The sequence below is a fragment of the Physella acuta genome, unplaced genomic scaffold (genome assembly GCF_028476545.2).
Source record: "Physella acuta isolate Inbredline_101_S28 unplaced genomic scaffold, ASM2847654v3 ptg000076l, whole genome shotgun sequence".
Lineage (NCBI taxonomy): Eukaryota > Metazoa > Mollusca > Gastropoda > Physidae > Physella > Physella acuta.
Genome location: NW_026731596.1, coordinates 469,917 through 525,245, shown reverse-complemented (window position 1 = coordinate 525,245; position 55,329 = coordinate 469,917). Strand labels below are relative to the sequence as shown.

Sequence of the window (55,329 nt, the reverse complement as noted above, 5' to 3'; positions counted from 1 at the left end):
AATAGGGTCCAATACACGTTCAATTGGTGTGCAGTGTCGCCACTAATCTGTGAACAAAATATGAGGGTAGAACAGAGGCGTAGCGAGGGGTGGGGGGGGGGCGGGGGTGCGGACCGCACCGGGTGGCACCATTTAGGGGGGTGACACCAAGGCAAAAAATAGAAAATATATAGAGAAAAATGGTAATTCCACTTAATTAAGTGATTAATTCGAGTGTTAAATAGTCTTTTAAGAGGTGCAAATCGAAAGTTTGAGGGTGGGGGTGCAAATCGAAAGATTGAGGAGGGGGGGGGGGGTGAAAATCGAAAGTTTGAGGGGGGGGGGGTGCTAATCGAAAGTTTGAGGGGGTTGCAAATCGAAAATTGAAAGTTTGTCCCCGGGAAGGGTCGCTACGCCTCTGGGGGGTGACACCATTAAGCGCCGCACCGGGTGACACCCGACCTCGCTACGCCACTGGGGTAGAAGGACTATGAACAAAATGTTGATTTACCGTCTGCTCCTCCAAGGGTGTTCTTCAACGTCTGCTAATGTACGGATCTACTAGGATTGTATCGTTAAGAAAACGCCAAATGGAACGATTGTAAACAGTAGCGTTTGGTCAACTATCCTCAATCACTTTAGGATTAGGGATAATGGAATAACTGCCTGAATGTTTTTCTTATTGACATGTCGGACATACCACCAATCACATGCTGAAGTAAATGACAAACAATGTTTCAAAATAGAAGAATGCAAGGGTGATCCGTCTTTTAATGAGTTTAATGTTTATGTGCTAATATTTTGTACTCCTTATCTAAAACATCGTCTTTTACCAAATTAACTTTGTTTAAGCATTCAACTTGAAGGTATTTTGATGTGTATAATTTTACCAATTACAACATGATTTATTTTAGCAATTTTTGTAACATTATATAAATATTTTTTTTAAAAAATCATGAACAGCTAGTGGACACGTGGTCGAATGGTAAAGCGTATGATGGTTAACCCGAAAGTCCGGAGTTCGAATTCCGGTCACGTGTCTGTAAGGCATCGCTGATCCATCCTATTCTGTACCTGACTCACGCTGGGAAAAGGCGGCGGCTGGGCATAGTGCCAACAACACATATGCCGAGGTCACTGAAACAGGTGAACTCAACTGCACCTGCCCAATGGATCATAAGGCCCTAAAGAGTACATGCAAGGTGCTGAAACTAGAAAAAAGTATTTTGTCAACATTCGCGTTGCCACTCTGTTTCAACATGAGTGTTTTGTATTTCTTTTATTAAAATAAAATTTTCAAAGATTTCTTATTTCGTAATTTTATTCAAAAGCAAGAACTTACTGATTCGTCAAATGTTAAAACTGATCATATCACTGTTAAAACTGCTCATGTACCATCACTCGCATTGTAGAGCCTATCTGTCGGTTTGTGTGTGATGGGGGGGGGGGGGGGGAGAATGAACCAGAATGATCCTACGTTGAAGTGTATGTATAGACATGTATGTATTTTCTGTAATCCCCCCCCCACACACACACACACCCATACATACAGCATACAAACCATTTGATTATCATATTTTTCCAATCTCTCATCCTACACAAGTGATTAGAGGAATAAAAACGCTGAATGTCGACGTTTTTCTATAGGGTGGAATTGGATGAAGGGGAGATTAATCAGTGGCTACTCAGTTGCTCTCCATGTTTAGAAGCTGTTTGAAGCTGCCGATTTTATAAGCGAAATTAAAAGAAAATGTGCATGAGTTATCTATCGTCTTTAGCTGAGATATTATTGGTGGTTGGAATTGGAATATTTGTCAACAGGGTTGACACTGGTGGTTGGAATCCGAGTATTTATCAACAGGGTTGGCATTGGTGGTTGGAATTGGAATATTGTCAACAGGGTTGGCACTGGTGGTTGGAATCCGAATATTTATCAACAGGGTTGGCATTGGTGGTTGGAATTGGAATATTTATCAACAGGGTTGGCATTGGTGGTTGGAATCCGAATATTCATCAACAGGGTTGGCATTGGTGGTTGGAATATTGTGGTTGGAATTGAAATATTTGTCAACAGGGTTGGCACTGGTGGTTGGAATTGGAATATTTGTCAACAGGATTGGCACTGGTGGTTGGAACTGGAATATTTGTCAACAGGGTTGGCACTGGTTGTTGGAATTGAAATATTTGTCAACAGGGTTGGCACTGGTGCAGCTTCATATATCCGTGTCAGGCCTGAGTTCTTCCGTTTAACAAAGCCAAGTTCTTGATTTCTTGCAACCACCACTACAAATATGTATAAAGATAAAAGGCAGATTATCCGCTACATGCAGTTCATGTCTACTGACTGTATGAATAAATTCTTCATTCAGATTAAGAAAGTAGGTTCTACATTAAAGGAAATTAGTAGTACATTTTTAAGTAGCATGGGCATCATCAGTTTTTTCAAAGCATTAAATGTAAAGACCTAAAATGTGAATACAAAATGCACGTCACAACAACAGTTCATAAATGTTGATGTTGTAACAAGCAAGCAGATAGTTCTAATCCAAGCTCAGCTGAACACTTTGTTTCATGAATAGGGCTGACATCTGAATCTTACAATATGCAACATTAGTTATAACAGATGTTAAATGTAGAAATTTTTTGTTTTTTTTATAATATAACCATTATAACTCTACATAATTTTTTTTATTTTGCTTTGAAAAAAGTTGGATAAGACAAGAGTAAGAAAGTTTTGGCTTGTCAACTTTAATAACACATTAATATGTCCAATAACTTCATAACAGATTCACCTTCACAAAAAACAAACACTTGTTTTTTAAAACAGCTCCTTTATATACATAAACAAAAATATCATCCATCTGTGCTAACAAAAAATGTACAAAAACACATCCAATATTTTAGTTTCCACAGTTCAAACTGGCATGTTAGGACCTGGATGTCACATGACTGGTCAGATTTAGGCCAGTTGGTTTCCTTTACTTCTGCTCCTGTTCTTGTCACTCATGGTCACTGAGCCTGCAGCATTGTACCTCCCACCTCCAAACATTTTGATCATCTCATGAAAGGTGATTTTACACTGGGAACATTTTAAATTTTGATCATCTCATGAAAGGTGATTTTACACTGGGAACATTTTAAATTTTGATCATCTCATGAAAGGTGATTTTACACTGGGAACATTTTAAATTTTGATCATCTCATGAAAGGTGATTTTACACTGGGAACATTTTAAATTTTGATCATCTCATGAAAGGTGATTTTACACTGGGAACATTTTAAATTTTGATCATCTCATGAAAGGGGATTTTACACTGGGAACATTTTAAATTTTGATCATCTCATGAAAGGTGATTTTACACTGGGAACATTTGAAATTTTGATCATCTCATGAAAGGTGATTTTACACTGGGAACATTTGAAATTTTGATCATCTCATGAAAGGTGATTTTACACTGGGAACATTTTAAATTTTGATCATCTCATGAAAGGTGATTTTACACTGGGAACATTTGAAATTTTGATCATCTCATGAAAACTTTAAACTTTGAACATTTCATGATTTGTAAAAATATTTCCATCAATAATAAAAGATGATATCAGGTAGGTTTAGCTTAGAATTTCACATCTTACGCAGGGGAGCTAATCAAATTTATTTTAAAGCTGGATGCTACACCCTACTTATTTAGGAACACAACACTAATTTTTTGGTGTTTTATTTTATTTGTCTTGCCAGTTTGATACTTGTTCATAAAGCCAGACGTAGTCTGTTTAATTTTGGGGTACATTTCTAACAACCTTAGAACCACATTATCTTATTATGTAAATCATACACTGTAATGATGTTAAAACTTGAGGAATTGATCATGCCCTTGATGGGTACTCATCTTGAAGGTGATGGGCACAATCAAAGTTAAAAGGTACTTCAGGGTAGTTTGTTCTAAAAGCTGGAAAAGTTGATGTTAATAAATTAAATTGCCATACCTTTTCATCAGGTAAACATTTTCCTAGAGCTTCTAACATAAGTTTATCTTCTGCAACAGCTGCTTTAAAGTCTGAGAGTGAGACTCTCCCATCATGGTCACAGTCCTGCAATCAATGGAACAGTCTTACATATTAAACTAGTCTTACAAGAACAGTCTTACATATTAAACCAGTCTACAGTTCTACAATAACCAATGACAAAATCAACCAGATCAGAGTCTTACAAGAACACAGTTACGCATTATGTCAGACCACAGTCCTAAGAAATTATTGATATTAAAACAGACAACTACCCTAAAAAAGTTGTTAAACACCAAAGCAAGCCAAAATCCTAAAATCAGTATTATGCAACAAACAGGAGCAGAGTTACAGATTAAGTAAAAAAAAATTCAGTTGTGAAAACCTAAAAATGTTTTGTTGTGCAGGGAAATGCATTTTAGCCTTCAAGAGAACTTCTTTTTTTTCTCTAATGATAGTCATACAATTACATAATTTAAATTAGAAAATATAATTTTAATAAAAATCCAGAAAATCTAGAGTAAATCAAGTGTTTTGTTTTTTTGGTTTATTCTAACCTTCCAAGACCTCTATACCTAGCAAATAAGTTCCTGTTCTAGTTTTACTGTTTGACATTTAATTTTTAAAACATTTTTTTTTTATTTAACAACTTTCATTTACCAATTTTCAAAGTAATAGCAACTCATTCTTTAACAATTTCCGTCTATGACTTACCAATTTTTTCATGACAATTTCAACCAATTCTTTGACAAGTTCATCTGGGTCTTCTTCAGTGGGAGCCTGCAGTAATCAAATAGTAGAAGATTCAGACTTGTTCAATCATAAATGAAAAAATTGGGAGAGTAGATGAAGGCTAGTAAGTACTGCCTGATAGAAAATGTTTTTAAATTAACACAACGTGAACAGAAACAAAAATAAATTGTAATGATAGGCAGAAAGAATGCCTAAACATAAGGCTACCATAAAAGAAAAGAAAAAAAGAATACATACCTTCACAAGACAAGACTTTAAAAGTTGGAACATTTCTTCTCTTACTATGTAACCATCATTGTTCAAATCATACACATCAAAACACACTAAAAGGGGTAAAAAAAAAAAGAATAAAAGTTTTCAAATGTTTTACCAAAAGCAGTTATAATCAACTACCATTCAGTTGCCTAAAATGAAAAACTGGTTTATCAAATTCTGCTACTCAAAAAGTTTGTTACACTTGATTAAAGTTAGGACTGTTTGAAAATAGATGTCTATATAAATAGAAATGAACTTACACTGAATATGATCATCAAGAGTACCATTCAAAAATTTAGCAATGCCTACTACATAGTCCTCTTGTCTTAGTGTACCACATGATTTCTGATCAAATGCTCTGAAAACTGGCCAAGGGTAATTTAATAAACAATACTATTTAAATTCATAACTAAAGCAACATGGATTTTATACTAATTATCTTTTTAAGTATAAAAATGTGGTTAATTTTTTAAATGTATTAATTAAATAGATTTTAAACAAACCTCTATCCATTAAAATATCATCAGTAATGTTAAAAAATCTGTTCAGTTCATCACGAAACTCAACTCGGTTAAGTTTTCCTTCTTCTTTTTTACACAGATCATTAAATCTTTCCATCAAATGGTTTACTTCATCTTTTGATACTATAAAAGAAATTAATAGAATTTTAAAATTACATAACAAAAGACCGAATTTAAATATTTACAATAAAGTACGTACTATTAGTAACAAATGTCTTGATGAAAAAGTGCATAATGGTAGTTTATTTTATAACTAATTATTATGTTCTGGTAAATAAAACATGTTTATTATTATTTATTATATGTCTATGTTTCATGGCAGTATTGTACTGAGGTTTTTTACTGCTGGTGTCAGTCATGGAAGTGTCAAGGTTAGTGCTTGGCTAGAGAGAATCATAAAATCATTAGTACTGGGTAGAAAAATAATAATTTAAAATCAAATTCTAAATCTAGATTCTATAGATAGAGAAAAGTAATAACAAGCTAAGAAAGATGATTGAATATTTCATCAAAACAAAACTTTAAAAAAGTTTTAACTAGTCTGGACTCTAGATAGATCTATATAATATTAAATAATATTAATAATATAAATAAATTATTATTTAAATCTATTTAAATTTTCATATGCTGAGGTCACAGATGGTCTGGCTAGGTTGAAAAGGGGAACTACTTTTTTTTACTGTAGTTAATGAACTGATTCTTATTCTAACTTAATCTGAATCTAGATCTAGCATAAATAAGTAAATATATAATAATTTAGTGGTGTCGTTTAGTGTAGGTTTGATAATACTAACAGTCAATTATACTTAGTAACAGTGACAGTCAGTGTAACAGTCTCAGTCAGTTATTTCTTTATTTACAATGAAAGAGTTTACTCTTACTAGTCTTACTGACTGTAAGATTGTGATTGTGCTAACAAGTTTTACTGATTAATGTACTGCATCTTACTGTCTATCTATATAACTATACTATATATAATATATAATATAAGTATAGTGATATTATAGTCACATAATGAGTGATAATGTACATGAATGTAGACTGTTGAGAGCAGAGTGTAGTGTAGTACTTGTAGTAGTTACTTGAATTAAATCAGTAGTTTAGTTTGAAATATTGAAATCAATCAAACAAATCATTTAACAAATGTCATTTGTCAAACGTCAGTCAAATGTCGAAATGATCAAGTTCAAGATTCAAATGAAATCTTAAAAATTAATCTACAATCTAATCTAGATCTAGATTATAACGAAAAGTTTAATCAATTAATAAATACATAGATCTACATTTATATAGTTGTAAAACTAAATATTTAATACTAACACTTTGTGATTTTGGATAAGTTAGTAATAGTTTGCTCCTTAGATTGTCTGCTGTGTTTGGACGCCATTTTGACTAAAATGTTGCTATGGTTACGGAATTTGCGCATGCGTTACATCTTTTTAAAAAAAATTCTTTACGAAGTTTTTAAAAAATACGTTGTTTGTTACGTATTGTACTGATGCTTAATATTCTATACTTAGTTTTGTTTTCATATTAATTAATTATTTCAACCCCTGGCAATGTTAGCTTAGTCCCGCATACAGCTCCTGCAACATGGCGGACGTCGACTCTTTGCACGATTTGTCAGATGCCGATGGCGATCCTAGTGCTGTTGAAGCCGACGCTGAAGATGAGGAAGCTAATGAAGAAAGGTATACATCATGGCTTGTAATTTCCCAGTTTTTTACCCACTTACAATAATTTCTGTGGTGTTTATTCTTTAATGGAAAAATTGAACTCTTTGCTTTGTTTGACCGTGTTCAATTTTCTCATTATTTTAATTTTTAAAGTCAAATTTTAGTGTTGTTTTGAGTGACTGCATTTTTTCACTGATTTCTTTCACTGCTTTCATTGTCTTTCAGTGAGTTGAATTGAACTTTCAGTAGCCTAGAATTATAATGCCTATAAAATATACAAGTAATGACTTCCACCAGGTTTACTCAGCTAGCAACAGCTAGATCTAGAGTAAAGTTCCACGCGCGGTTAAAACACCGGTGCGGTCATCGCCTGTTTATCGCTTCGTACAATATTTGTTTTGATGTTTTATACGAAACTACCGATATCTGCTGTAAACCTGTCCATTTCTAAATATATCCAGGTCAAATTCTTTTGTTTTTCTCCTTCTGGAAGTCGAGTTTTTAAATTTTAAAGTTTCGAGGTATGACGTCGTAGGCGATTCTAGTTCCCCGTATGAAAAACACTAGGTCCCGGATGAGATGAATAAACCAACCTATCAAAGCTTTTTATAACTAGGTTAACTATAAATAGCTTCTACAATATGTGCGGGACACTATACATACGATAGATAAGGCTAATAAAGCAACCTGATAGGTGAATAGGGGTGGCCGCAGCTTGGGTGTCGATTTGGGTGGTTTCACCGCGCTGCGTAACCAACGACTTGAGCTAGACTAGCCTAGTTCTAGATGCTCTACATTTCAAGCTAAGCCTAGAATCTGTATAATTTCTATTTTTTTCTGCTATTTTAAATTATTTCGAGCATCTACTTCTTCTAAATCTAGTTTGTGTCTCTACATACAAGCATATCTAAGCAAATGTTACGTTATGTCTTGTCAGTGGTTGTTACGTCCCTTTGTTATGATTATTATAGTTGCGTCCCTTGAGTCATCACTGGGTCAACTTTTAATGTCGTTAATTAATTTAATTAACATGTTTTTAATTTGGTTTTGAAATCTATTAATTAATAATACAATCAACAACACGTTTAAAAGTGTAAAATATTAATTTTATTTATTAAACTAGGATTAAAACGTATAAAACACGATCGTTACGCAGCCGGTTCAGATGGCCGCAGGGAAAAAAAAAGAGGGGAAAAAAATATCGCAAGTAGCACGTCATTAAAACATGAATATCTCAAATTCAATACGTAGGAATATAAAATGATTGATACATATTAAGAGTAGAAAGGCAGAGGAATAATATAGTACTCTGGGTTTGTTTCTGTGTGAAACGGTTATAAAATAGTGCCCGATGAAAATCGGGAATTTGGAATTTTCCGCTATGTGTGACCGCGCGTGGAACTTTACTCTAGATCTAGAAATCTAGCCGCGAAGTCTGAAAATATTATTTCTTATTTTGTAATAAAACAAAAATTACGAAGTGACTACTCAGAAGATGCAAAACGCAATGACCTTATTAGTTGCGTAATGCGCTCAAATTAACTAGGCCTACTATTATTAAATAATAGCTGCACAATGGGCTGCAATTAATTATCCTTTTATAGCTGCACATTGGGATCAAATTATCCTTTTATTTTAGCCTTATACTTATTCTTCCAACAAAACTATCTATACCTTGTGGTCAAGCCGTTTGCGCTTTGGGCGGGTTATAGTATAGTTAGAGTTCCAGTCTATAAGTTAAGTAAAAAATTTTTGTTTACAAATCTAATAGCCTATTTAAATCACTATATAAATATTTATCGTGTTAATCCCTGTCCCATCAAGACAACCCATACTGCCCATAGGCCTAAACAACAAACATTTAGATGACAAGGAAAACCAGGTATTGTAGTGCTATGCGCATCTTCTTCCAGCTAGAATCGGCTACAAAATATTTTTTTACCACTTCCTCTTTCAGTATAATTTTACTCAACCAGAATTATTTATTTCTGACTTAAACTATATAAATGCATCATTTATCAGTATTGATCCATCACAACGTAAAAAAAGCAAGAAGAAGAAGCGTAAAACCAAAGATGTTGAAAGATCAAGTGGAGATTCTGACAACCAGGCTTCTGATCTACCAGAACACAAGCTCTTAGAAGTTCCTGACAACATTTCACTTTCACAATCTGGTGTTGATGCAGATTCTGAAAGTCAAGGATCTCAAGATTCAAAAACTGAAGAACTGTCTGCTAGATACCCTCAAAGAGATGATATTGATTTGAGATCACCCACGGAGGCTCAGGTATGTCTAACTCATTCACTCTTGTTTTTCTCATATATAAACAATGAAAATATTGTTTCATTTTTAATTCTAGTTATCAAATGATTTATTTTCAGAAGCTAGCAAATCTTACACACATCCAAAATGCTCTAGAGCTCCTTTCATTGCCTCAAGGAGCAGCACCAAAAAGCTTAGATGAAGCGAAAAAAAAGAAGTATCAGTTTTGGGAGACCCAGCCTGTACCAAAGTTTGGTGAGTTGAATTTTAAATTAATTATTGCTTTTAATTTTGTTATAAATACCAAATTTGTCTAATTATTCACCATAGTTATAACCATGTTTTTATTGTGTAGAGTGCTATCTCTGTATTGATTGTGTGAGTAGGGATGCTGATGAAATACTCAAATAATCAAACACCCTGTATGGGTTATACATCGAGTCAGCTCTGGGTTGGATATATGCTACTGGTCCTATGGGAAACCTACCTACCTTCATTCCTTACTCATCATTAGCAGTATCATGCTTTGTGTATTAGCACAATTAAAATATTTAACTAAAAATTAAGTAAAATGGCTGAACCAAACTGAATTGTTAATACCATTTCAGATGAAGACATTAAAGTAAATGAAGAGATAGAGAAAGACAAAGGTCCATCTGAAATTCGTCAGGAACCTTTGACTTTACCAACAGGATTCATGTGGGATACTCTTGATATTAGTGCACCATTGATTGTAAGTTACACCAAATAAAGTCAGATGAGTTGTCTACCTTTATTATCATAGTAATACTGATGGCTCATAGTTGCAATTATTGATCTCTTAATTATTTCTACACTTTTTTTACTAAGCCTTGGAGAGCAGGCAATCACACTTTGCAGAAATGATAATGATCATGCATATTTAAAATTCTATTTCTCTAGGTAAATGAGAATTATGTTTTAATAATTTGATACTGTTTTTTCTAATGAAATTCACAAACATGTATTAAAAACACCTTATTAGTATCACATGGATATCGTGTTGTTGACATTTTAACTCTAAAAGAAGTAAAAGCAATATTATTAAATTGATTTTTGCTTACAAAGTTTTTGGTTAGTCGTTCCTATGAAAGTATTGAAAAAATATTTTTTGGGGTGGGCTGCCTTGTGAGAGTGTTCTGTCAGCTGTTGTTAATTACTAGTTTCTGAGAACTAAATAATTCACAGAAAATTCATGCTAAATATACAGTACAAACTCTCTGCTCGTGTTTTTATGTTAATAGCTTCCATTATTTGTATCACTTCGTCAATGTAAATACTTCTGGTGTATGTTTTAGTTGAAAGAATTGTACACCCTGCTTAATGAGAACTATGTGGAGGATGATGATAACATGTTTCGGTTTGATTACTCTCCTGAATTTTTGCAATGGTAACTTCTTTTTTTATATGATAATTTTATTTTTTTAACAGGTGTCTTTTCATTGTAAAATGCCATTATTACACATTTCTTTACCTTCAATCTTCAGCCAAAAAACATTAGTTTATACCTTTTATCCATGTTGTGACATTTATAATACATTTCTTTATAAACACACTGATTGTTTTGATATTTTCAGGGCTTTACAGCCTCCTGGTTGGTTAAGAGAATGGCATTGTGGTGTACGTGTTAATAAAAGTAAAAAGCTAGTAGGATTCATTAGTGCTGTTCCAGCAAATATTAAAATTTATGACAAGTGAGATTTTATTTCTTTTTTTGATCTTCTGTAAATGTCTTCACTGTAGTCACTGCTAGTATCTAACAAATTAAATTTTGATGCTGTAGGTCTAAAAAGATGGTGGAAATAAATTTTCTGTGTGTCCACAAGAAACTTCGAGCAAAGCGAGTGGCCCCAGTTCTGATCAAGGAGATCACTCGCCGTGTTCATCTGCAGGGCCTCTTCCAGGCTGTGTATACAGCTGGTGTTGTGCTGCCTAAACCAGTGGCCTCCTGCAGGTACTATACCATTAAGTGATTACTCCCAGGTTTTTTTTTGTTCTAACATTGTACCACACTTAATTTTTAAATTTTATTTTATTTTTTTTTTTTGCAGGTATTGGCATCGATCTTTGAATCCACGCAAATTGATAGAAGTGAAATTTTCACATTTAAGTAGAAACATGACTATGCAGAGGACGTTGAAGCTATACAAACTTCCAGATGTGAGTTTTAAGTACAACTTATTTTTTAACTTTTTTGAGTAATGTTAAATAACCTCAGTATCATGCACATTGTATTAATGTAGACTGTTGGGCGTATTTAATAATGCAATTCCATTCTCTGACATGCGCTTCTACCATTTGCAGAAACCTAAAACTCCAGGGTTTCGTAAGCTGCAACCAGATGATGTTCCTCAGGCTTATAAGTTGCTTACAAGTGTGAGTGTTTTCATAAAAGTGGTGTACTTATGTTTAACTACAGCATATGCAACATTTTACTATCATAACTCAATTATTCATATTTTAATCAGTTTATGCAGCGTTATCAGCTAGCACCTTTGTTCAATGAAGAGGAGTTCCGCCATTGGTTTATACCCAGAGAGGGTATAATTAACAGCTATGTTGTTGAGGTAAGACAAACAAGTGAATATTTTTTTAACATTGATAGGTTTCTGATTTTTCTGGAAGGACACTTGCACTAAAGCATGTGAGAATGGGCTTGTTTACATTATTGTCTTTTTCAATTTCAGAACAATGGTACTATAACTGACTTTGTGAGCTTTTATTCTCTCCCTTCCACCATCATGCACCACCCAACTCACAAATCTCTGAAAGCTGCTTATTCTTTCTACAATGCTAGCACACAAACAACATGGATTGATTTAATGCAGGATACATTGATAGAAGCTAAAAATGCAAGTATTATTCTTAAGTTAAACATGGTTAATCATTTGATTTTTGTTTTAATTTATAAAAATGTTAACTTACAATTTCTCATTTAATTAATCTCATTTATAATTAAAATATATGTATCATCAAATGTGTATTTTTTCTGTCTAGATGGGATTTGATGTCTTCAATGCACTGGACCTCATGGACAATAAGGAATTTTTAGAGAAGCTTAAGTTTGGAGTTGGTGATGGCTTTTTGCAGTATTACCTTTATAACTGGAAGTGTCCTCATATGGAAACAAACCAGGTATTAATTGAGCCCAAAAATATCTTGCAGATATTGTTTGAAATCTTTCTTTTCTTTGTTATTACAGTAGTAAACAGTTTTTTTCATTATTTTCTGATATATTGTTGTGGTAAACAATAATCTATAAAGTATTTTTTTCCTTTCTAGGTTGGCTTGGTTTTACAGTGATGAACAAATTATCATTTCATTAGTCATCTTCATGTGTGGATGTGTAGTGCTTGACACCTGTGATATGAGTTCAGACACTTTGATGTACATTTGGCTCTGTCAAGTCATTCATTTCAAGGTGCTGCTTGCAAACCATTGGCTTTTATTTTAATATCACTAAACAGTTCAACTGTGTACACTTCCTATGGATGTGACTGTGTGGGATTCAGTTTTAATACAAGATTTCAAGTTTTTATAATATACTTTTACATGTTTCTTAAAAATTAGTTATAAATGGGTGATGTTTGTATTTTTTAAAAAATAAAATACAGGATAGTGAAAATTATAGTGGATAAAGTGGTTTTGTTCATGTGTCATATATATATAATCCTGAACAAATACTTTCAAACCATTAGCTTCCTAATACATTCTTTTGCGGTAATATTTCAGGGAAATATGGTTGTAGAACTAATAGAACCACTAAGCATCCTACAGATGTTAGTTGTTTTTTTTTTTCATTATAAATCAAAACTCTTTAAATTATTATGAATTCTATACAATTAATTATGAAATTGCTTGTGTGGTTTGAGTGCTAAACATTTTAATAATGATGATGAGTGCCAATATTATTAGTCCCATTGGAATTATTGTTTTGTTTGTTGTTTGGGGTGGAATTTGGTTATCCTTTCATTATTAGGCTTGTTAAATAGTAATAATTGAAAGCAAGAGTTTAGATGGCATAAAATGGTTATCTATGTACGTGACCTCTAAGCAAGCTATTGATGAAGCATAAGCTTATACATCATGCTTGTAAGCACATATTTTTCAATATCATTTCATCCCATTGTAAAACAGCATTGTTAACATTATTACTTATCTACTGAAATGCATACTCCTTAAAAGTATGTAGATTTTTATCATTTTCAATATTAAGAGTTAAGATATGAATTTTTGATTGTTAATAGTTGGTTTTAGAAAAATATTTTGTATTGTGAGTAGAATCCCATCAACTTTGTTAAATATGCTTATACTGCTCAAACTGTACCATCTTAAAAGAAGTAAAGATGCCATGATTTAATGAACACAAGAATAATAGGTTGTTTGAAATTATTTTAATTATGTGATAATTTTCTAATGAATAAAGTCTGTTGCAGGCAGGTTTTGGTTGAGTCTAACTTTGAGTAAGTTTTTTTCTCCTGTCCCCTCATTTTAAAGGGAATGCTTGTAGCAGAGACCTGATGATTAGCATATGGCATTAAGGCCTATGTTGACCAAGTTACTTACAGCAACTTATGATAGTGTTAGGATGAGAGTAACAACTGATAGTCAAAGCCAACAGATGCTAACTAATCCCTAATGGTTTCATGTTACTTAACGAGCTATATAATAGCCTGATTTAGCTCGGGTAACACCTCCCCAGCTACCAACAAATACTGGCTTAACACCTGCCAATGCCTTCACTTATATCTGTAAAAGCCCAAAATGTCAATGTATTTTGTCTTCCTTAACTATAACTAGAGACGATAACATGGAACTGGATACACTGTTATTTAAACATTTCAGCTATTAAAACATCAAGAAAATAACTACCGTGTTGTTTGTGCTTGAATGCAGAGTAACAGCATAGTACAATAAACTTAGCTCAGTTTGTACTATATTTAAAGTTTGTACTATATTTAATTTATACTAAATAACTGGCTTTACTGAAAATATTTTGAAACAAATGATCATCTATTAAATTAAAAGGTTAACAAATATATTTATTTTTTCTGTCTGTACCAATAAAATATTCAGTTAAGTTACATTAATTCAGCATTATGTCTAGCTTTGCATGGACTCAATAGAAGGAATATATCATAAACTTCCCCAATTATATAATTCTAGCAGTAACCTTTTTTACTAATTTAATCCAGACATTGCAAATGTTGCTAGTATTAACAGATCAGAAATATCAAGACAAATTACTTTTAAAAATAAACCGGGAGTGATCTCCCCTAAACTTTCTCGAATATTCTTATATAAAATAACAGGGGATGGGAACTCGGGCTATAGACATGATTTTTAATCCATTTTAAATACTTAAAGTTTTAAAAATAGAATAAAATCTCGTAGACAAATTAATTGCACACCAAGTGAACGCCAAATAAAAAAGCGCATAATGGGGCGCAATATTATTAGTACTTTTAAAATTTACATTAGTTTTTTGAGAAATCGGAAGTAGCGTAAAGTACTACTTCCAGTCAACGGAAATGACTCAAAATTTAATAGAAGGTAGAGAATTAGATCTTTTACTTACATATGAAATTTCGTTTATCTATCTGAAATAGTACTCAAGTTATAGGCTTTTGAAAAATTCAAAGTAGGAAAAGTACCACTTCCGGTTATCGGAAATCGCTCAAAAGTTGATACGGATCTACGATTTTGATAAAATACTTATATATGAAATTTCATCAACCTAGCTGTAACGGTACTCAAGTTATCGTGTTTACACACGGACAGACACACAGACACACACACACACAGACATACGGACAAGATTGCAAAATTATGTTTTTCCGTATCAGTGAGGTGTAAAACGTCGAGATTTGTAAAAATCTCGATTTTTTTTTTTTGCACGATTACAATACTTTCTCTATACTACGTATATACGAGAAAGTAAAAAGACAGTATAGGACAATATGAAATTGTATTGTGATCCCATTCACACACTCAACATTCATTTTAAAAATTAATTTTAAAGCAAAGCTTTTTTTCAACATATATAGAAATTAGTATGCCTGCAATAGAATAATGTTTTATGAAAAATCAGATAAAAACCTGTTGAAAGTTTAAACTTTGGCTTTTCCAAAATTTTCTTCCCCTTAAAAAAGCTGTCAACAGTTACCCCTACATCCATTTTTCCCATACACCAGTCATTAGTGGGTATTGTTTCTGTTGACTTCTGTTTCATGGAATGTTATCAACTTTTTAAATTTTTATCTTGTCTTTCCCCTTTGGTGCCCGGAACACATTTTAATATACATACATAGCTTTTCTGTTGTTTTACAGAAATCCACTGTTTCCATTTAAGGAAAACAACCCACTGCATCTTTTTTTTTTGTTTTACTTCATTTATGTATGAAACAAATGTGCCTAGGCGTATGCTGTTCTCATATCACATTTGCTCATTCCTCACCATGATATGAACCTCTCACTTCCTGTGGTCCCAGAGATGGTGAGACTTGTGAACAGTCAAGTTCAGGCATTCTTAGTTCTAATAGTGCTAATATTCAATGACACTATTTTGGGTTTATTACTAGATTTTTAAATATAGCAATCATAAAAGTTTTGCCACATTCTGAGGTGAAAAGGGGTAATTTTGTGAAACAATACATTAATGTAGTGTAAAACTAACAAAAAATAATGTGTAACTGCTGACTACACCTTCCCTTCATATGCTGAGGGCTAGAAACATGGTTTTTAAAGTTAGATTTTAATTATTATAAAACGTCATTGAAATACCTTGATTAAATAAGTAGAAAAAATAAGCACCTGCTGTCTCCTCTCTTTCCCCTCCCCCGTTGTACAATATTAGCTGATTGTTCCTTTGGCCAGTAATTACACATCTGTACATAGAGCGGACTCATTTTTTTTATGTGATGGTCACTTTTCACAACCTTGTCAAGATCATATAACGAATGATAGCTTTCCCTGTATTCTTATCATAAGATCTGTCCAGTGCCTGATTTCAATCGCCTACCACACCTGGAAGTACACTGAATGACCTTGGAGGTATTCTTAATCCTATAATACTTATACTTATAAAAGTATATTGTTACAAATAAAACAACACCAAAGCATACTCTAGTCTGTTTTTTGGGGTATATAGTACAAATTTGTTTTAAAAAATTAAACTGAGACATGATAGTTTTATAATAAGACACTAACATCTTAGACCTAGAACTCAAGAAATACAACGATTTAATCAGTTTTAATATACATAATTTATTTTACATCTAAATTGTGACTTAAAACCAATACAGTAATAACTGATTGGATAATCACTAACATGTCATAACATCAACTGCCAGTTTAGCATTAATAAACTGGTATAGCTTGTAATTGATGGGTGAAGTCTGGAAACATGAATAGAATAATCCAACTACTTTGTGGTGAGCCTAGTCATCAGGTAACTGCAGGGGAGTATGACACATTCATCCCTTGAATGCACAGGACTTAACACAGTCATCTGTTACTTGTAGTGGACCTATCTTAGCCATCTGGTAGTTGTAGATGATCACAGTCATCTGTTACTTGTAGTGGACCTATCTTAGCCATCTGGCAGTTGTAGATGATCTAACTGTTGCTGCTCTACCAACCAGACTAGCGTATTAAACTAATAGGATCAACGTATGTTGTGTGGTTCTTTTTAATTTGCTCCAATGCTTGCCGTAGTACATTTTTTGTTCCAAATTTCATTTTGCTTCTCTCTTGATCTTACATCTTTTTTATTTCTTCAGATATAACCTGTAATAAAGAATCCACTTTAATTTTTTTTAAACTGACAGTAAATCTTGCTCCACCCATAATAATTTAACTATCAATATTATTAATGCTTCAAAAATAAAAAAATATTTAATTTTGTAACTAAACTTGGTAATAGCACATTAAAATATGCATTAGAATATTATAGAATAAGCAGCTGGAATTTTTTAAATCACTACACTAGTTAAATTTTGCAAGAAGGAAAGAATTTCGTACCTTTGAAATTTTATTCCTGATGGCATGGATAGTTTCATTGACTGATTTTTCAGCAAGAGAAGAGCTGTCACGTTTCCTTGGAGTAAGAGTTGCTGGTCCTTGAGTCTCACCAAGCAAGTAAGCATTTTTTCTTATTTCTTCATCCAGTATCTTCTTTTCATCTGACACACGTGCCAATGGAGATTCTTTTTTTAACATAGCCTGCCTTGGTATAAATTTAGGTGGGGTCCTTATTGGTTGAAAGTTACGAACTATTACACTTTCTTTTTTGGAAGATGGTCCAGAAAACTGGGGAGAACTCTTCACTGCTGTATTTAGTGAGTTAATATTGTGTGAGACTTTTGAAACATTTCTATCTTGTTGAGGTTTGAAAGTAGACTGTGCAAATAATGGTCTTTGCTTGAAAGAAGAGTTTGCTGTTCGGTCCACAGACCTAGAAGGTTTAGAGTGTGAAGAATTTAGTCTAGTTACAAATTCTTTGGGTGGAGGAGGCAATTCAAAAGTCTCTTCAGCTGTAACTGGACCTGGGGTTGGTAATGTGTGTGAGCCAGCCAAATTTTTGGTTGTGTAACTTGATGTTGCCTGATGAGAAAGGTTTGGTGTGTCACCAACTGTAGTTGCTGACTGAGGTGGCTGACTTAAATCGGGACGAGTTGCCACAGACACTCTTGATGATTTATTTTTTAACTTTGCATCTGTGATGGTAGGTGTAGCTAAATAAAAAGATAATGATTAGAATTTTCTTTACAGATACTGATAGTTTTACTAATATGGTATTATGATTCTGAATCACTATATTACTTTGAAATATATTTTTTACTGTGGAAGTTACACTGCAGAATAAATGAGATTTAGAAGTTTTATTTATGCTTTGTTGTATGAAATAAATTTTAACCAACTTTAGCGTACTAAAACAGAAAAAAGTCAATGCAGTAAAAACAAATGTGAAAATAATGGTCAAAGCTTGAATATATCAATATTTGTAGAGCTAACCTCACAGACTCTGTTGCTAAACAGTGATAATATCTATAAAACAGGGCTAAAGGCTGACGTATAAATGAAGAGATAATTAAGCGTATAAGAATTGTCTGTACTATAATTCATGTAGATTTTAAAAATAAATAAGATCCCAACTAGCTTACCAAATTGTCTGATTTTAAAAGCTATAACTCTCCGTCTGTCTTGCAGCTTTTCTCGTGTCTCATTTACAGACTCATGTTCAGGAGCATAGCAAACATGCAAAGATCCACCAAAAAAGGAATAGTCATCCAATTTTCTTTTAGCAAATCTGAAAAGTAAATATTTGATTTTTAAAAAAACTTTTGTTTTATCTACAAAATTCAGAACCTAAAATGATAAGTAGCTCTATAAAAGACTTTTAGGTCTGACAGAATGCAAACTCAAATGGTTTTAAACTGGCTTAAATGTAATGTTGAGCTGTAAACACTTCATTGAAACTGGATATTTATATGTGAACTTTATAAATATTACTGGACATTTTTTTATTATGAACATTTTTTAAAGAACTTTTTCTTAACCCTACTTTTAAAATCTATATTAATTGACCCAGAATACACACTAAAAACAAATCTTTAACTTTATCTAGTCTAGTGGATAATTTACCTGGCTGACTGAATTTTTGTGAACTTAACAAGATAAACTTCAGTATATTTATCTTCACATGGATATTCATCCAAAGGATGAAATTCCTCAACAGGTCCAAACGAACTACACAATTTAGAGAGCTCTTGTGTAGCTCCCACACTTGGAACCCCTTGTATAATTAAATAACAGGATTCATTATTGACAGTATAAACCTGTAAAGAAAAAAAACCTGATTCAGCTCAAATAATTTATTTGTTTTCTTAATCAACTTAATGCTAAAATAATACTATGAAAATTTAAACAATATTTTTTACAAGTCAGTAGAAATATTTTTGAAACTTGTATTTTTTTCATTTGTCACACTTGACTAAAGATAAAGAATGCTGAACTTAATTTAATTTTTTAATCCGTCAATCAATAATATCTAAACAAATAGGCCTACAATTTTAATAGGGCCTACATAGTAGTACATAGTTAACATTTAACATAGTCGTACAATTAGATAAAAAATACATATTACAAAGTAATAGGCTATAAATAAATATTAAAATTATAAATAACTAAATAAAAACTAGATCTAGATCTAGAACTAGAATAGATCTAGATCTAGAATCTAGAAGTCACAACAAGTGAAGTCAAACCTTGACAGCTCTCGATCGTTTTCCTTCTCTGTACGGCGGCCGTGTCAAGCATAAATTTTGTTTTATATGATGAATTGGAATTTCTGAGGCCATTTAAATACGTGTGTTTATATTGCCTTATTTATTAACATGCAAGAATAGTAGCAAAATTAAGTATAACAGTAGTAACATTCACTATTGACCAACAAAAGTAGACGCATTTTGTTATTCTGAAAATTAATGTACAATTTGAACTGCAGAAGGTTCCCGTAAACTTTTTTATATTATTAAACATTTCAAAATAATCACTTACTTTAGTAGAGAAACAAAATAAAAACATTTTGTATGCTGAAAGGACAGATTAGGAAATTCTTTAGTCTAGATTCTGTATGTAAATTACATACTAGATTCTAGATGTAGATCTAATTTGTAATAAATCTCATTCATGAATGCATTAGATCTTTGATGGTTAATGACTATGACGTCATGTTTTTAGTAGGTTTAACAGGTAGTATAGCAAGTGCCAGTGGTAAAAGTACAGTAACAAACTTCCTAAAAAATGAGCTTGGATGTTCATGTGTTGTGGACGCAGACGTCATAGCTCGTCAAGGTACAAATTCCACTTAATTGTGTTTTTTTTTTTAGCGCAATTTCCATACTGGGGGATTGCGATTATTAACTCATCATTTCTGGATGGATGTGTGTCCGCAGCGTGTCCGCAGCTTTAAGTCGTATCTCCTCCTCAACGAAGCAATATCGAGGACTAGTTCCAAAAGCAAATATGTTAAGCAAGTTCCAAGGATGAACATAGGCCAAAAAAATTCCCGGAATTCCTTCCTGGATTTCCCGGAAAAGCCAAAAAACCTCGAAAAAATGCAGTTTTTGGCCCATATCTCGGCAACCAGACCACGTAGCGACTTGAAACATTTACCAATCGATTCCTGCCATAATTTAGAACAATATTGCCGAAGAAAGTTTTTCAAAAATATCCTTTCGTTGGGTCACAACATTTTTTAAAAAATTACATTATACATAATACACTACAGTACTATATAGCAATATAGAGAGCGCGACAACTAAATACCCCCTGCACATCCGCATATTTTTTTAAAATCTCATTAATAAATATTTTTTCTATTTTGTTTTGAATTATTAAAACTACTTGTGTTGCATTATTTAATTGCTGAATATATGATTTATCTCGATTTAAAATTGTTATGGATAACATAAGGAAATTGCGCTTAAATTGTCACTAGACTTTTTATTAACTTGTTTACAGTAGGCAGGCCTAGATCTAGTTCTAATTCTATTTTAAATGTATGATATATTTTGTAAGACGTTTTAAGATTTTTCTTTTAATTAACTTTCCATAAGATAAAATAAAAGAATTAGGAAAAACTTTTAGATCTAATTTCAATAACTGCCTCTACTCAATTAGATCTGTAGGCCATTCGATTCAAAGCTATTTTCGTGCCATCTCACGGCTCATGCGCTTACTAAAATGGTGGCCAGTTTCGCTTTCACTACACGGTAGAGGGATAAAACTAATGATTACAAAGCCATCGTCAATTTTAGAAATCGGAACTATCTGTTTCTATTTAAGTCTGTTATTTAAGAATTGTCAGATGTACTTTTGACCTAATTTCTTTGTTTGTCTCTCAAGTAGAACCTTAGTGAAAGTAGCTCTTATGTATTCTTCATCTTGTCTTTCAAATTAAATAACTCTAAAATATTGCTTAAATAATAAACCAGCCTATGTGAATAATAGACGGAGTGGTCTAGTGGTAGAGAGCTGGACTGCTAACCCGTAAGTCTTGAGTTCGAATCCGGGTTAAGTCAGTAGACCGTCCCTGAGTCCACCCAACTCTGATGGGTACCTAACTCACGTTAGGGAAAGTAAAGGTGGCTGGGCATAGTGCTGACCACACTATCTCTTCATATGCCGAGGTCACAGAAACAAGTGAACTCTACTTCACTTGCCCCATAGACTGTCAGGTTTGAAAGGGAAACTTTACTTACTTACTTTACTATGTGAATAATAAACTTAAAAGCATTAATTTTACACACATTACAATTAACTGGTAATAATTTTGGGTATTTTTTAGATATGCTCGGTGGAAATGATCACCACTCAATAATGCCATTTTATTATAATCTTTTTTGGTGAAAACGAGGCGCAGGAAAAGTGTGCTAGATTTAAGACTATTATTTATGTCATACCTAAAAATAGAATGTTTACAATTTTTTTATCCATGATGGTTTTTATTATTTTTTAAACTGAAAGTATGAATTATTAGTTAGATTGCAGGTTTTGTAACTTTATAAACTTACCCTTTATCAATTTTAAAAGCATAGAATGCTGATTGTGTACAAATATAGTAATGAAACACAAAAATATAAAGGGGAACAACCCCTCAAAAAGCATGTGTAACTGTTTATCTCACAGTAGTGTCTAATTAAAATTAATTTTCAAATTTTTATTACTTATTTGGGTACTAATAATAAAAAAAAAGCAAATTCTGTTTTAATGAGGGTCACATGTCAAGTATTTTTTCCTTCAGTTCAATGGAGGGTGCCATAGGCTGACTTGACTTTGGAATTTTTTTCATTAATAATGACTTGCACAGAAAGTTAAAATATGTTAAATTGGCTTAGTTTACTAGTGTGCTATCTATTATTAATACATTTTTAATAAAAAATCATTCTGAAATTCTCATCATAATGCCTAATAATAGTTTAGTGTATAAATATATAATTATAATTGACAATTATAATTATATATTTATACACTAAACTATTATTACAAATTATTAGTCCCTAAGTCTAGTCTAGTCTAATCTGAAAATAATGGATATTAAGACTTAGGTAAAATTAAATTAAATTTAGCTCAAGCTACACCAGTAAGCCTAGTAAAATGATGTTATTAGTGGTTTTGGTTATTTAACCATCATCTGTTTCATTATGGTATGTTGATTTTCAATGGTGTTTAAAGACAATGGAGATAATCATTAATTTTTAAGACAAGGGAGATAGTTATGTGCACAAGGGAGGTGAGAGAAAACTGTTTAATGACTAAGTATTTTTAATAGTTGAAAAAAAAAATCTATAACATGTTTTACATAAATAAAACTTAGATTTATAGAATTAAAGTAAAAAGATGGAAAGTGTTAGAGCACAATCCAAGGGTTCTTGTTTAAAAGAATTAAAAAATTATTTTTACCTTATCCATATTAGCTTGTTTATAAATTCATTTTACAATTATAAAATGCATCGTTTTTGTTCTTAGATTACTTTAAGTGTAATAATTTTACAACTTATAAAGTTGGATTTTCTTCAAAAGCATACAGTACTGTAAAATTTACTCCAAATTGTAATTTTTTAATTTATAAAATGTTTTTTAACCAACATTTTTCCCCACAGTTGTCCATCCTGGCAAGCCAGCATATTATAAAATTAGGAAAGAATTTGGGGAGGAAGTTTTATTATCGGATGGAAGTCTGGACAGGGAAAAACTTGGACAAATTGTATTTAATGATGATGACAAGCGTAAGAAGCTAAATCTTATTGTTCACCCTGAAATAAAAAAACAGATGTTGTGGGAAATATTCCTGCTGTTTATCAAAGGTAAACTTAAAACTTTATTCCGCATGTTCTAATTTTAGAATAAAACTATTGTGATTTTAATGTGTACTTTTCATTATAATTAATTATCATGTTTTTTTTATTTACAGGTTACCAGTTTGTTATACTTGACATTCCTCTACTTTTTGAAACAAAAACAATGCTCCCTTATATTTCTTATTCACTTGTTGTATTTTGGTAAGGAAGTTTGATTGATTAGAAAATACCTTACTAAAAATTTTTTTTTTTTAAATTTGGTTTTTGAAATTTTGTGGCACATTTGACTTTGTTAATAAATTAAGAAGAAAAGTTAAAATTACTTGTATACTGATATTACATTAAAAAAATGTGTTGTTTTGTAATCTTATTTAAAATGGTAAAAAAAAATAACATGATTTCCTTCCTTCATTTTGTTGTGTTGTAAATTTCAGATTATTCTCTTGAGTTTCTGGCTACTACATAAATAATGTAGTATTATTTTACCTATGTTAGATTAGATTATTTATATTAATAAACACCAGTGCTCTTATCTGTTTATTTTTATTTACTCTTAAAGTCATGAAGATCAACAACTCCAGCGGTTAATGAAAAGAAACAATATGACTGAAGCAGAAGCAAGAGCAAGAATAAATACACAACTACCAATGGTGGAAAAGTGTAAATTAGCCACGTACACTATTGATAACACAAAAAGTATCTTAGAAACCAAAGAACAAGTCAGACAGATATATGAAAAGCTTTGTGCCTCAAAAAGACATTATTTTGTTCGGTTCTTTATTTTGTCGGGATTTATTAGCTTGATTAGTGCTTTTTATATTTTATTTTGAATCATAATTAGGTAGTAGGCCTATATTTTACTTTTTTTTAGGTAATAAAAAGTTTACACACGTTCATTAATTGCTTTTCATTTTCAGCCAATAGTTATTGTTAATAATAACAAATTTCTGTGCTTCAGTTTTTATTAAATTAAACTTACAACACAACATAAAACTGTGTATGAAATTTACCAGTGGCTTCTAATTTTTAACATTGGATTATAATTGTTATTTTTCTTTCCAAATAAACTTTGAATAAATATGTTAATTGTCACCCTGAATAGTTCTGTATCATACAATTTTTATTTTATAACATCTAACAATATATGCTATTTAATTTTATTTGGGTTTTTAAAAAAAAAGATTTTTGAACAAGTATTTTTGTATTGTATTTATTATCAGATCTAATAAACTATTATTTTTTAATAGTTGTATTGTGGAAGCTTTGTGTTTTTGTTGGATTTCTAGATTATTTCTTGTTACAAAATGATTATCTTCCATGCTCATATTCCCCCAAAAATTCCTAAATATATTCCTGAAATCAGTTCCTAAATGCCTTTGGAAAAAGTAATCTTACTATAATTGAAAGCTAAATTTTGGTTCTTATTTCACCAACTAGGTCCTACTCTAAAATAAAAGTTGATGGTTATCACATGTATAACATCCAGCTCAAGTCTAGATTTCTAAACTAAAGTTGAATCCAGATTAATGGATCCACACCATAAAGAAACACCTATTCATAAATAATTACTTCAGACCCGGTCAGAAAAATTCCATTTTATAACAGCTCAGTGTTGGAAAGTTGTTGCTGCCTGCCCTTCAAGAATATAAGATCTATGCAGAAATTATTTCTTAGTGTTCTTCTTGGTTCTCCATTGGATCCAGACTAACAGCACTATAACTATAACTCTAAATTTATAATGCTCATATTGGGCTCAGCAATATAATATGGGCTTGAATGGTAGCTAAATTATATTATCAATTGTGAATCATTGCCAAAATTTTAGGCAAAGATCATACATAAGGAAAGTATAATTAATTTATTGCAATTATTTTAACTGTCTTTGGTATGTTTTACGCAATTCTGGTACTTAGACATAACGCGTTCATCAATCTTTTCCCACTTGTGTATCGTTTCGGAACATAGACATGCCATATTGAGACTTGAAAATGGCTGGTGCCGAAAGTGAATATGTGCTGTATCAACGGGGCCAAGTAACTTACTTTTATTTATTTACTGACTTTAGTTCTAATGTTGTGTCGTAGACTACTAAAATCTAGTGTTGTTGGGAACATCATCCCGTATGGTTGTTACGAATTTATTTACTAAACTAGAAGTCTACTAGAAAAAAACTAAACTAAAAACTAAAAATTTAGGTAATCTATCGTTTTGGGTACGTAAAATCGCCCGCGGCTATTTATGTACGAAAACGTTACCTCATTGTCAAAGCTTTAATAGAAGTATATTGTCATACTTTTGTGTCAAATATTATAGATAAATGAATAATAAACCTAAATCAATGGCTAAATATAAAATATATATGGCAGGAAACAGATTCAACTCTCAAACATCTACTTTTAGGGTCGATTTTCGCCAATTTTCAAAGTAACAAATATTGACATATTATATATCAATTTTGTTGCTTAACAATCGAGGAATTCAAAAATATAAAAATTAATAGCACTAGACATTTACATCACGTTCAAAATTTAGATTAACCACACTCACTCAAATGACATTTTTTTTTTACATCTAAATGTAGTAAGGTCTAAAATCCACGAAATTCACAAAATTAACAATATAATTACACAGAAATGTCACTTAGGCATAAATTTATTTGTAATTATGTCAAACTTTACAAAATATACCAGTTTATAGCTTATTTCTATAATTATTCTTGAAAAAAAAAACGACCGCTATCCCCTTTAAAAAATGTTCAAAGTTCTGGCTTTTAAAAACACTCTGGGGAAGAAAAAAATAACAGAGTTAAATATAGAAGGTCTATATAAAAAATATTATTAGTAAAATATGTCTATATGCCAATTTTTATTATAGTTGCAGCATTTACATGGTTAATTATAATTGTTTAGTACTTTATAAATTAATTTAAAGTTACGACTGTCTGTGGCCTCATTCAAATAGTGTGGTGTCAGTGAACAGGGTGTTAGTTAGGGCCTGATACGATTTCATTAGAATTGGTAATGAACAGAATGTATCATTAGAACTGGCCTATAAAAACAATATTGATGATAGATGCAGTAGTTTTAATGCTACTTATAATAGATCAAAATGACAAACATAATTAAAACCTAAGAATCTGGAAGCGGTGACCTCATTTTACTGACACGGTTGTCAAATAGTTAGTAAAATCGATCTAGATCTAGAATCTACGTAATTTTGAAAATACGCTAGATCTAGAAGCAAAATCACTTTTAAAAACTAAAGTTAGTGATTAGTTCTGTAATGAAATTGAAATCCACAGCTAATATGTAAGTATCTTTTGATTTAAAAAAAAAAATACGCGTAGTTCTAAGAAAAAAAATTTCTACGGTGTACTCGATCCCTATCCCAAAACGTGCCAGCCATATCGCATGCGTATTCAGCTACTCAGCTGCTTATCAAATCTTCGAATTTTAAATTTATATAATAAAAGTAGGTCACCCTAAAAAAAAGAGTACAATGGCTCCCGTTTTCACGACAGCCGTCACTCGATTCATAATTTACAGAGTTATAAAGTTCTACTTTCTTTTGGCTATAGATTTGAAGAAATTTAAATTTGTTATTTCTCATGTGTTCCAACAATTGTACCTAATTTTAATAAACATTACATTAGTGAGGACTCGGTTCTTTTTAGGATTAGCCCTCGACACTGTGACTATACAGACTATTGCGAAGAAACAGACTCGCGCGAATGTCGTGCGTAGGCTGGTTCAGTGGCGAAGGTTAGAAGCCAATTTGCGACGGAAAATTTTTACTTTGAAATAATTACATTATCAATTAATTTCGATTTAAAACAAATGGCTTAAAGTCAAAAGTAAACTAACATTTAAAAACTTTGTTATTCGCAGTGTACTCAAGATTCTCGTGTTTTAAAGATAAGTCTAGTTTTACTACGTGTGCGTGCATGGTGCGAATACCGATTTTCCGCGACAGAAAATCATTAAAAATAAAAAATAAAGTATCTACGGCAAAATAATAATTATATTTTACAGAATTAAATAGATTTAACTTAACTTTTATTTAAATACATGCTTCGGAGTAAAAAAATACAATTTTATATCCGTAAAAAATTAACTGAAATTCCCGCTTTCAGCGACGCCGATGTGTCGTAATTTTCGGCAGTCATTTTGTTCAAATTAAAGTAAAAAACGCATTCAAATATACTTTTTTTTACTTTCATAATTTACAGCAATCATTTCTAATGAAAAATCCATAAAAAATAATAGTTATTTTTACAAAATATTATTTCTTACCTTATTAGTGCAGTACACGTACTTTCCAAGTAGATCCATTCCGTCTAGATTTGCATACTTCGCATCCTTCGCCGCGGCACAAAATGTAATAAAAAACGAATTCCACAAAAATGTTGCTAACGAAGCTTGTAAAAACCTTGCTCTATTTATCAGTATAAACAAAATCCCCGAACGATGTCTGGTTAGAAAGTTTATGAACGGCGAAGACCGAATATGCATTTTGCGGTACCAATCTGTTTCCTGCCATATATATCGATATACTGGATATAGGCCAGAAATTAACTTTAAACAACAGTGTCTGAGAGCAAGATTTGCTATATAGTATATAAACAGCAGCCATTTGTAAACAGCAGCCATTTGGAGTCGCTTCCCCCTGAATCTGGCGCTAAAAGCTTATAAAAATAAAACTTAGACAAGATGGCGGCTATAGTAAATGAGCATGGTTGCATCTGTTGGAAACATCGCTAGTCTTAATTTATTACGGAAAAGTTTTAATTCAATTGTTTAAAAACAGGTACATAAATGAATCAAGGAAACATTTTTGAATTTTTAAAATCATAAATTACATAAATCCTCCTCAAAATGTGAAATAATTATTAAAATTTAAGGAGTCACCTGTTTTTCACATTACAAATCGCGGGCGATTTTACGTACCCAAAACGATAGATTACCAAAATTTAAAATTGAAGTTTTGAAAATTGAAAGTTCCTTAAGAAAATTAAGTTAATAGATCTAGATCTAAGTTCGGTAACGTCTAACCTGTCTCAGCTATCGTTTTATATAGTCTAGATCTAGACATCTAGATCTATGTAAAACCAGCCGAGGCTAGTAATGTGAAAAAAAAGTAACTCGTTAAATTTTAGCAAATTATTTTTAGGCTAACATTTTTATTTTAGAAGAGGAGTTAGATCTACCGATCTCTGTTTTGAAAGTTACAAAAATATTTGAAAGTATCACTCATCTATCATTTTTTTTAAACAATTGTATTAAAACTTTTCAGTAGTAGGGGCCTAAATAAAGACTAATGACTAGCGATGTTTTCATCATCAGATGCAACCAAGCTCATTTACTAAAATTACTTTAGTTAGCAGCCATCTTGTTTATGTTTTTTTTTTTGATAAAATTATTTAGATGGTCTCTGCTTATAGCAAATCTTGCTCTGGCAAACACTGCTGTTTAAAGTTAATTTCTGGCCTATAGGGCCTATTGATAGGCTATATTTAGTATTTAGCCATTGCTTTTGGTTTATTATTCAGTTATCTATTATATTTGAAACAAATATACCCTATCACAATAAACTTATATTAAAGCCATAAAAATGGCAACGTAATGGCAACGTTTTATCACATTACTAGCCTCAGCTGTTTTTAAAACGTTTTTCTTAACTCAGCTTCGCGTTTGTTTGTTTGGTTGTTTGGATGTTTGTTGTTAAAATTGACATCGAAAATTAGCCCACTTCTGATTGCTCTAGAGACCTGAAATTTGGCATGCATGCTACTTTCGCCTAACAATTTCAGATGCAATCATAAAAACTAGCAATTAGTGACCGTAATTAGCTTAATTTAATTACGCCCCAAGGACCATAAAATTGAGGACATGATTTCTAAAGATACCGACAAGACTGGAGGCCTATTGACACAGTTACTTCGGCCCCAATCGATGTGAGCGCGCTGGCCGTGATCGTATAGTGGTTAGTACTTCGCGTTGTAGCCGCGACAACCCAGGTTCGAATCCTGGTCGCTCAAGATTTTTAGTCCGTGTATTTATAAACACTTTTTTAAAAACCACGTTTTTCATGTGTAGCAACGGACTAAAAAGGAGAAAATAAAATACTTAAAAAAAAACTTTTTAAAAAACTACGTTTTTCTTGTGGACTAAAAAGTAGAAAATAACTATTTACATACATTTGATGACAAAAAACGTGGGTCGGGCAGATGGGTCGGGAAATTTGATGGTGAACGTATCCACGTTTTTTGTCATCAAATGTATGTAAATAGTTATTTTCTACTTTTTAGTCCACAAGAAAAACGTAGTTTTTTAAAAAGTTTTTTTTTTAAGTATTTTATTACGCACTCAAAACGATAGATTACCATATGTTCTTTTAGTTGTAGACTAGATTCTAGATTTTTTTACGGCCTTATAGATGGCAAAATCTAAAAAAAAACCTTTTTTATTCACTTTAAGAATAATTCTAACCATAAAACTTTAAATAGTCAAAACTTATTTTGTGACAATTACGAATTGTTTTAAAAACAATGTCAGACCTACATAGGGAATTTTAATAAACAAACAACCAGCACACTCTAAAATTTAAAAATACTGAAAATAGGATTACGCATCAAGAATCCAAAATCAAAAAAAAATTTAAAAATGGGATTTGCTGTAGAGCCTAACTCTATTTAAGGCCAAAAAAATCCTTTCAAATGTTATTTTATACGTAAAAAAAACCACTATCTACTAATAATCTTTGATAAATATTGTGGTAATTTCTTTGCACAGGAAGGTGAATCAGATGCATGGGACGATACTGTTTTAATCAAAGCATATGACAATGCAGTGTCTGCTGTTAAGGTAAGTAATACAATTTTAAGTGACCTAACTAGTAGTTTTGCCACTAAATAAATACTACTGGTATTATAAAAAAAATGAATTATAATTTTGTTGAACACTAAGACTAAAAAGTTATCTTTGCTCTATAGGCTAAACTTGCTGAACAGCACCCAGAGCTATCTGCTACACAAGCAAACATCAAGCCTAAGAAGAAGAAGAAAAGCAAAGCTAAAACTAAAAAGAAACATAAGCATGTAAAATATTGAAATGTTTCACATTTTATTAGTGTATAAACTATAATAAGTACAGTATTTTATCTTTTAAAATACAGACACAGTTATGTCAATTGATGTAAACAAAAATTGTTAACTTTGTATTGCACTTTTTGAAAAATTTCATTATTTCTATTTTAAAACTTTAGCATGGTGGTGTGAGGTGGAATGTGGGAGATCTGTGTCAAGCTGTGTACTCGGTTGATGGAGAAGTATATGAAGCTCGCATTCTGTCTATTGATGAAGATAAAAGAAGGTGTACACTACAGTATGTAGATTATGGCAATGAGGAGGAGCAGCTTTTGTCAAACCTGATAGCACCAGAGAGTGGGGGTTCATCACAAGAACAGAAGACAGATACAGCTAGTGAGGTACCTCATCACTGTTGACAGATTCTAATTTCACATGTTAACAAATAACTTGATTGTTTATCTGATATATATATATATATATATATATACTTTACATTTCAGACTGAAAGCTTGAGTCGGGTTCCTACTGTTCATGAAACAAATTTTGGTAAGCAAAAAATGAAAAAATCATTCAATTATCACACAGCTCATAATGTGCAACATGCCCCTAAATGGCCATGGAATGGCTATTCACAAGCTCCATCATTTGGACCTATGACAGCACCACCACCAGTAAGTATTTTTACTCAAAATTTGCAACTGATTGCAGTACCTAAAAAATAGTATGTAGTAAACCAGTATTATGAGTGAAAACTAATCATAAAAGAGTTTTTGGCTATAACATTTATTAATTTATAAGGTTTGCCAACCAGCACATTTAAATGTAAATAAATGATTCCTTCCACATCTGTGCTAGTCTTCTGTTCAGCAGCACACACAATTTAACATTATCCTACTTTTTAAGTGAGATCATTTACCTGTTTTTAAGATTTCTATTGATGAAATTTGCATTTTTTTGTCAGATGTTTGAGTAAATGATATACCAAAAACTAACCTTTCCTCCATATTTCAGGCTTTTCCCCCGTTCCAGCCCCCTCCAAATTACCCAGGTTACCAAGCATCAGGACCTTCTACAACCCCACACGTAGGTTTAATGTAGCATCTTTTTAAATAAGTCTCTTTACCATAGTATCATGTTTGAATTTCTGAGTTGTTCTTGATTATCCCAACACCACCTCTGTTGGACAACTATTTGTTGCAACTAGTTTCCCTTTATCCCACTTCCTTTGAACTACTGGTTTTATTCCCCATTTGTTCCAGTGTGTCCCACCCGCATTATTATGTAACACTAGGGGTTTTATTCTCCAGTTGTTCCCATACGACCCAGCCCTACCATTGTGTCACACACCATGGTTTTTGTTCCTCAGTTGTTCCCATGTGTCCCACCACCACCTCCACTGTTCTCAGAACCAGGTCCACATGATGAGAATGAGGCATTATACAGTATGTTGATATCCTGGTACATGAGTGGATATCACACAGGCTATTACCAGGTATTCTTGATCTTTTTTTATGTAATCAGGTGTTACAAACTGTATTTAATAAATCAGCAATCATTGGTCAAAAGTAAATCTGTAAATAAAGCATCTGTTACTAAGATCCCAATAAGAATTCTTGTGATGTTTTTTTTTTAATGAATGCCTGATAACATGCCATGTGTGTGCATCCTCAGGGTTTGAAGCAATCATCAGCCAATTCTGCAGCAGCGGCAGGTCATAGATTCCACAGATGATAGTACAAAGTCCACCCCTTCTGAATGTGATTCTGTACAAGTTGTTGATGCTTACTGGGGGATGTTTCTTGCCTAGCAGCACCTCAAACTACATGCATTGTTCAAAACATGTTTGCACTCACCAGATAGCTTGGGTGTCCATGCATACATTTTCAAAATATCTTTTTGATCACATTTATTGTTTTAATTTTATGTATTAAAGTTTTTTTCATAGCCTTGCAACAAATTTTTATTTTTACGACCATTATGTTTTCAAAATAAACTAGCAGGGTCTCGTATAACATTGGACATTTTAGTATCAAGTTACAGCAAATGTAAATCATAAATTTGCTAAAGCTACCCTTACAGGGTAAAAAAAAAAATTGAACTTCACACCATTTGTTGATTTTAGTTTTCTTCATTCATGAAAATACATATGCTGACACATTTAAGCTATGAATTGTGCATTTAGATTCATTTCTATGGTCCACCATAACTGCAACCCCTTTCTATTTATTAGAATTAGAGCTAAATAAATGTGGTAGCCACTGTGAAGACGTTCTAAAAGAAACTTGAATTTGTTGCTTCATATATAAAGTAATTTATACAAACTGATTTAGTGTATGTATGTGTAACGTACATGAACTATGATTTACAACCATTCAACCGGCAAGCATTTTTAATGACTGTATAGTTTTATTGTAAATAATAGCTAAAAATCTTCATCACTACTGTCTTCATCATCTTCTTCATCATCATCCAAATCATCTTTGAAAGCAGTTGCCCCAAGAACATCTTCAGGATTCTCTCCCTTCTCAATATGTCGATATAAAGTTCCTGCAAAGTAGTAGTTCATTTTGGTCAGATTTGCCATACAGTAGAACTAATAAACCTTTATAAAAATAATAGGCTTTTAAATGCACTGAAAAATGTTATAAATAAACCAGGAGTGATCTCACCTAAACTTTCTCAATATCCTTATATAACACTACGTGAATGGCAAACAATATGTGTATAATTTATTAATTGTGCCGAATATTATTAGAACTTTATAAATTCAAATATGTTTTTGAGAAATTGGAAATAGTGTAAATTACTACTTCCGGTCATCATATACTCAAAATTTGAAAGAAGGCAGAAAATTAGATCTTTTACTTATATGTGAAATTTTATTTATCTATCTAAAATAGTGAAGTTATAGGCTCTTGAACAAATAAAAGTTTAAAAAGTTCCACTTCCGGTTATCAGAAATCGCTGAAGAGTTTATACAGAACTACAAATTGATATAATCCTTATATATGAAATTTCATCTACTAAGCCGAACTGTACTCATACGGACAGAATTAGGGGTCGGCATGGTCGAGTCGGTAAAGTTCATTGTTGCTAAACCGAAAAGTCTCGATTTCAAACCCTCAGGCAGATGAGGCTCGTTAGCTGGGGACAGCCACTCTTCCAGGAGTGAACTCCAAAATCAAACAACTGCTGCCTTGTAGTTTGTTCTTGGTTGGACAAAGGCTATGGAAGCACATCCAAAAAGAAAAGCAGGCTGAAATCTGAGTCAATGGCCTCAGTGGCGCATAACCAGTTGACACGTAACGCTTAATTGTGCTGGAGGGGATCCCTTCCAGCACTAAAATTAAGAACGAAGGAGAAGAGAAGACAGGACATAATTGCAAATCACAGTTTTTCAGACTTGAATACGCATAAAATGCCGAAATTTTGACAAATCTGATTTATAATTATTGCCTGATTAAAATAAGTCCTCAATATTCCTTATATGATGAAGTACTGAGGTGGAAAACTGAAAAAAATTTCATGTGATTTTTATGCTTGAATACAATGCTTCCTTTGTACTCTATATACGAGATAGTAAAAAAGCATTCGTCTTTTAATTTATAAAATCTTTTTTTAACTTTTACACATTTTATCAATCAATGTTTTTACTAAATAGAGAAAGTTTGTTTATTTTCAATGCGCTTAAATGCTTTTTATTATGCAGGGTTTATAAACGATATGCCAAAAGGTAGACACTGTGACCTAAGTACAATTTTAAAAACAGTAGCAAACTTTCAGAAAGCATCTAGTTAAACTCAAGAAACAAGACCTCCCAGAAGAACGAGAATGATCTATGTTGAAAAAAAAATTTCTAAAATTGCAGCTATACTTGCCAATTTAATTATGGTCACCCTTATGCAGGAATTCAAGATAAAAAATTCTTTAGGACTAGGGAAAAAGTAAAACTCACTTCTCTGCCTTTCCTTTAAGTGCTGAACTTCAAATTTTAATTGCTCTTCTTGGGCTTTTTTTTCTTCCTCACTCTGCCCCACCCTGAAATATGTAATAGTTTCTACTGCATAAGTACATTACATGGATCCATTGCAAGTATCGTATTTTCATTGATGTTATGAACCGACTTAACAAGCAAAAAAAAAAGAATAGAGCTGATTTTAAAAAAAACTTGTTCTGAAATAAGACAAATTTTCACAAGAGAATGTCATACTTACTGTATTATACTATCTTGTTTGGTATTACATTTAGCACAAACTTTAACTTGGGTTGCACAAGGCTGACACACTGTGTAATAAGCTCTCTTCACAGTTTTGTTGTGACATCTGACACTAAATTAATTTTAAATAGTTTAATTAAACATTTCTTCAACAATTTTATTTTATTTAGGCCTACACATGGATAAAATATCAAAATTTACAGCATAAGTTCTCTTAACTTATCTTACCATGTAGCAGGCTGGGATAATGGTTTGTATTTTTTGTACTTTATTTTCCATTGAATTATATCCTTACAGCGAAGACAAATGCCTTCAAAATTCAAGTTGTTAATGAGTTTTGTTTTGTCAGATTTATCATGCATATCATTTTTGAAGGCTCTGTTATTCTGATATTTCTGTTTTCGTGTGCGAGAAACGTTGCCACGTTGTGAGCTCATTTTCTGGACCAAAAGAAATCAATAGATGTAATTATGTTTTTTATACTAGACATAAAAAGTTTTATTTCTAGTATATTTATAATACTACATTTTAATTCTATTAAATTTAGAGTAACTGACTGAGAAAAAAATTGAATGCTTGATTCAGAGAAAAGGAATGGGCTAAACTATAATATAGCAGTTTTAAACATACTTGTAGAAAACCTATATCTTAAAAATAATTTTTAATTGAACTCATTACTAGATCTATTATTTTAGTAAAAACAAATTTGTTTTAGATCAGAGGCTAGGAAGGGCCGGATGATTTTAGGTACCGATGTTCGATAATAGACTTCCATAAAATAGGTGTGTTGGGTTGTTAGTAAAATTGTAACCTCGACTAATTTTAGGATTGGAAATTAGTAATTAGGGTTAGGCGTATGGTAAGGTAGGTCTAGGGTTGGGGACAGGGTTAGCAATGTGTGTATTTACTACAGTAACCTACACACCCCCTTTTTAAAGAAGATTCTACCTCATTTTATCGGATACTGGTGACTGGTATAAAATTCGGTACAACTCTATTTTGGAGTATTTGGGGTTGGTGGAAAGGAGGGTGGGGGGGGGGGGGGGGGGGGTATCGTCCTTAACGGCCTACTCAGTACTGATAGTGTTTTAAAGCAAATATTTTCAGTGGCAGCGTTGATACTGTCAAATTCACACATTATGAATGACTGAAAAGTAGAAAATAAAACAACTAAATATCGGCGTATGATACGCCGCGGGTCGGCTCGTATAGATCTAGTTATTAATAATAAAAAGTACGCTCATCTGGAGGTGGACGTGAAGTCGTGAAGCGAGGAGTAAAATTTACTAAAATGGAGTTTTACCAAAAAATTCTCCCCTAGATTCTAGAAAAAAAATATTACTAAAGTAGAAAATGAATAGAACAATGTTTAGTGTCAGAAATAATCTATAGATCTAGATCTAGATAGATCCTTCTTTTTTTTTTTCCCACGTTTTCTTTAACTTGCTTTCTCTGTGTCTTTCTGTGTTTGTTTGTCTTTCCAATCCAATCTTGCGATCGAAATTTCTGGCACTTCCCAGTTAGCTAGCGCGCTGAAATTTTCAGGGAAGCTTTCTTTTGGATGACCATTGAATATTCAATTGTTATTATTACTAAATTAATCCATGGAAACATTTTATTGATCATTTTAGACCGCTAATAATTGTACCAAAAAACGTGGGGGAAAAGGGACATTACCCAGTAACTGTAATTTGATGAAAACAAGGTTCGGCACTCCCCCTCTTTTTGCTTACTGAGTAGTTGTCACGCTGTGTTTGTGTACAAACAACCATAACGTAACAACTGGTGGCCAGTTTGGGGGAGACGATATGGTCGAGTGGTTGGGCACACGATTGCTATCCCACTCGACACGGGTTCAAATCTATGTGTTCTAGTCAGTAACGTATTCACACAACGTGTTTTTTACGAGTTGTCTTTTTACGAGTTGTCTTTTTACGAGTTGTCTTCGTTTACCCAAAAAAAAAGTGAAAAGATAAAATCGATAGCAAGATTTACATGCAAACAAACAGACAAACACTAAAAAGTAGAAAATAATAATCATTAAAAAAGTTTTAAAAAACCCACGTTTTCTGATTGAACTAAAAAGTAGAAAATAAATACGATACATCACAATAATGCAAGCGATCACTCTACTATAAGCTATCAAAAACGTGGGGCGCCGTGATTTTCTTACAGTTTCTAATACTGTTGACTCTCTACAAGCTCCCTAATAAAAGTCAATAGTATTTGACTATTATTTAATATTTATCTAATCAATAGTTACATAGTAATATAACTTTTACTTCGGCGACCCACGTTTTGATAGCTTATAGTTAGGCATTCCGACTTCCGCTGTTTCGATTCGGTATTCAACATCCGGACTTTTCGATGCAGTCTTTATAAAAACTCGCCCTTTTCCGAAGAATGCCGAGTCTCACTGTTGGAATCGAGTTTTTAGAAATATTCGATATAGATATTCTAGTGTAGTCGTATTATATGTTTCAATTAGAAAATTACCGCCATTATGACAATCTTTAAGCCGAAATCGATCGCACGATTCTAATGAGTTTATCTCGCGAACATGTCCCGTACGGTGCTGTCACATTTTAAATAAGTTTACGTATTAAACACATTATAAGTGTCTTGCCATTAGTTGTAAGTGTCCATTAAATAAACAAATATTATTATAATAACGGTTTTATGGCACTTACTACTTCTGCTTACGAGTTATCATACATGTCAAATCCCCGAGCTAGCGCTTCGGCCTTGACAACGCCATGGCGTCGGTTTAGCACCGCATTACCTATTATCGATAAAATACGCGCAATATTGCCAATGACGTAGTTTTCGAAGTTGGAAAGAATTTAAATTGTGGGTGGCACTGTTAAAACTAGATAAAATACGTTGATCAAGTTATCTATTAAAACCGACAGGCAAGAAGCTTAGGCTTACATTAAATAGTGTTAAGCATTTCACACATACCTACTTACTTAGATTTAAGGCTAATACTACTAATAGCCTTTAATATACTATTATACTTTATACTATAAATAAGTTATAGGCCTATTTCTTAGTATAACTAATGCTATATACTATAACTATATGTATCGATTGATAAAGTAAGTCTGGGCCTATTATTGGTTATGATAAGTAAAGAAGCTTGGTGATAAACTTATTTAATTATTTGTAATAATTATGCTTATGACATTAGTAAATAATAAACAAAAGGTGCAGCAATTGACATGGGGGGGGGGGGGGTACTAATTAATAAGGCAGTGAATTTAGAATGACATGAAAAAGGCATGATAATTATTATTCATAATAATTTAGGATACAATTTTTACATTTAATAATAAAAAGTAACAAAAAACAAATAACAACAAACAATACGGATTTAAATCACTGCATGTTGCCAATATATATATTCATATAAGCAGATAGACAGGGAAGCTGTAATTTCTGATTTGGTACAAATTAACACTTAGCTTAATAAACTTTTACAAGAATTTAAGGTTTTTCTATTGATTAGTAATTTAGTTGTACCAAAATATCAATAGGGTCTTATAAAGGCCCTAGTATATTAAAGTAGTTTCCCTTTTGGACCTGTCAATCCATCATCCATAAAGCAGCTGAAGTAGAGTATCTGTTTCTTGACCCATGCACATGAAGTGATGGTGTGGTTAGCTCTCTGCCAAGCTATCTTTACTTTCCCTTGGGTCAGGTACTCATCTGAGCTTGGTGGATGCTGCACGCTGCACAGACAGACTCGTCTGAGATCTGAGCTTAAGACTTGCATGTTAGTAGTTGAGTGCTTTAACACACCATTCCTAGTTTTATTTTTCAGCATTCTTCTTATTACATGCTTCAGTATCAATAACCAAAATGTATCCTATCTATTATAGTAACATTCTGGACATACGTCCGTTGCAGTCACTATAATTACTATAAAAGGGTGCAACACCCTTTCATAGGACTTTTTAATTATATGCAGTCATACTCAATATATTTTTTTTCTATATTTCTATTGCCCCCACCCTCTAGCAAAGTTTCAATTTTAATATTAAAAAAAAAACATAGACTTTCAGTCTGCATATTGACCTATATAGAACAGCACCCCTCACTTTAATTTGACTTGATTAGTTCTAATTATCCTTCATCAAATTTTGATTTTACTTTCATATTTCTATTGCCCACACTCTCTAGCACTAATGTGCAAAGTTTTATAATTATATCTCGAATAGCAGCAGTGGTATGCAAGCCTAAAGCCAATCACACAATTAAATCCGATGTTACAGTGATATATAACAGGTTTAATACACAACTTTAAAAATTCATATAAAAAAAACTATTAGGCCTAGAATGATAAATTTGGTATTTTTATCAATGGGGTATATTATAGGATTAATCTGTGTACATTTTATCATTCTAATCTATGTTAATTAGGAAAAATATCCCAACATTCCTAGCTTATAGTAGAGTGATCGCTTGCATTATTGTGATGTATAGTATTTATTTTCTACTTTTTAGTTCAATCAGAAAACGTGGGTTTTTTAAAACTTTTTTAATGATTATTATACTTTCGTTCGATTGTCCTGCTCTTTACCTTAGTTTAGAATTGTGACAACACCATGTTGATAGATTACTGTGAAAACCTTTGTTATTGCTAGTTATGTCCCTTAAACTAAAATTGTGAAATCTGACTGCCTACCGTCCGAAACAATTATTTTTCTAAAAATATTTTAAAATTGAGAAACTATACTAGTTTTTATTTAAGAACTTTTCCCCCCATGTGTCAGTTGCTTATGCCATTAAATAATCTCTTAACAATTTACAGTATACTGGTTTCTTTACAGCTTTGTCACTTTCCAATGTGTAGGTATCTACTTGATGGTCTTCTCAAACTACATCCGACTTCAAGACATAGCATAAGCCAACATCTCATATTGACCTGTGTACAAAACATTTCCTGACCTACCTCTTACACTTGTTGACCCCTTGCTCTGTGGCAGGGCTAGTTCCACATGTATCAATGGAGAAGAACACACTAGTCATATATTTCACAACATAAGATAGCTACACAACACAAATTCCAGAGATTTAATTTTTAATTCACCAATTTATATACTGAATAGCTTACTTTTATGAAAGTATAAAAAAAATATATTTCAAATAAACCATTTCCAGAAAAGTTGTCAATTGGTTAGAAAAAAAAAAATAACTAGTTAAAAAAGATTGACTATAGCAGTTTGTTCTTGCAATAACTTGTTAAAAATTTAGATTGATGAAATAGAGGAGTCTTTGTTGATGTGACCAGTTTAGATTTAAAAAAAAAACAACCAAAGTAGTCAGACTCTGAAAAAAATTCAGTGAACATAAATTATACACAAATCACAAACAGGTGTCAAAATTTATCCACCTTTCTTGTCTTGATTACAAAGTTCATTTCATGAGTTGTTTTTGATCAAACTTGGCAATGACGTATTTTACTATACAATTACAACAAAGGTAATTTATTTACCCTTATTTTACCAGTCCTTTATACTCTTCAAATGTGTCCAATTAATGTCTTAGGTTGTTAAGCATTTTAAAGCACTTATATTACAGACTGGTATAATGTTACACTAACCGATACAAATAACATGTATTGTGAATATTCTTGAGTAAGTTATGCATATACAACTAATAATGAATCGTCTGATGGTTGTCCTATTACATATTGGTACCTGACTATTTGAGATTCAATTATCACAGAAAAACACTAGCTAACACTAGGGATGGTAGAACTATTTCCCATCCTGGCACAAGTAAAACTAAGTGGAAACAGTCAAATCAGTACAGATGTACAGTACTTAAGTAAAATACAGTTGACTAGCATTAGTCTTGGAACTTTTTTTTTAAATAATCACTATCAATAGCAGATTGCTTTCAGTTTTGGACAAAATGGTTGATTGCAAATCTCTTGTAACAACTCACCAGAGGTGGTGTGTTCACCACGAAAGTTTCATAAAATAACAACACACACACAGAGAAAATACAACTCATCACTTGCTTATCAGCTCTGTTCACAATGTTATTGTTTACCCTATATGTATGCTTTTTATAACAGATTTTATACTTCATAGTTGATCTTGATTAATTAATTCAGGTCAAAAAGTTTACACAATCAGTTGAGTCAAGATATTAAAAAAAAAAACATGCCAGTGTTAAAAGAATGCACCAACTTAGTGTTACTTATAAATATAGAACTGTAACAGGGCTGTTGTTTACCTATGTTCTTCTATATTCCTTAACATATGTTCTTTCATGTTCCATACAGGTAGAATAAAAATATAAAAACAGCTCAGCTTGTTTTAAAATCTGAACTTAAAGTAGTTTAAAAAAGCACAATATAAGCTACACACCCATGACATTATGAAACATGACATCATGCAACAAGAGAGGCTCAACAACACTCACCAATTTAAAAAATTAAAAATTTTATGAACATTTTTACATAGCTTGTAGGTAACATGATGCAAATCAGTAAAACATTTTATGTGCATTAAACAAAATGAAGAATCACTCAGCAATTTAAAAAATTATTTTCTAGTAAATACAAATATTTATATCTGAAACTCTAATGTAGAGGTATAAAATTGTAGATTGTTTAAAATATGAGAACCAGTATTTCTATATGGTTATGAATGCAGTTTAAGATACTAACAATGAGCTGAGACTTTTGGAGAAATAGATGATATTGAAATGCACATTTATAGTTGCCTGCTGTAATCTTCAGTTGGAAGTAAGGTTGACAGGAATCAAGATCTTTAAATACTAGTTTAAAACTATTTTCAAAGTAAATATGGCAACAATTTTAAATAACTTTATTTAAATATGGTTAGCTGATGCCCTATATGTTCTATAAATAAAAATTGTAAATCACAGACACAAATACTAGTAGTAAAAACACTATAACTGTTCTAATTGATGGACCAAAGATCCCTTTGACACAAACATCTTATACCTTCAACCATCCCAAGTAATCTCTCACTTGAAAACATTCAGAACATGCATTAAACATAACAGATTTAAAGCTGATGTGACTGATAAATAAAAGTGGTTAAATTAAATTTATAAATCTAGCTAAACACAACAGACACAATAATACCTGAACATAATTTGAAATGTATACTTTTTTTAGAATCAAACATCAATCAAAAGCTCGTCAGTATAGCAGGGTTAATATTTAACTTAAGTTTTTACATTTCAGCTAGCTCATGAATACAAATAAAATTAAGTATGAATTTTAAAAATTCCAAGTTCAGCTTCATGAGAAGACAAAAAAGTGTGGTCTTGACTTACTAAAATAGTGTGGTACCCATAGAAGGCTTGTGGTCAGAGCTAACAAAATATCTCAAGTGTTCAGAATTATTATCTTACTCATAAAACAATGACTGATAAAGCTGCCATGTTATTTTTGCTCTGTTGATTACTTTTGTTTGAAACCTTGTATAAACACCATTTTTAAAGATAGCTATTTAGATACTGTTGTTAATCTAAAGGTATTTATTTTAAAACTTTATAGATGTTTTTAAGAAAACATTTTATAAGTTTGAAATCCTTTGGTTTTTAATTGCTACTTGAGATAAATATAAACAATAATAATTGATGGAATTATTAAATAAAACCAAAGAATAATATTATTTTTATAGAAAAATTAAAAGCAATGATAACCAGCATAAAAATGCATGTTTTTTAAAATTAATGATGATAACATTTATTCTAATAGTTCTCTATTGTAGCTGTATAAAGTATGTAATGTAGTAATCTAGCTAGGCTCTAGAAACTGGTTCACTTATGAAGCTTTACTGGTGCACATTCCTGCAACAGTTGCAGCATGTTTTAAAACAGGAATGTCTGCAGGCTTTACTGCTGTTGGGGCCATGTTGAGAGTAGATCTGGAACACAAGCACATGTTTTAGTTAGGCTGGCAGGAAGGGCAAGAGTTAAAAGTGAAACAAGAAGTTGAAGCAGATAACATAAGTACCTGTTGTGTTTAAGATGAGACTGGACCAAATGGCCAGCAGCCAGGGCAGACATAAGAGAGAGTTCACCAGCTAGAACTGTGCCACAGATGATCTGAGCCAGACGGCAGGCATTACTTCCTGGTGCCTCATTATTGGAGCCCTTCACACCAAGCATCTACAACACAAACATTCATTCTATCAAACATTTCAACATAATAAAAATATGCCATTTAAAAGGTAAACCAAAGACTTTATAAAACTGCAACTTTAACTCCAGACACAAACATTCATTTTATCAAACATTTCAAAAATTTTAACATGGTAAAAATATGCCATTTAACAGGTAAACCAAAGACTTTATAAAACTGCAAGTTTACCTCCAGACAGGAAGCTTGTGGAGGTAGGATAGTTCCACCACCAACAGTTCCCACTTCAATGGACGGCATGGTGCAAGTGATATGCAGGTCTTCATGCAATGGCCCAGTTGGTTCCATGAGTACCATGCAGTTAGAGCTAGATATATTCTGTGCTGGATCCTACAAAACAAAATTTAAGCTTTGTTAGAGCTAGATATATTCTGTGCTGGATCCTACAAAACAAAATTTAAGCTTTGTTAGAGCTAGATATATTCTGTGCTGGATCCTACAAAACAAAATTTAAGCTTTGTTAGAGCTAGATATATTCTGTGCTGGATCCTACAAAACAAAATTTAAGCTTTGTTAGAGCTAGATATATTCTGTGCTGGATCCTACAAAACAAAATTTAAGCTTTGTTAGAGCTAGATATATTCTGTGCTGGATCCTACAAAACAAAATTTAAGCTTTGTTAGAGCTAGATATATTCTGTGCTGGATCCTACAAAACAAAATTTAAGCTTTGTTAGAGCTAGATATATTCTGTGCTGGATCCTACAAAACAAAATTTAAGCTTTGTTAGAGCTAGATATATTCTGTGCTGGATCCTACAAAACAAAATTTAAGCTTTGTTAGAGCTAGATATATTCTGTGCTGGATCCTACAAAACAAAATTTAAGCTTTGTTAGAGCTAGATATATTCTGTGCTGGATCCTACAAAACAAAATTTAAGCTTTGTTAGAGCTAGATATATTCTGTGCTGGATCCTACAAAACAAAATTTAAGCTTTGTTAGAGCTAGATATATTCTGTGCTGGATCCTACAAAACAAAATTTAAGCTTTGTTAGAGCTAGATATATTCTGTGCTGGATCCTACAAAACAAAATTTAAGCTTTGTTAGAGCTAGATATATTCTGTGCTGGATCCTACAAAACAAAATTTAAGCTTTGTGCTAATAGAAAATAACTTTCATTTTACTTAAGTAATTTTTTATTCTCTAAAAAGTTATTGTCTTTCTGCCTATGACAATGAGCTGGCAAGGATTTTTCATGAAACAATCTCATATTTCAGAAAAATAATTAGTCAACATTGTCAGGTGATGAGGATTATTATTGTTTTAACCATTTCAGTCCTTTTCAATATTCTTTCTATATTTGTTATGGAGTTTCTAAGAAAAATGGAAGCCTATGAAACAAGACAAAGAGCTGCTGTGATATGAAACATGAAGTAATATACTGACCTGTCCAGCAGCAATAAATATGGCTGTAACAATGTTAGAAGCATGGGCATTAAATCCTCCTATACTGCCAGCCATAGCAGAGCCAATCAAGTTTTTACTAACATTCAGATCAATCAATGCTGCTACTGTGGTCTTCAGTGTATTTTTTACAACATGGGACTTTACAATGGCTTCGCAAACTACAGACTTGCCTCTACCCTCAATCCTGTAACACAAACAAGTTAACTATATCCACTACAACAGGTGGTTCTTTTGAATGACTACAAAAGAAATTAATTAAACTTGCATGTGGTTTACTTTAGTGCTGAGATAGGTGCACCAATTGCTGTGTGTACTCACCAGTTAATGGCAGCTGGCTTCTTGTCAGTGCAGAAATTTCCACTGAGACTAATGATCTCCATATCAGGGAACTTCTCCACAAGCATGTTCAGTGACTTCTCTGAGCCCTGACATGAAAGAATTTTACTACTATATGCTGTATACAATAGTTACTAAAAACATACTAGCAAGTAAGACAACACTTAACCACTCAAGTACAGCAAGTCTTACCTTTGACAGCATGTTCATGCCCATAGCATCACCAGTTGTTGACACAAATCTAATGTACAAATTTCTTCCTGCTATTGCCACATGAAGCTTCTTCAGGCGAGCAAATCTGATTAGTATAATTGTTTCATTAGCATGACAATCATCAAATCAATCACAAATTTAATGAACTAGACAAAATTCAACTAAGATAAAAAAAACTATTCTCTAACACAAAATGTTGTTATTAGTGTAAATACAAAGGACAACAGTTTTATTTTTTAAAAGTTTTAAGTTCCAATAAAAATAATCACCTGCTAGTGGCATCAAAGCACTCTTTGACTAAATCAAAGTTGTCATGGTTCTCCAGCCATTGCTTGACTTCACTGGAACAAACATTAAGCCATGTTAGCCACTTATGTCAATATCCAAACAGAAAGACAAATGTAATACACACTATTGATCAAAAAGTTTAAGAAACAATTTTAGTACCTTGCCCTTACTGCTGATGGGAAACGTACAACTGGGCCACGGGTCATGCCATCATTGGTTATCCTACTCCTGACTCCACCACTAAGCTGTTATGAAGACATAGTTACAAAAATGTGGATTTCTTTATTACTTTGTATAATTTGGATTCTTTTTGGACAGTTTAACAGTCATTTATACAATTTTTTTTCCAAAAAAAAAAAAGAATTTGAAAAGGAAATTCCCCTTTAAAAAATGTAAAATGAAGTGAAAGACTGAGGGCATTAGAGCTTTACCTCTAAAGCCCTGCATCCTCTGTTAGTGCTAGCAACTAGACAGCCCTCTGTAGTTGCCATAGGAACATGGTAGCGGACACCATCCAGCAGCAAAGGTCCAGCCACACCAACAGGGACAGGCATGTAGCCAATCACATTTTCACAGCAGGCTCCTTCAACCTTTAAACAAAGATTGCAGAGTTACTCTATTTTGATGTATCAAATGGAAAAAAAACATTGCAGTATTTTTAGCCTACTTTTATAATGATTGTACATTAGAAATAGTTTAAAGAGATAGTGTTTGATATAGTAAACAAATTACATATATATAGGTTATTTAGATAAGGGACTATATTCAAGGGTAAATAAAAAATACTTACATATTTATAATCATAGTGCATGAATGGGAGCTTATCTAAAGCGGTTGTAGAAACTAGGTCAGCACTTAACATCTGACGCCTGAAATGGAACAAGGAAATGAAAAACACCACTGTTTATAGATATCAAGAAAAAAGAAAAAGTGGCTTTATTATCAGGAGACATACCGGATGGAAACTCCTCTAGTATGATCACTCAACATACTCTCCAGTTTGTAGGCAGGGATGTGTTTAGATTTCACCAACATTTTGATCTCCTCGTCTGTAAGAGCTGCAGGTCCAACCTGTAACAAATTGTGGATTCAATCATTACAATTTTTTATATAGAACATCTTGTACACAAAACATGAAATATGAAAATAAAAGTAAACAACAGTTCTGTAGCAGTACTCACATCAGAGTTCATGATGGCAACACATTCTTCTAGAGTTCGAGGCAGCTTGTCATTTTCTGTGTGTGCTTGACTCCAGGGAACAATAGTTCCATTAGCTGACTTGTAATCAGGTACTGTTTCCAAGTCTGTTTGAGTGTCTTTATCATGTAGAGACTTGGAGTTGTCTTCCTTGCTGTCATCCTCAGAGCTGCTGTTTTCATCCATGTCCTGAGAGCCCAAGAAAAAAGCTGGCTTAGCTTCATCTTTCTTCACTGGTTCTTCTTTGGCTACAGGCTTGCTAGGGGTCACTAGAATGGACAAATCATTCACTGATAATCTGTTTGCTCTTGGGCAATCAGAATTTTTTTTTTAAACTACTGGTACCAAAGAAAATCTACTCTAAAAGACAACTGCAAGCTACTCAAGGAAGAACTTAACTTACAGACAGGTTTTACTTCTGGTGCTGGAGCAAGGGCAGCTACTTTAGGTTTTTCTACAGGTTTGTCAGATATCCGGTGTTGGTTATCATGACTAGCTTGTTTCAATAACTTCTGAACCTCCTGGTCCACCTTGTCATCAAAAAAGACATACTTGATTGTCAGAGCAGCAGCCAGAAGTATAGTCAACCCGTATTCCAAATTCAATGTCAAAAATCTGAAGAAGAAATACAAAATTAATGTATAACAAAAAATAGTTTTAATCTAAAAAATGTGTATTTTAAACAAATTATGAAAGAATGATAAAATGCAATTTTCTACATGTTCTATCTGATTTAAGAAGGTAATTTAAATGTCTATTGATAGAAGAGTAGCTATGAGTGAGTATGTTCTGACCTTCCAGCAACAAACTGCCATAAAGGAAGCTCAGGATGAATACGCTTATCAATGGGCTGGTCTACAGACACACTACTACTGTGTCCTTCAGCAGCACTGCTGTCTCCAACAAACAAATGACTGTGGGCATGAACAAGGACCAATCCAGCAGACTGTCATGAGAAAAATTTATTGAAATTGTGTCTATTATGTTTTAACAAGGCATATAGCTTTCAGGAAGGCAATGCTATGACTTAATTCTGATTTATAAATAAACACAATATATTTATTTTAATACAAGTGTTTAAAAATATGTAGTATTCCGGTTAGCTCAAATCAATAATGTTACATTTTTAAAAACAGGTAGATATAAATCCTAATGTTATAAAAATATACTATTTACTAACTTGACAATGCCCTGTCTAACTTAATACTTACCATAATGATTTTTACTCTCTGTGTTACAGGGTTGGGTTTCTTCTCCTCTTCCTCTTTCTGTAGTACTTTGGCTAACTGTTGAAGCTGTTGTAGTGGCTTCCCTTGATTCCTATCTCTTGATATCTATTTATTAAATAAAAAAGGTATGCCAAACTAGTCACAGGTACTCTTTTTAAATTGAATCAGAATATACCAAATTATTTCTAAATGCCTCAATGTAGCATTAAATTAAAAAAAAATATTTAAGCTCAAAACATCTACAAGACATGAAAAAGGTATATGGCAACATAAAGTGGAGATACTAATACAAATGTTGAACTTACTTCCAGCACAAGAGAGAGGCAGGCAGGGTAAAATGTCATGAAGGCCAGGTAGTTGGTGATCACTGACAGACAACCAAAGCAGCACATGGTTTCTAGTTGCTTAACTCCTGAAACACATGGAATTTTGGTCACCTGTGGTATTTGACAGCCACACCCATTGAACTATCAAAACCTGTTAGTTTTGGAAATTGCATAACTTTACCAGAACAACTTACCAGATAGTGTACCCACTCCAATTGCTAATGTTTCCACAAAAGCATCTAAAGTAATTGATGGTCCTATCATAGCCATGCCTCTACCAATATTTTTCTGTAGTTCATCTTGGTTAAGTGCTGTCAGGGAGAACCTGGCCAGTGCACTAGCTTTTGACAGGTCAACCAATAGCAGGAAAAAAGGCAGGGCTTCACTGGGAAAATAATACAGGAGAAAATTATTTCATTACCATACTGAACTTTGGCCAAAAGTTAGGAATATTTTCAGAATTTAAATTTGATTGAAAAAAAGACTTACTTGAGGCCATTGAGGTCAAACCCAATCAAGTTTGCTATAGCAATACTAAAAATGAAACTGGAAAATATTGTAAAGACACCAGCTAGTCCTGTAAAATAAAAACATAAATATAATCAGTTATGTATATATGATCAATATGAATGTCTTAGATTAACATAGTCAAGTAGAGAAAACCTAACTACCAATAACTTACCTAAGAGATATTTGGATCCTAATTTACGTAGATTTCTAAATTGTAGATATATGTATACAATTGCAAGACATCGTGTTAGAGACAGTATAATCATGTCAGAGCTCTTTATTTCCTAAGGACAATAAACAAGTTGAATCAATGGAGAGTCAAGCAAGAAGTGTCTCATGAAAGGTTAATCCCACCAAGTTTCTTTCATTAGATGATGATAACAAACTTACTTCTTCATTCTGACAGATGTAATTCCAACCACACACTTTGCTGTTGATGGCCCACAGGCTCATAGACATGAGAGAAATTGTAATGGTTACTGTAGTGATGAGCACTTCCCATGGGTGACTGGCACACAACTCCCCATGTGCGTGAAACAGGTTGGACAACATCTTTTCTTGTTTAAGTAAATTACACAGGAACTGTACACAAGACAAGAAAGTTATGTAAGTGATGAAAAATATCACCAAAAATTTTCTGATGACAGTACTATAACTAATATCAACTAACAAAACAAAGCAAAAATTAAGTGATGAATGATTCTGTTAAATAACTTGTCATTTCTTTAAAGTCTACTGTACTGTAAAGGACAACAAAACTAATACCAGATCTATTTGGTTCCTGAATAATGTAAAAAAGTAAATGTATTTTTAGATCTTTCTGTGTGAATGTTTGTCTAAACAGAGCTTATTCTGATAAACATATAGCTTCAATTCATTCTATTGGTTTAAAAAACTTAGATGTAGACTAATATAAGAATCAGCAAAAGCCAAGGAATAAACCGGTTACTTCATGTTCCAAATACTTGCCAAAAAGTATTTACTTAGTATAATTGATAAATTACTCAACTAAGGTGACAGTTGATAAGAAATAGCATTAGAAAGAATAGAGTAGTCATTAAACAATTTTCCTGCATTGAATTCATCTTTAGCAGTTGGATTTCTAACTGTTGTGCTGTCTGATTTAACATGTAACATCTATATTTCAAATTACCCTCATATGTAATCATATAGTTCTAGAGATTATGTACAACAGTACAAATAAATACCTGCTCCTTCCCCACAATACTTTGCTGCTAGGTTCTGTGTTAAAATTTAGTTTTTTAATTACAAGTATCTTCATAAAGAGGGACATTTATATATAGGGCTTCTTGAGACATTTAAATTTTGAGTCCAGAGATTAAAATGATATTTTCTTTTAGAATGGCAAAGCAAATATATTTGCATTTTTTTAAAAAAATCTTTGTTTAACTAATTTCTGTATGTGATTAAAATGTAAAAACTAGTTTCATATTGACAACTTCCCATAAGCAACTACAAAAAAAAAATGTAATCCCTACAACTCCAAAAAAGCATAAAGATATAAATAAATGGACAGTAGGATAGAGATAAAACTTCTAATCAAAGACTTTAATTACAGTGACTGAAAATTTTTGAAGCCTATGGAATTCAGATAGCTACATGGGGTAGAAAGAGGTATGAAATACTAAGACAAATTTTTTAACCAAATTATAATACATAGCTAAACACTAATAATCCTGAAGGGTACTTGACAATGGGTCTACAGGGAAAGAAGAAAGGTTAAGATCTAACTAATTATGTCGATTAGCTGTTGTGTTTGTTCACCCATTAAATGACTATAGCTATGTTAAACTAAAGAAAATAATTCTATGGTGGGCTTAATTTATTAGTGGCTATATCATATTATAGAATGTGGACTGGGTATAAGTTTTAGTTACAAGCCAAATTAGTTTTGATTACACAATATAGCAATGAAAATGGTACTTTCTACTATTAACTTAACTAGCTTTATATTCAGTCACTTGGCTATTGGGCAAAATCTGATCTATGCAAGCAATGATTATGAAGTATTTTCTTTTATTTAGGTTGAGGGAGGCTTATGTACATTATAATATTAATTTAGTAAAGCCTATTTTTTTCACTTTCTATTGTATTATTTTTCATTTCGTGTCTAATAACTTATTATTAATACTAGGTCAATTTTTAAAATTGATTAATTATTTATTAAATGCATTTAATTTGAACTAGTCAGTAATTTGTTATTTATATGAAATCCCTGCCTGGCAATCTGAGCCAACATCTTACTTCAAGGGCCTGAATCTGTCTCTGGGAGTCTGCATTGAAAGTCCATGCCTCGCATACATATAAGAAGACAGACATGACAAACAACAGCATAAGTTTGACTTTTTGCCAAATTATGTTTTCTCAATTTTCTGAAACACCAAATGCTCAATAGCTTGCTAAGTGCTGTGGCCATTTGGGCAATTCTCGCTAGGTTCCCACAGCAGATAAAATTAGTGCATAGGTGGTCGTGGACCATTTTTTATAGACCATTTATGTTGTTTGTCATAAACATCTTCTAAGCACTGATTTCTGTTCCATATGCTGTTAAAGTTAATGTTCTTTTCAATCAGTCTACTATCTCTATCAATTCACTTCCACTGGGGAATTTTTATACCAGTGTCCGATAATAGAATCTTCTTTAAAAAAGGGGTATAAGGTAACTGGTAGTTATACACACATTGCTGGCTAATGTCAATGCTAACCCTGTCCCTAACACCAACCCTAGTCCTAATATACCCCTAAATCACATATAAACCTAATTTCTAACCATAAAATTTGTCGAGATTACAATACTACTATCAACCTTACACGCCTTATTTTATGGAAGAGTCTATTATCTGACATTGGTATCTAAAATAATCTAAAAACCTACTTATTTAATTAGGGTAAAAAATAATTTAATAGATCCAGATTCTTAATAATTATAATAAAAAAATTAAAATAATAGGCCTACTTTAGTACTTAGTTATTACTTAGGCCTATACTTAATACTATAACTATACTTAAAATGTGATAGGCCTACTAGATCTAGAATCTAGTAAGTACTAGACAACTAGATTTCTAGATCTAGAATCTACTAACTTAGAACTAGATCTATTACTAATCTAGAATCTGGAGTTAGAGTAGAGTCTCTAGATCTACATTGAATCTACTTTAGACTTTAGTTAGATCTAGAATTGTATAGAATTATATAATTATAGAGATCTAGATACCTAGAGGGTCTAGATTAGATTATTTTAGATCTAGATAGAATCTAGATTAGATAAATTCACTAATTGCTAGACTAGACAGACTAGATCTATATTTCTAGATTAGAATTTAATCTAGATCTAGATCTAGAATTTAGAATCTTTGCCTTTTAGTTTAGGCTAAATTAATAATTATATTAATAATTATTAATATAAGATCAGGATGTAATAAAAATTGTGGGTAATCTATCGTTTTGGGTACGTAAAATCGCCGGCGGCTATTAATGTACGAAAATGTTACCTCATTGTCAAGGCTTTAATAGAAATCTAGATCTATATATTGTGATATGTTTGTGTCAAATATTAGATCTATATTTAAATGAATAATAAACCTAAATCAATGGCAATGGCTAAATATTGTAAATATAGGCTAATATATCAATATAGACTCTAGGCCAGAAATCAAGTTTAAACAGCAGTGTCTGCGAGCAAGATCTGCTATATAAACAGCAGCCATTTGTCTTCTTCTTCTTCTTTCTTCTTCGTTCTTAATTATTAGTGTTGAAGGGGATCGAGATTTATCTGCCAGTGGGTTTGAACTCGAGACTTTGTTCGAATTTATCAACCATGAGCTTTTTGCCGACTCGACCACGCCTCCAACACAATTAAGCGTTACGTGTCAATTGGTTATGCGCCATTGAGGCCATTGACTCCGATTTCAGCCTGCTTTTCTTTTTGGATTTGCTTCCATAGCCTTTGTCCAACCAAGAACAAACTACAAGGCAGCAGTTGTTTAATTTTGGAGTTGTCTCTCCTAGAAGAGTGGCTGTCCCCAGCTAACGAGCCTCATCTGCCCGAGGGTTCGAACTCCAGACTTTTCAGTTTAGCAACCATGAGCTTTACCGACTCGACCACGCCGACCCCATTTGTAAAATAGAGTGGCTTCCCCCTGAATCTCGCGCTATAAGCTTATAAAAAAAACGTAAACATGATGGCTTCTATCTAGTAAATGAGCATGGTTGCATCTGTTGGAAACATCGCTAGAGAATCTAGATCTAGTATTCATTTATTACTGAAAAGTTTTAATTCAATTGTTTAAAAACAGGTACATAAATGAAACAAGGAAACATTTTTGTATTTTAAAAAACATAAATAATCCTCAAAATGTGAAATAATTATTAAAATTTAAGGAGTCACCTGTTTTTCACATTTCTAGTCGCGGACGATTTTAAAACGATAGATTACCAAATTGTATTTCCAGTTCCAATGAAATCTATCACACTAAAATCTTAGTAAGACTAAAATATACCCAGCGGCTTTTAATTTTAGCAGCCCAAGAGCATGATAAATTATTAAATAAATGGCTGGAATGTAAAAAAAAAAAAAAATTGAGGATGGGTAGTTTTATTATTAGATCTAGATTCTAGATCTAGTCAGAGTAGGCCAAAGTCAGACAAATCATCAGACTATCAGAGTCAGAGTCAGAGACTTTAAAATAAATTAACGGAGTCCGGGAAAGATCTACAAACAATACACACCTAAATTTTCAGTCTTGATATATCTATGTGAAAAGAAAATCCTTTGATGAACGATTTAAAAGCAATCAAGTTCAAAAAGTAGCTGTGTTTTTCATTTTCACTAATCTAAAGTCAGCTACGTTGTTTCTAAGCATTAGAGTAAAACAAAGTGTCGCCTCACAAGTCGCATATCGACCGAGTGAGTTTCCAGCTTCATGATTGGTTGGTTTTTTTATAGGCCAAAGTTCACGTATTATAATTTTCATCAAATTTAATTTAGAAATTGGCCTAGTATTTAATAACAACATATCCCCTGTAGTACGCCCAAAAGAGAAGCCAATTTATGTGCTTTCTTTAAGCAGCTTTGCAAAGTACCGATGCTTATTCTCAAAAGAAAGCATATTTTATGCGGCGTCTGTTAGTGTTGTATTTAATATATGTTAAAGGCTGTGCTATATTTAGAAATGCCGGCTTCGCAGCAGGGTCACTGGCCCGAGATGACCCATTTCTCAGTTTTGTAGCTAACCGGTAGGCCTAGATGTAGATCTAGATACTTTTATAACATTTATCACATAAATAGTAAACTGTTTATGCTTATTTTGGTTTATTATGTTGTCTGATTGCAAAGACCCATAGTATATACAGAAACATAAAAATCATATGCATACTCTTGTCTTGCCTGCTTGCATCTCAAAACAGGCAGACTCGGCAACTTAAGTGTCCTTATAACCGGTGCATGAACGATGTTCCTGATTTGCTCGCAGCTTTGCCTCCTTTTAACTTAGAATACTTAACTTCTTAAGGATCGTAGACATATTATAGCGCACACAAAACTTCATTAAAGGCTAGTGTTTATTCCAGTCATCTTCCAGGGTGGGAGTGATTGCACTGCTCACCCACAGGATCACGCCCACCCCACCACCCAACGAAATTTTAAAAACTAAAATGAAGGAAAATATAACACTTACACCCCCCGCCCCCCCCCCCTCCCACCCCGAAAGTTTTAAATGCACCGGAGAAAAATGTCTGAACCCCCCCCCCCTTTCCCAGAGCGTTTAAGTCAAGCGGGGTGAGGGGAGGAGGGGTGTTACTAAGTCGACAAACATCCACATGTTGTATGTGACGTGTGTGTGTGTGGGGGGGGGGGGGGGGGTGGGTGGGTGATCCCGGTCATATATCCAGTTAAATGAATATTTTCTCAACCACCAGCAAATTCAAATTGACCCCCCCCCCCCCCTTTACAAACATGGCAAGGGGACTTACTAAACTGCAAATTTAGACGACATACTCTCCCACTCCCCTCGGAGTCGTCCATAAATGACGTCACACTCGTAGGGGGAGGGGTCCTTAATTTTGTGACGGTGTGTGATGAGGAGGGGGGGGGGGGGGGTTCAGATGGTGCGACGTCACACTTTTGCATTATAAAAAAGCAATGTTAGAAAACGAAGTTTAGACGTTATTTCGCGTTTTAGAAAACTGGTTTAATAAATTGGAATAGGAATTGATTAAAATACTCTAGTTTGACAATGTTTTAAAAAAAAATTCAACTGCAATTTTGAGGGGGGGGGGGGGAGGGGTTGTAGGCTGAGGTATGACGTCATTTTAGGGGTGGGGGGGAGGGTTTGTAGGCTGAGGTATGACGTCATTTTAGGGGTGGGGGGGGGGGGTCTGGCTTTTTGTGACGATGTATGACGGACGCAGGGCCGGCGCTACCTATAAGGCGAACTAGGTGGTCGCCGAGGGCGCTGTCCGTAGGGGGCGCCAAAATGGGTTTGAAAAACAAATTGAAAGTTTGAGGGGGGGGGGGGGGGTGCAAATCGAAAGTTTGAGGGGGTGACGCTTTTAAGAAGTTTTGCCTAGGGCGCTAAATAACCTGGCGCCGGCACTGGACGGAGGGGAGGGGGGAGGTAAAAATCGTCCAAAAAAGCGTGACGTCATTTATGGATGACCCCCTCCTAGAAAATTAATTGAATTTAAAATATTTTTTGTTGCAATTTTTCCACTGTTACGTCTTCGTAATTTAATCTCATTATGTCTAATTAAAACTTCTGTGTCATCCTTTTAATGAATTGTTTTCGGCCTGGCAACCTCTGCACGCTTGCGCATGCTCCACCCTCAAGTGGGATATTCGGCTTGTCTCCCTTGACGACCCAGTGTTAACATAGTGAATCGTCTTCATCTTATCTAGATAACGTCACATAGTTCTGTAACTAAAGGTTGTCAGTACTGACTCTTTGTCCATTGTAGTCACTCTTCTACCGCCGAT

At 32.8% G+C, this 55,329-nt stretch overlaps 7 protein-coding genes across 13 annotated transcripts; 3 read left to right on the top strand and 4 right to left on the bottom strand.

Annotated features, from left to right (window-relative positions):
• Positions 1 to 2,758: 2,758 nt before the first annotated feature.
• On the bottom strand, positions 2,759 to 6,915 carry LOC131953838 (calaxin). 2 transcript variants are annotated; one of them, XM_059317224.1, is made up of 7 exons: positions 6,831 to 6,915; positions 5,493 to 5,633; positions 5,250 to 5,354; positions 4,972 to 5,057; positions 4,696 to 4,761; positions 3,964 to 4,068; positions 2,759 to 3,058 (listed from the first exon to the last, which is right to left on the bottom strand). In XM_059317224.1, exons 1-7 carry the CDS (start codon positions 6,895 to 6,897, stop codon positions 2,939 to 2,941), a joined length of 690 nt encoding a protein of 229 aa, XP_059173207.1. In that variant the 5' UTR covers positions 6,898 to 6,915; the 3' UTR covers positions 2,759 to 2,938. The 2 variants fall into 2 exon arrangements, with proteins under 2 accessions (XP_059173207.1, XP_059173217.1); XM_059317234.1 differs by lacking the exon at positions 2,759 to 3,058 and adding an exon at positions 3,435 to 3,481.
• An 84-nt stretch (positions 6,916 to 6,999) lies between these two features.
• LOC131953807 (glycylpeptide N-tetradecanoyltransferase 2) lies at positions 7,000 to 14,335 on the top strand. The gene is made up of 13 exons (XM_059317182.1): positions 7,000 to 7,201; positions 9,209 to 9,473; positions 9,569 to 9,704; positions 10,058 to 10,182; positions 10,766 to 10,857; positions 11,045 to 11,161; positions 11,251 to 11,421; positions 11,519 to 11,627; positions 11,772 to 11,843; positions 11,936 to 12,034; positions 12,155 to 12,319; positions 12,465 to 12,602; positions 12,750 to 14,335. Exons 1-13 carry the CDS (start codon positions 7,104 to 7,106, stop codon positions 12,768 to 12,770), a joined length of 1,608 nt encoding a protein of 535 aa, XP_059173165.1. The 5' UTR covers positions 7,000 to 7,103; the 3' UTR covers positions 12,771 to 14,335.
• A 2,385-nt stretch (positions 14,336 to 16,720) lies between these two features.
• Positions 16,721 to 19,947, bottom strand: LOC131953914 (RNA-binding protein 48). 2 transcript variants are annotated; one of them, XR_009388703.1, is made up of 6 exons: positions 19,736 to 19,947; positions 19,113 to 19,306; positions 18,632 to 18,777; positions 17,490 to 18,202; positions 17,054 to 17,255; positions 16,721 to 16,995 (listed from the first exon to the last, which is right to left on the bottom strand). XR_009388703.1 is itself a non-coding variant. In XM_059317371.1 (5 exons), the coding sequence occupies exons 1-5, from the start codon at positions 19,826 to 19,828 to the stop codon at positions 17,226 to 17,228; spliced, it is 1,176 nt and encodes a 391-aa protein (XP_059173354.1). In that variant the 5' UTR covers positions 19,829 to 19,947; the 3' UTR covers positions 16,721 to 17,225. The 2 variants fall into 2 exon arrangements, 1 of the variants encoding a protein (XP_059173354.1); XM_059317371.1 differs by having other exon boundaries at positions 16,721 to 17,255.
• A 78-nt stretch (positions 19,948 to 20,025) lies between these two features.
• LOC131953922 (dephospho-CoA kinase domain-containing protein) lies at positions 20,026 to 24,511 on the top strand. Its single transcript, XM_059317386.1, has 4 exons — positions 20,026 to 20,324; positions 23,135 to 23,338; positions 23,446 to 23,533; positions 23,892 to 24,511. Exons 1-4 carry the CDS (start codon positions 20,180 to 20,182, stop codon positions 24,160 to 24,162), a joined length of 708 nt encoding a protein of 235 aa, XP_059173369.1. The 5' UTR covers positions 20,026 to 20,179; the 3' UTR covers positions 24,163 to 24,511.
• A 744-nt stretch (positions 24,512 to 25,255) lies between these two features.
• On the top strand, positions 25,256 to 32,374 carry LOC131953595 (survival motor neuron protein 1). Its single transcript, XM_059316840.1, has 8 exons — positions 25,256 to 25,365; positions 30,124 to 30,195; positions 30,324 to 30,428; positions 30,596 to 30,817; positions 30,920 to 31,090; positions 31,431 to 31,502; positions 31,786 to 31,911; positions 32,091 to 32,374. The coding sequence occupies exons 1-8, from the start codon at positions 25,321 to 25,323 to the stop codon at positions 32,148 to 32,150; spliced, it is 873 nt and encodes a 290-aa protein (XP_059172823.1). The 5' UTR covers positions 25,256 to 25,320; the 3' UTR covers positions 32,151 to 32,374.
• Positions 32,375 to 32,790: 416 nt separating this feature from the next.
• On the bottom strand, positions 32,791 to 39,608 carry LOC131953602 (uncharacterized protein C9orf85 homolog). 5 transcript variants are annotated; one of them, XM_059316889.1, is made up of 5 exons: positions 39,590 to 39,608; positions 34,864 to 35,075; positions 34,634 to 34,747; positions 34,375 to 34,457; positions 32,791 to 32,966 (listed from the first exon to the last, which is right to left on the bottom strand). In XM_059316889.1, the coding sequence occupies exons 2-5, from the start codon at positions 35,070 to 35,072 to the stop codon at positions 32,842 to 32,844; spliced, it is 531 nt and encodes a 176-aa protein (XP_059172872.1). In that variant the 5' UTR covers positions 35,073 to 35,075; positions 39,590 to 39,608; the 3' UTR covers positions 32,791 to 32,841. The 5 variants fall into 5 exon arrangements, with proteins under 5 accessions (XP_059172872.1, XP_059172844.1, XP_059172835.1 ...); XM_059316861.1 differs by lacking the exon at positions 39,590 to 39,608 and adding an exon at positions 39,218 to 39,321; XM_059316852.1 differs by lacking the exon at positions 39,590 to 39,608 and adding an exon at positions 39,192 to 39,276.
• A 198-nt stretch (positions 39,609 to 39,806) lies between these two features.
• On the bottom strand, positions 39,807 to 53,247 carry LOC131953588 (3-hydroxy-3-methylglutaryl-coenzyme A reductase). The gene is made up of 21 exons (XM_059316828.1): positions 53,085 to 53,247; positions 48,725 to 48,916; positions 48,507 to 48,618; positions 48,314 to 48,401; positions 48,019 to 48,209; positions 47,804 to 47,910; positions 47,481 to 47,603; positions 47,064 to 47,215; positions 46,673 to 46,884; positions 46,252 to 46,538; positions 46,026 to 46,141; positions 45,861 to 45,939; positions 45,502 to 45,660; positions 45,230 to 45,315; positions 45,052 to 45,123; positions 44,762 to 44,867; positions 44,552 to 44,658; positions 44,213 to 44,417; positions 42,998 to 43,156; positions 42,641 to 42,795; positions 39,807 to 42,551 (listed from the first exon to the last, which is right to left on the bottom strand). Exons 2-21 carry the CDS (start codon positions 48,884 to 48,886, stop codon positions 42,449 to 42,451), a joined length of 2,781 nt encoding a protein of 926 aa, XP_059172811.1. The 5' UTR covers positions 48,887 to 48,916; positions 53,085 to 53,247; the 3' UTR covers positions 39,807 to 42,448.
• Positions 53,248 to 55,329: the final 2,082 nt, after the last annotated feature.

Excerpts from the sequence above, each read along its gene's own strand:
- LOC131953838 (XM_059317224.1), bottom strand. The coding sequence starts at position 6,897 with ATGGCGTCCAAACACAGCAGACAATCTAAGGAGCAAACTATTACTAAC. Across the intron at positions 5,634-6,830 it reads CTTATCCAAAATCACAAAGT|TATCAAAAGATGAAGTAAAC; the intron begins GTTAGTATTAAA and ends TTTCTTTTATAG. Across the intron at positions 5,058-5,249 it reads TCTTGATGATCATATTCAGT|TGTGTTTTGATGTGTATGAT; the intron begins GTAAGTTCATTT and ends TACCCCTTTTAG.
- LOC131953807 (XM_059317182.1), top strand. The coding sequence starts at position 7,104 with ATGGCGGACGTCGACTCTTTGCACGATTTGTCAGATGCCGATGGCGAT. Across the intron at positions 11,422-11,518 it reads AAACCAGTGGCCTCCTGCAG|GTATTGGCATCGATCTTTGA; the intron begins GTACTATACCAT and ends TTTTTTTTGCAG. Across the intron at positions 11,628-11,771 it reads AGCTATACAAACTTCCAGAT|AAACCTAAAACTCCAGGGTT; the intron begins GTGAGTTTTAAG and ends TACCATTTGCAG.
- LOC131953914 (XM_059317371.1), bottom strand. The coding sequence starts at position 19,828 with ATGGCCTCAGAAATTCCAATTCATCATATAAAACAAAATTTATGCTTG. Across the intron at positions 18,778-19,112 it reads ACAAAAATTCAGTCAGCCAG|ATTTGCTAAAAGAAAATTGG; the intron begins GTAAATTATCCA and ends TTTACTTTTCAG. Across the intron at positions 17,256-17,489 it reads TCAGGAATAAAATTTCAAAG|GTTATATCTGAAGAAATAAA; the intron begins GTACGAAATTCT and ends TCTTTATTACAG.
- LOC131953922 (XM_059317386.1), top strand. The coding sequence starts at position 20,180 with ATGGTTAATGACTATGACGTCATGTTTTTAGTAGGTTTAACAGGTAGT. Across the intron at positions 20,325-23,134 it reads AGACGTCATAGCTCGTCAAG|TTGTCCATCCTGGCAAGCCA; the intron begins GTACAAATTCCA and ends TTTTCCCCACAG. Across the intron at positions 23,534-23,891 it reads TATTCACTTGTTGTATTTTG|TCATGAAGATCAACAACTCC; the intron begins GTAAGGAAGTTT and ends TTACTCTTAAAG.
- LOC131953595 (XM_059316840.1), top strand. The coding sequence starts at position 25,321 with ATGGCTGGTGCCGAAAGTGAATATGTGCTGTATCAACGGGGCCAA. Across the intron at positions 30,818-30,919 it reads AGACAGATACAGCTAGTGAG|ACTGAAAGCTTGAGTCGGGT; the intron begins GTACCTCATCAC and ends TTTACATTTCAG. Across the intron at positions 31,503-31,785 it reads GACCTTCTACAACCCCACAC|TTGTTCCCATGTGTCCCACC; the intron begins GTAGGTTTAATG and ends TTTGTTCCTCAG.
- LOC131953602 (XM_059316889.1), bottom strand. The coding sequence starts at position 35,072 with ATGAGCTCACAACGTGGCAACGTTTCTCGCACACGAAAACAGAAATAT. Across the intron at positions 34,748-34,863 it reads TTATCCCAGCCTGCTACATG|TGTCAGATGTCACAACAAAA; the intron begins GTAAGATAAGTT and ends AAATTAATTTAG. Across the intron at positions 32,967-34,374 it reads CTTAAAGGAAAGGCAGAGAA|GAACTTTATATCGACATATT; the intron begins GTGAGTTTTACT and ends ACTACTTTGCAG.
- LOC131953588 (XM_059316828.1), bottom strand. The coding sequence starts at position 48,886 with ATGTTGTCCAACCTGTTTCACGCACATGGGGAGTTGTGTGCCAGTCAC. Across the intron at positions 45,316-45,501 it reads GAGGATGCAGGGCTTTAGAG|CTTAGTGGTGGAGTCAGGAG; the intron begins GTAAAGCTCTAA and ends TCTTCATAACAG. Across the intron at positions 43,157-44,212 it reads TATTTATTGCTGCTGGACAG|GATCCAGCACAGAATATATC; the intron begins GTCAGTATATTA and ends TTTGTTTTGTAG.